At 43.3% G+C, this 72,089-nt stretch overlaps 3 protein-coding genes across 3 annotated transcripts; all 3 read right to left on the bottom strand.

Annotated features, from left to right (window-relative positions):
- Window positions 1–15,844: 15,844 nt before the first annotated feature.
- stpg4 (sperm-tail PG-rich repeat containing 4) lies at window positions 15,845–28,840 on the bottom strand (the record flags this gene model as incomplete). Its single annotated transcript, XM_080740597.1, has 7 exons — window positions 15,845–15,955; window positions 16,695–16,799; window positions 24,654–24,702; window positions 25,138–25,202; window positions 27,774–28,028; window positions 28,525–28,584; window positions 28,811–28,840. 7 exons carry the CDS (start codon window positions 28,838–28,840, stop codon window positions 15,845–15,847), a joined length of 675 nt encoding a protein of 224 aa, XP_080596723.1.
- A 2,544-nt stretch (window positions 28,841–31,384) lies between these two features.
- calm2a (calmodulin 2a (phosphorylase kinase, delta)) lies at window positions 31,385–36,684 on the bottom strand. Its single transcript, XM_080741126.1, has 6 exons — window positions 36,564–36,684; window positions 34,817–34,847; window positions 33,275–33,418; window positions 33,078–33,184; window positions 32,823–32,958; window positions 31,385–32,722 (listed from the first exon to the last, which is right to left on the bottom strand). Exons 1-6 carry the CDS (start codon window positions 36,564–36,566, stop codon window positions 32,694–32,696), a joined length of 450 nt encoding a protein of 149 aa, XP_080597252.1. The 5' UTR covers window positions 36,567–36,684; the 3' UTR covers window positions 31,385–32,693.
- Window positions 36,685–43,896: 7,212 nt separating this feature from the next.
- On the bottom strand, window positions 43,897–59,714 carry LOC308297180 (uncharacterized protein; the record flags this gene model as incomplete). The annotated part of the gene is made up of 11 exons (XM_080740596.1): window positions 43,897–44,399; window positions 50,734–50,896; window positions 51,858–51,986; window positions 53,969–54,155; window positions 54,537–54,595; window positions 54,750–54,770; window positions 55,506–55,625; window positions 56,919–57,038; window positions 58,002–58,194; window positions 59,307–59,485; window positions 59,705–59,714. 11 exons carry the CDS (start codon window positions 59,712–59,714, stop codon window positions 44,237–44,239), a joined length of 1,344 nt encoding a protein of 447 aa, XP_080596722.1. The 3' UTR covers window positions 43,897–44,236.
- Window positions 59,715–72,089: the final 12,375 nt, after the last annotated feature.

Below are 72,089 nucleotides of genomic sequence, written 5' to 3'. Positions count from 1 at the left end.
AAGAAAGGGACACGTAGTGTTGGTAATTTTCCACACTAGTGACATACAGTATATCATGATTTCGTAGTCAGGGCAACCAAAGTTACTATGACCTGCAATCTATTTAGCCTGAACCTACAGTATCCGACCAAAATGTGGTCTCTATACTGTAAGTTCAGTTCATATTATATATATTATATGGTCATATGAGCCTCATACACAAACCATGAATTATGTATCATAATTCTTATCTTATCAATCTACCCTTTTAATTTTTGTATGAGGTTCATATGACCTCCACATTAAACATTTTATCAGGGTAATCATAATAATAATAATATGAAGACTTTAATAATATTTAGAAATTCAAATTTTCAAAAAGGACTGTAATAATATTTTTTTAAAGGGAACTGTAATAAATCCTTAAAGTTAAAGAAATATGACACCAAATAAAAATATTTCATCGTTTTTTACAGATGAATGAAGACAGAATTAAAATTGAATAAACAGATAAAAATAAAGAATGAAAAATGAAAACCTGTAATAAAAGATGAATTAAAAAATCCATAAGTCCAATGATCGGATGATGATGATGATGGTGGGGCATGGAGAGACGTGCGGAGGAGGACATGCAGGAGCTGTGGGTTCTTCTGGGTCTCTTCTTCTTTTTCAGGTGTTTCCTACGGGGGACGAAACCTTGGCCAGTCATTTGTTCATAACAATTTAATTCTTCAGGTAGCGTTTGTACTACTACATGGCATGACAACAGTGCAACAGAAACTCACCGACCAGGCACGATTTGACTCGTGCCGCTGCGGTGGAATGGCATGCACTGTCCTGGCCTCAGATGGTGGTTCGTCTGCACCCCGCCTCAGTCGTGGTGATTTTCCGGTGACCCGATTCTCCTTCCCCACACTGCATTCCTCTCTCCGTCCAGCCCATGTAAACAGAAATATTTCAAATTAAGTTTCAAATAAATCTTAAATCAATGAAAAACCAAATTAAATTAATTAAAAACAAATCAAAATTAAATCAGAATTAATCCTTAAACACTCCCCCGTTTTGGCACATCAATATAGATGTGACATAGAAGTTAAATAAAATAATTTAAATTATTTAAATCAATGAAAAGGGCACTATACAGTACCAGTCGGGAATGGGGAGAGTTGCTAGACACTGTGTCTAGTACCAGTAATACGCCTTAGGGGCGAGAAGCGACCTTGTCCTTCTCAACAATGGGTCTAAAGGTTGTTATGGTAACCAGGGAACAGGAAGTTTTAAAACAAGAGATTTATGGGTAATGAAGTTTTTCTTAAATGTATTCATAACAAGACAGGATAGAACATCAACAAAATATTTTAGACAGTAAACAATCAAAATGTTTATGAAAATGAGAGAAAGGAGGTCAAAACAGAGACACTTGTTCCCAAAACATTAGATATCTCAAAAAAACAGTGCGGCCTTGGCTGGCAGGTGGTTACACACAGTCATACAAGAGCAGACGCACACACTCAGCAGGCATGAATCAGTCACATGGACGCTCACGCACGCACTCACACAAGAGTGGGGGAGGAATGAAAAGAGATAAGGGTCAAAGCGACATTCACGCACACACAGGCGCATGCCCGCACACACACATACAGTACAGTAAATTCATTCTCACAGAAAAGTCATCAAATAAATGACAATTTATACTCGGACACAGCCAGAAGCCTCTGGTCAGGTTTAAAACTTAACGTTACAACATATTAAATTAATTTAGGTGTTCCTGACTCCCCCACCTGCATCGCGACTGCAGCAAGGGAGTGAGGGACAGATAGAGTAAACAGGAATTATCAATACTGTAAACACAACCATAGTCATATGGAAGGCTCTAAAATCTTAATGTTACAATAGTTTAAATTAATTTAGGCATCAATAATTTGAGTTAGTTATTCTTAATCTTAAATCTTAACTTTAATTTCTCAAAGATATTTTAAAACTTCTTAAAAGTACTTAATATTACAGAAAACAGAACTGGTCAGTAACATATAGTCTTAAAGATAAAATATTGTTTCTCAATTTCCAATGGCTGGGCCAAGCCATGAAAGTGAGAGACCTAAATAAACACAGTATTATCGGTACAGTGAACATAACAGTAACAAACTGACAAATACTGACCCTTCATAGGGTCCAGACATAAAAAGCTATAACCACAACTGACTAGAAGTACTCGTTAAATTCAGGCTGACTAGAAGTTCTCGCCCTAGGTTATAAACCAAACATATAATGACCATTCAACAAGATGAGTTGCAAATTCACTTGTGGGTCCAGACAAAAGACAACGACTGTACCGAAAAAGTTAAGTCTGAAAATATTTGTCTCTACTAATCCTCATGTCAATGAGAGGGAGAGACCAGAGAAATAGATAAAAATAGATTTAAGGTGTTGATCACCACCTTGAAACGTTGTAAGATGAAACAAAGAGATTTACGACCATTCTGTATCTAGTAGATTGGGGTTAATTTACGACGCGTGTCAAACCAAAACATTATTAGGAGCTTTCGGAATCCTCCAGACGGGGAGAGAACATAATTCACAAATCATATCAATTATAATTACATTAACATCGTTAATTCAAAATTCAAAGACACAACACGTTACGGGGACTAAGTAAATATGTACTTATCTTAATCAACTTAGGAATTTGCCAGGCGTAGAGATCCAGGTGCAGCCAAGGACCGGGGGAGTATCCAACGTCTTGTGTCCGACGGTCCAACACGGTCCGCTGCTCCCGGATGTCCACGCAGGTTCCACATTAATCCAAAACTCAGATAACACTGTTGTCCAAATAAAAACCTTTGTCTGAAAATGCAGCAATGTAGAGATTTTCCTGGTACTTTTTCATACGTGTTGCAACATTGTTCCACCGGGGGAGAGAGTGAACCATGGCTAAACAGCCTGAACACTCCGTCTCTCAGTCGGCCAATGTTGACAAACTGTATGCGGCGACGATGGACCATTGAAATGTAAATTAATATTAATGTTAAACAAGTATGGATCTATAAATCCATAATTAAAATTATGGATAAAATCCATAACCAAAATAAGAGACACGAGCCAAAGGACAGTCCATAGATTGCTGTATTTTGAGAGGAGTCAGACAGAGGAGACAAACAGTGAGCTGCCATCCGGGTGGCAGCTTGATAATTCTCTCTCTCTTCCAAGATGGAGGAGAACAGTATATAAAGAGTACAGTTTATGACAGTAAGAATCGTGGGACTTATTCATTTGTTCCCAGATCATAACAAGGAAGTAACAGGAAGAAAGGGACACGTAGTGTTGGTAATTTTCCACACTAGTGACATACAGTATATCATGATTTCGTAGTCAGGGCAACCAAAGTTACTATGACCTGCAATCTATTTAGCCTGAACCTACAGTATCCGACCAAAATGTGGTCTCTATACTGTAAGTTCAGTTCATATTATATATATTATATGGTCATATGAGCCTCATACACAAACCATGAATTATGTATCATAATTCTTATCTTATCAGACATACATTTCTTAACTGTAATATTGTATGACTACATTTTACAAGTACACAAGAACAACCGTAGACATATACAGATACAGAGACATAACTTCTACTGAACACTGTGAAAGCATTCAAGTACTGGCAGAGAAAGAATCAAGGAACTGAGGGTTTAAATACTCACAGGGTTAACCAGACACAGGTGAACACAACTGACACTCAACACATGGATTGGCTAAGAGACTAACAGGACACAGGTGGAGAAAACGAGCAAGCACAGGGAGGTGAGACAAGACAGGTAACAGTAACAAGGGTAGACAGGGAACACTAGGAACAATAAATGCCTACAAAATAAAAGGATCACAAGAGTAAAGTAAAACCTACGGTAACTAACCACTGGAAACAGGACCCACTGAATGCTACAAAAGACTAGCCAAATATTAACCTATATTTATCCAATAGATTGTGTTCAAACCTCATGGAAATCAGTTTACATATCTATGGTCACGTGATCATGGCCTGTTTAGCCTTGAAATGGTCAAAGCACTACAGAGATGGATATGAACATGGGACTTCTGCACTTGGAGTCTGATGTTTAAACCACTCAGCCATCTCCCACAGCAGACTTTATCTGGTGCTTTGAATACTTATTTTGTATTTTAACCTTGATAAGCAACAACAATGATCTGTACGAGAACTCGGATTTTTAGACCACTAGATGCATTTTCTAGTGCTTTTGACTAACTCTTTTATATTTTAACCTTGAAAGAAATGTAAACGTAAAACAGCAACATAGGAGGAGTGAGATTTGAACACAGAAGCTCTGCACCGGGAGTCAAACGTCTAGACCACTACACCATCTCTCAATGTAGATAGCTTCTGGTGCTTTAAAGTAATTATTTTGTATTTTAACATTTTCAAGGTTCAAATACAAAAGAATTACTCAAGAGCACTCAAAAGTTAGTGAGGGATGGAATAGTGGTCTAAAGATCAGACTCTCATTGCTGATTTTCCATGTACATATCTCAATTCTCCTACATTGCTATTTTACTTTGACATTTTCATGGGTAAAGTACAAAAGAATTACTCAAAAACACCTGACATTTTGTAGGTTGGAGATGGTGTAGTGGTCTAAAGATTAGACCATAGATGCAGAGGTTCTCTGTTCAAAACCCAGTCACCCTACTAATTGCTGCTCTAATACTTGGATCTTTTCAAGGTTGAAATACAAAATAAGTACTCAAAAGCACCAGTACACATTTGCAGTGAGAGGTGGCCTAATGGTCTAATGCTCAGACTCTCAGATAAGAGGTTTCATGTTCAAATCCCTCTCGACCTACAGTTCATCTCTGGAGTATATTGACCTTTTTAAAGGAGTCATCCAGACCAAAACACATATAGGGTTAAATCTGTCTTTTATCATACCCCCTTATACCTGCTTTAGTCGATTTTTTTCATAGCTGCCCCTGTTGCTAGATTTTGGCTGCCCCTGTTGCTAGATTTTGCGGGCCTTCTCATAACTAACAGAGTGTATAGCCTTTATACTAGTGCGGTTATTTCTTCAGCTTCAAAGTTAGTATTTTTTTATTGGATTGTGTTTACACAACGTCCTGAGACCAGCCAAACCGCTGTTTTGACCTCACAGGCACCCTTACTTGTCAAACGGCTTCTGCTCTGCACCAGAGCAGGGAGAGGAGAGGCTAGAAAGGGAGGGGAGGGAGGGGTCGGTTTGACAAGTAAGGGTGCCTGTGAGGTCAAAACAGCGGTTTGGTTGGTCTCAGGACGTTGTGTAAACACAATCCAATAAAAAAATACTAACTTTGAAGCTGAAGAAATAACCGCACTAGTATAAAGGCTATACACTCTGTTAGTTATGAGAGGGCCTGCGAAATCTAGCAACAGGGGCAGCTGAAATCTAGCAACAGGGGCAGCTATGAGAAAAATGGAATAAAGCAGGTATAAAGGGGTATGATAAAAGACAGATTTAACCCTATATGTGTTTTGGTCTGGATGACTCCTTTAAGGCTAAAATTGTCTAAATTTTCTCAAATTCTTCCAGTGGTCTAAAGGCAAGTAGGTAAGAATTTTTTTCTGTAAAATTTCTGTCGGACAGAGTTCTTTCAGATATAACCCCCCACCTTTAGCTCTCAGGAAACAGGGGGAGGGACACCCCTCCACGATGGTCCTCTGTGTACCTTGGGCATGGGACTTGAACTTGTCTGAAACCTGCCTGAAGCAGGGACAACCGCTCAAGCGACCATACCATTGAGCCAAGGCACCTTTGGGCACTCAACAGGTATCTCCTGGTGCTTTTGAGTTGTTCTCTTCTATTTTAGCCTTGAAAAGGTCAAAGCACTACAGGAATGGATTTAAACATGTGACCTCTGCACTCAGAGACTGATGTTTAAACCACTCCGCCATCTCCCACAGCATACTTTATCTGGTGCTTTGAATACTTCTTTTGTATTTTAACCTTGAAAAGCAACAACAATGATCTGTACGAGAACTCGGATTTTTAGACCACTAGATGCATTTTCTAGTGCTTTTGACTAACTCTTTTATATTTTAACCTTGAAAGAAATGTAAACGTAAAACAGCAACATAGGAGGAGTGAGATTTGAACACAGAAGCTCTACACCCAGAGTCAAACGTCTAGACCACTACACCATCTCTCAACGTAGATGGCTTCTGGTGCTTTTAAGTAATTATTTTGTATTTTTACTCAAGAGCACTCAAAAGTTAGTGAGAGATGGAGTAGTGGTCTAAAGATCAGACTCTCATTGCTGATGTTCCATGTACAAATCTCAATTCTCCTACATTGCTCTTTTACTTTGACATTTTTATGGGTAAAGTACAAAAGAATTACTCAAAACACCTGACATTTTGAAGGTTGGAGATGGTGTAGTGGTCTAAAGATCAGACTATAGATGCAGAGGTTCTCTGTTCAAAACCCAGTCACCCTACTAATTGCTGCTCTAATACTTGGATCTTTTCAAGGTTGAAATACAAAATAAGTACTCAAAAGCACCAGTTCACATTTGCAGTGAGAGGTGGCCTAATGGTCTAATGCTCAAACTCTCAGATAAGAGGTTCCATGTTCAAATCCCTCTCAACCTACAGTCCATCTCTGGAGTACATTGACCTTTTTAAGGCTAAAATTTCTCAAATTCTTCCAGCGCTCTCGAGGCATGTAGGCAAGAATTATTTTCTGTAAAATTTCTGTCGGACAGAGTTCTTTCAGATATAACACCCCAGCTTTAGCTCCCAGGAAACAGGGGGAGGGACACCCCTCCACGATGGTCCTCCGTGTACCTTGGGCATGGGACTTGAACCTGTCTGAAACCTGCCTGAAGCAGGGACAACCGCTCAAGCGACCATACCATTGAGCCAAGGCACCTTTGGGCCCTCAACAGGTATCTCCTGGTGCTTTTGAGTTGTTCTCTTCTACCATGCTTTTCAAGATATATATTTTATATAAATATTGGTCCATAACACAGTTGTATATAGGTTTGTGCATAACCAACCACTCGGATATTTGATTTTCATGTTCTGACTGTCTCTAATTCCAAGCCATATCAGATGCAATACCAAAATGCCCTTTGTTGGCAACAAGGTACTTTTTGAACTAAAATTAGAACGATAAAGAAAAGATTAGCATCATGCATCAAAGAGAACCATTTAGAGTCAATCCATTCAACCCAATTTTAGCACCACTTTACCTCATGGTTCCACCTCATATATATAATCTCAATAGAATATAACCTCCCAAAACGTACCGCCCCCTTCTCAAGGGGGCCCAAATATGAAATGAGCCCCTTTGTGACATAAACAAGGGCTCGATTTAAAAAGAGTACCGTTCAGACACGCCCATTTAGAAAATCAAAGAAATGAAAGGCAAGGCTCAGAGTTAATGAATGTTTTTTTTTTTTTGGTCTGGAAGAGACACTGGGAAGATCAAAAACAAGAAAAAATGATCTATAAGGTCTTCATAATTGCAAACTCTAGATCTTTACCTCTAGATTTGTACTCATGGTTCTGTTGCATGTTCTGCAGTATAGGATAGATAAAGAAAAAGATCCAGGTAAAAATGAGACAATTCAATGCCATTTTTTAACTCAGAACCTACTATATTCAAGGACTGGTTTTTAACCACTCTACCATTGAATTTATGAATTTACTTTGTAATTTTAGCAAAAGATTGGGTTACAAGAGCCAGGTAAAAACTTGGGAAAATATTCTTGCTGGTTTACTAATTCTATGCCTTTACTACTGCACCACCTGTAGTTTGTATTTCATGTGTTCTCTTGCGTGCTCTTCAACATATATATTGAAGTTGTTGGTTTCATGTTATATGTGAAAAAAGGAAGGATTGAATGCACACCTGTAATGTTGCCGAAACAAATTCCTATGTGTTTTACACAATGGTGAATAAAGGAATCTGAATCTGAATCTGAATCTGAATCCACAATTCAACTTGTCTTAAGTTTAATTTCAAGGGCCAAATCAAATTATATGCATTGTTCCAATTTAGGTTTTATTGATAATATCACATATAATATATTCAATGGCGTCGTACATGTATTTTGAGATAATTCAGATAAATTAAATATAAACAAGTCCTTAAAGTAACAGGACATGCATCTTTTCTGAACATTGCACATCCTGATCTCTTCTTCTTTTGGCCTTCCAGCAGTCTAGGCGCCACCCAACGTATTGCTGCCTCCCACCGATTGTATCAGGCATTCATCAGAGTTTATGCTATGGCCTTATAGCTTATGGTGCAGGCCAGTGTCCCACAGATCATATTTGCACAACCTGGGCGAGGGAGCCTAAAAAAAACACGTTCACCTAGAAACTCCATTCATACTTTTTATAATTCACCTAACTGTAGACACACATGCTTAAACGTTTTACTTTGAAATGTTTTGTAGTTTTGGAGATATTTAACTGTTAAAACTTAAATCTGAAAACTTTGGCACCTCGCTGTTCCTACATACTTTAACCGAGCAACTTGATTCACAATTGAAAAACTCCACCTTACTGTGGACATGCAGGCTTGAGATTTTTACTTTACCCAATGCATTGTCAATGACAATGGCCTTTTAAAGGAGAGAAAAATTAAGCAATCAGTGTCATTTGCTCAGATGCAAAGGTGCTGGGATTTGATCCTGTGTCTTTCTGGTGATGAGTCACAAGCAAACAACTCAAAATATTTGAGCACCCAATGCATTCATAAACACATTTTTTGTCACCCATGTATATGTTTGCATAGAAAATTCCAAAGCAGTGCATCATTGAACAATGGGAAGTCTGGGGTTTGACCATGGCACCTATGGGACAAAGAACAATTCATTAGACCACTATACCACCTCTCAGGCTCTCTTGACATGTCTCAGGCTCTCTTTACATGTCTCTTATTTAACATTTACTGTTTTTTTCCAAGGCTAGAATCTTAGAAATAGGAGGGAAAAAAAACACTTCAAAACACTAAGAGAGCTGTGCCCTGAGTTCCTGACAGGTAGTAAAGTGGTCTCAGGGTGGATTAACCATTGGGCCGGAGGGGGCGTTGCCAGGGGCCCTTGGGGGAACTGGGCCGCGTTGTCGTTGACAATTTACTATTAATATACGTCAAATAGGTGGGCCCCTCCTCTGTTGTCTACAGGTACTTTCTTGGCCCACAGATGATCATCATGGCAAGCTCCCAGCACCGCGCTGCGAGCTTGTAGATCTGCTGTCTTTTCACCTTCTTTCTGAAGGTGAAGAGAAAGGCTGCACACTCATAGCCACAATGCACAGGATTTATTTACTGGGGAACCCAACGTTTCGACCTGTCTTCTTCAGGGGAATAACGACATGCAGCAGGAAAACACTCCCTTGTTATACGGGAGGGCACAGGTGTCAGTATCACGGTCAGTATCATGTCAGTATCATGGTCAGTATCATGGTCAATATCTGGTCAGTATCATGGTCAGTATCATGGTCAGTGTCATGGTCAGGCCATGTCACAGACCTGTCACAGTGATGTCAGGTCCTGTCACAGACATCCCTCTCACAGCACTGTGTGAAAGGGATGTAAGACCCTGGGATGTGAAACCCTGTGACAGACTCTGCATTCAAAGTCTGAGGCCTTTGCCACTGCTCCATGGCGTTAGCTATAAAAGAGGCTTATACGAGAGGAACCCTCAATCATGGAAGGCATGGAAATCAAAGACGGAATCTCTGTGATTACTTCACCAGTAACATCACACTTAAGGCAGGTTCTCCTAGTGCTCTTGAAGTGTTCGGGATGTTAACTTTCAAAACATGCTCTGTAAGTGAGGAACACAACAAAGCAGGAAAGGCGTGGGAGGCACAAGAATTGTACAATGAATCTCTAAAGGACATTTCAGAGCACAATCCCTCTCCCCTCTGTGTACGTGTTACAAATAAAAGCGTACTGTGTGTGTGCATCATCGGAAGATTACATTTTAATTGTGCATATATTTGTGCATTCATTGCATGTGCAATTGTGCATTGTATTGTGTATGCCAGGGAAATTGATTGACAGCAGTGCAGCCAGTACCTAGAAGTGCCTGTGGTTGAGGCAGGCTCAGGGAGATGGTGGGTGTTAAGTCGTCAGTATGAGGCATATGTCAGATCACTGACATGAGATGGGAAGAAGAGTGCTGGGGGTTGAGAAAGACAGATTACTGGATGGAGGCTTGGAGCCTTCATCACAGGCTCACAGGCACGCACACACACACACACACACACACACACACACACGCACGCACAGTCGTGCGCGCGCACACGCATGCACGCACAGTCGTGTGCACGCACACACACACAGATGGGCTGACATTGGCTTGGTGTGTCACACACATGTAGACTACAGTACATCAAGAGATCAGATTGGGAGACATCGGGTGGTAAACTGTGTTAAAAGTTGCTCCTGTACACACCGCAGAGACTATCAGTTCATGGTAATTTTCTGTCTTCAAATTGACGTTGAGATTTGCTACAAAAGTCGCCATTCAGGCAAACAAAATGGACATTGTTCTGCCTGACCAGCGTATACTGCACTGTTGCCTTCGTCAACATTAGCCTGGCATGGCCAGACTAATATCACTGCATAGATATTAGTCTGAAATCTCTCATGCTTCCTTCAATTTATGAGGAGTAAGCAAGCCGCTTCTTATCACCTGACAGAGTGGAGTTTCAGCACGTGGAAGGAACACGTAATTCCAACCAGTTCCTTCCCCACTCCATCAGGCCCTAGCTGTCCAGGGGGAGGCAGTATAGAGACCAGGATTACTGCTTGTTTTTGGGAGGGCACTTACCCTAGCCCCATGTTTCTTTGCAGTGCTGTTTCTGTCTGGAAGAACTGGATATAGCTGTCAGAGCAATTAGCATAAAGTGGCATGGCCGAGAGCCACAGCATTGAGTTTCGGTAATTAAGTATTATTAAGCCTTGAAATGAGCTTGCCCCCAGGGGTTAACATGATTATTGTTTTTTAATAACCTTAACCACACCTAATACTGCATAAAATCTCTTGCCATACTGTTGGACTTTTAGCCCCAACTTACAAGATAGTAAAACAAAAGCCCCCCAAAGCCAACACAAGTTTAAAATCCAAAAGACAGTGATTCATTCATTTTTAAGTTGAAAACATGGATAAATTACCTCAGGGTGGGGCCCTGAACAAATAATCCTAAGAACAAAAATCTTATGCTTACTTTTAACACAAATGAAAGTACATAGATCTTAACTAAAGAAAAAACATGAACAAACAAATAATTCTAACACAAATCTAAAACACTGACCCAAACGACTGGTGTTGTTTGAGGAAGATGCTCCCCAGGAGCCAATCTTCAGTAGGGTCAACCTAGTAGTACTACTTTACCCACTCAGTCCACTCGTCCACCAGCTGGTAACCAATGACTCAATCAGCACTACACTCACCCATATACGAATGGGGGAAATAAAATGTACAGGGCAAGACACACTACACATGGACATGTACATACCGTATGATGAGCATAGTCCCATAACAGTCAGTGTCATGATAAGTATCATGATGGTATCATGGTCATTGACAGTATCATGGTCAGTTTCAGTATCATGGTCAGTGTCATGTCAGTATATGTCATCTCTCTCTCTCTCTCTCTCTCTCTCTCTCTCTCTCCCCCAAGCCTAGTTCGGTTTAGTTTAATTGCGACCACCAGGTCGCAAGTTTCTATGAAAACCTCCACCGGCTGTCCCTCCGTCAGTCCCTCCGTCTGTCCGTCACGTCACGTCACGTCACGTCACGTCACGTCACGTCACGTCACACTTTTGGCCCTACTCTTATCTCAGGCACCATTGCCCCTATCCATGCCAAACTTTGCACACTCTCCTTGGCTGGCAAACCACAATCTCCACCCCTGATTTCTCACATGCAACTCTTCTAGCACCACCATCAGGTTGCTTTTTGCAGACAACATACATGCGACCTAACGGCCGCTTATCTCCCAATTAGGGAGTCTTACTGGTTTAGTTTATTGGTTTCATGTCAGTTGGGCTAAAATGTCTACTATCAAATACTCTTCTTCACACAGACAGACCACACATATAGAAGGTAGGCAGCAGTAGTATTGTCTTCCTCTCTAGGTGGGCATGTGCACTCCTTTGTCTGCTGAATAATGACAGTGGGAACAAGAGCCCGGCTCTTGTACCTCTTCAACCACTCCAGTGTCGGCAGAGGAAGAAAGGCAAAGTAGCAGCGGTTTGAAGTTGAGGCCAAACAGACGAGTCGTGATAACATTCTGGACTGCGAATAACCATCATTATTTATCGTCTGAAACATCCTGTCCTGACGTCAGTGTGTGTGCGCATGTATCATTACACATAGTGATGAGTTTCAGAAGTACAGACGCTTCCAGTTTTTTCTAGAGTCTAATGAACTAGTAAGACGCCTAAGGGTGAAAAGCGAGGTCGCTTTTCTATATAGTCTATACATGTCAGTATAACCAGTGTGGCCGGTTCTACAGACAGGGATCTCCATATTTGGGCATAAAAGGGGTTGTATGTGGCCGATGTGGCCTCCATGGGCATTCCCTTATGAAGTCCTGTTCTACAGACAGGGATCTCCATATGGGCCATATGGAGATCCCTGTCTGTATAACCAGCCAGACTGACATGTGTAGTCTATAGGTTAGACTGACATGTATATATATATATATATATATTGGCATTCACAGATATGGGCTTAATATTGATGACATCAGGGATCTCCATATATGGGCATAAAAGGGATTCTGTTAATGTGGTTCCCCTGACATCACAGTGATGCCAGAGCGTGATGTCAGAGCGTGACAGTCAATCAGCAATAAAAGATCAAACCAATTGTTACAGAGACAGACAGATACGGTCAAGATGTGGCGTTATCAAACTAATAAATAAATAATAATAAATAGATAAATCACATTCCCCAAACTGGGTTAGCTAGTCAAAATGTGTGAACCTGAATATAATTTACATTATTCTCAGCCAAAGTACAAACTGTTTTGCTGTGTTGCTCAATCTAAAAGCAGGGCCCAGTAAATTGAGTAGGTTAATAAAAGTCCAAGATCACAGTAATAACCATTTCCCCAGTCTCTGTTCTATTGTAATCTATACCTCCTTCATTTCCCTCCTCACGGAGATGACTCATATCACTGCTACAGCCGGTGTCTAACATTATTGCCCCTGTTTTGTTCATTGAAGGAGAGAGAGACAAACACACACGCATTTGCACGTGTGCGCATGCACACACACACACGCATGCACGCACGCACGCAAGCACGCACGCACACACGCACACACACACACACACACACGTGCACACAAGCGCACACACAGAGAGAAACTATGCATTAGGTAGTGATAAGAATAGCTGTTTTATTGTGTGCCACTGCCTTGGCCCCTAATGTTGAATGTGTTATCTGAGTGAGCAGCATGCCACACTAAGCTATGTGCATGTGACGCATGGCTGAACAGCATTCCACCTCCGGAGTGCATCGCAGGGCAGAGATAGCAGCAAGGAACAGCAGCCGGACTGCCAAGGTAGAGAGCTGGGCAGAAGGGGAGAGAGCAAGAGAGAGAGGGGAGAACGAGAGAGATGATAAAAGGAGAGAACAGAGAGAGAGAGAGAGAGAGAGAGAGAGATAGGAAGTAGAAAAGAAAGAGATCTAACTGATATAAAAGAAAATAGGAAGAAAGAGAAAAGGCGGGAGAGAGAGAGAGAGAGAGAGAGAGAGAGAGAGAGAGTACAGTACCAGGAACAAGTACTTAAGTAGAATGAAGTACCCTACTGTTGTAGATAAGATCGTTCTGCTTCTCCAGCCACCAGCCACCATCGCTAAAACGATTTGAGCAAAACCAATGTGGCTTATTATGTCTTTGGGGAACCACACATCTCTTGACTGACACACAAACAAACATTTGCAATCATTGCAGCATCTGGGCAAAAAGAAAAAGACAAAAAGTGACTGGAAAGTTTTCCTTTCTTTTGCACATCAATGTTTTATTTTTTAATTCAGAATAAATAAACAGGGCAGTGAGTGAGTGTACCACCTTTTGTGTTGAATAAAAGTGAGGCCAAGACAACAAGGTGGTGTGGGAGCTGGGAATATTTGGGGAGCTGCAGCATCTATCTAGGCCAGGGGTCTTCAACAGGGGGTCCGGGACCCCTAGGGGGTCCTCAGAGTTACTACAGGGGGCCCTCCAAATCTTTGTGTGATAGAAACTCCTTTTTTATATTAACCACTTGAAAACCTAGTGTCCATATTCAAAGAACTTTACCTAAAAATAGCAGATCTACAAGCTCACAACGCCGAGGCTATTTTCGGCAAAGAGAGTTTGGTGTAGAGCGGAAAAGAGCAGACTAAGTACAGAGTGAAAGTTCAAGTTCATTAAGTATTGACGGTTTAAGTGGTTAAATATCTGAAAACACAAATTGACATGAGTCCAAAATACACTGATGATTGTGCTGTCAAACGATTAAACTATATGGAATCTATGAACTTGTTGTGGGGGTCCCTGTAATAAATAAATTATAGATCTCTAAATCCATAGAGAAAATAAGACAAAGAGCCAAAGGACTATATTTCTTATATTGCTGTATTGAAGAGAGACAGACAAGGTAGACAGAGCAGTGGGCTGCCATCCTGGTGGTAGCGTTCTAATCTCTCTCCCCAACCATAGCGGTCAGGTCGAGAATTCTCTCTCTTCCAAAATGGAAGTTTAACATGTATATAAAGAGTACAGTTATGACAGTAAGAAGTCGTGGAACTTATTCATTTGTTCCCATATCATAACAAGGAAGTAGTAGGAACTCATTGATTCGTTCCTATATCATAACAAGGAAGTAACAGGAAGAAAGGGACACGTAGTGCTTGGTAATTTTCCACCACTAGTGACTTATATCATAGTATCACAGTATATCAAAACATGATTACAGTCGGGGCAACCAAAGTTACTATGACCTGTAATCTATTAGCCTGAGCTTTACAGTATCCACAAAATGTGGTTTCTATACTGTGAGTTCAGTTCATAATATATAACCTTATATGGTCATATGAGCTTCATACACCAATAACATAATTATGTATCATAATTTTACCCATCAATGCTTCATCTCTCTCTCAACTAAGGGGTCCTTGGCCTGAAAACGTTGAAGACCCCTTGTAGTAGGGAACTGTCACTAAACACCATGCAAGCTAAACCGCAGCCAATGAAGACAGAGTCGAAGTAAGATTTGACCATTTACTGTTGCTCTTCCTCATTAACATGGCGGTGAAAACTGCAGAAATAATAAAACAATACAATATTCTGTGTCTGTCTTCTTAATTGAAACATTGCAAACATTTCACAATAAAGAAATAATCCAGTTAGGCCTAAGTAGCAAAATGACAGACACTTCAAAGTAATTAGTGTGATGACATACACCTGTGGCTCTGCAGACAGCAGCAAACATTGTTCAGGAATAAACATTCACAAAAACGTCACAAAATGGTCACAGAAAGTTATCACAACTGAAATTAACAACACAACTTACAGCATTGCCTCTAAAATGCTTCCAAGTGGGTTAGAAGGGGTTTTTCAGGCTCACAGCTCTAAACAGGTCTCTCTGTGCACTGCTGCATCAAAATGGTGCTGACAGGAAGTGGCTCTGGCCACATGCAAAATGAGCTTTCAAAATAGAAATGTACTGGAACAGAGCTTCACAATAAAGTACTCAGAAGCCTTTCTCATGTAAATAGAAATACTAACATGTTGCATTGAATTAATTCAAATACAAAATAAACACAAAACTTTAACATTTGCCTAAGGCAACACACCCCTGGACTAGGCCAAGCTGCGGAAGAATAAGCAATGGGAGTGACCCGTCACACCCTCAGTGTCCAGGCGACGGCCCATCTGCCAGGAAGGCTCATAAGACCCTGGTCCTGGGGTCCTCTGTGGGCAGGATTCAGGAACACACACGCGTGCGCACGCACACATCACACGCGCACGCACGCACGCACGCACGCACGCACGCACGCACACACACACACACATCTCTTTTTAGATCACATAGATCCTAAATGTACATCATACAGTATATCATGTCATATGAGCAAACCTTTCTGTCAATATTAGTAGTTAAACGTCTTTCCCTGTATTTTATAGAGCAGTGGTTTCCAAACTTTTTTATAATGACATGCCCAATCATGGTCAGTACCATGTCAGTATGTGAGAATCATGCAGTATTATTATATTAGTGGTATGCTATATAATTTGCCTCTAATTTGAAGTGAGTCCACGGTGCTGTAGAGCAGTAGTTATCAACCTTTTCAGCCTGCGACCCCCAAAATAATCATATTTCAACTGGGGACCTCCTATCTTTTTAAACTATTATTATTTATCTTTTTAAAACAGCCGATCTACAAGCACACAACGCCTCGCAGTGCGCTTGTAGATCTGCTGTTTTCACTACTGTTGTGCGATAGCCTTGTATGATACTTTGCGAAGAAACATGCACATTTGAAACTTGGAGATACAAGGTTTCTTCCCGAAAGTGAAGATATTTACACCCCCGTATTATGTTGGTGTGCCCACGGATTCTTGGGACATGAAAAGTGTGCCCATGCAGGAAAAAAGGTTGAGAAACACTGCTGTAGAGGATATAGAAAATAATGTGAGGTGTTTTACTTACTGAGCGCACACTATGGAGACGCGGCACGGTGGATTTGAAGCATGACGTGATGCCCCTGGCTGGAACCGTCTGTAGATTGTATTGGCATGGAGCTGGGCTCTCCCTCTGAGGTGGAGAGAACGATAGATTGATTGATTGATTGATTGATCGATTGATCGATCCACAATGTCCATTGTGGATTGTGAAGTAAGGAGATTTGATTGTGTGCCAGAGTAAAACATGTTTTAAAGATTCATTGTGGGACCACAGCACCTGGATATCATTTTACTCCTGGACCATAATCCAGTGGTGAGATTAGCACCATTTATAATTGAGGCGTTTGGCAGCCGCTCATGTTTTCTCCTGTGACACTGACAAAGTGCAAGGTTGGAGTAGCACTCATTTCTCAACTCTGTCTCTCTCTGTCTTTTGGCCCGTCTACACTGTTATCTAGCTCACCCTTTAATTATCTCTTTCTTCTGGCTATCTTCTCTGTCCGTCGCTCTTTTTTTCCCCATTTCTCTGTGAGATGTTTTATTGAAGAACAGTCAGTTTTATTGAACAACATCAAAAGTCTCTCTCAGTATCTGTTTCTCTCTCTTTCTTTGTGTCTATTTGAGCCTCTCTCTCTCGCACACGCACACGCACCCGCACGCACGCACGCACGCACGCACGCACGCACGCACACACACACACAGTGGCGGAACAAGTGAACACCGGCCCCGTAAGCGAGCCACAATGACCGGCCCCTGCCGACAAATCCTATTATAAACTAAAGATCTCTATGTGATCTGATCATCTGACGGCCGGGCCCCGTGGTCCGCGGGCCGGTAAGCGGCCGCTTACCCAGCTTACCCGGTAGCTCCGCCCCCTGCACACACACACACACACACACACACATACACACACTCACACACTGTCTGTCTGTCTGTCTGTCTGTCTGTCTGTCTGTCTGTCTCTCTCTCTCTACCACCTTGCCTTTCACTTCTCCTTTATTCCCACCCACTAAAACACACACTGGTCACCAGCACCAGTGAGTTGTGCAGAAATAGCTCACACGCCCTCCCCCTCCCTCTGCTCCACAGACATAAAATCTCTCGTGTCCCCAAACGCAGGCCAACCTCTTATTTTCAGCCGCTCTCTCTGATTCATAAACAAAATGGAGAGCAAAAGGACAGAGAGAGAGAGAGAGAGAGAGAGAGAGAGAGAGAGAGAGAGAGAGAGAGAGAGAGAGAGAGAGAGAGAGAGAGAGAGAGAGAGAGAGAGACAGACAGAGAGACAGACAGACAGAGAGACAGAGAGAGAAACAAGGAGGTCTCCTTTCCTCTCCTCTGGTGGTGGTTGCTGCTACCATTACATGCCATTTGATCCCGGTTTGCAGCCAGGTTCACTTGATCTTCCTCCTGCTGGCCTGCTTGGCCCTGTGTGTGGCGCCCTGGCACTGCCCACGTCCAGGCACTGGCAGCCAGTGGTGCTAATGCAGGTGTATTTCACAGGAACCGTTGGAGAGAAATTCTCCTACTCAATTCTCTCTCAGCGGTGGTACCACACTGGTATGCGTGTGTGTGTGTGTTTGCGCGTGCGTGCCCGTGTTTTTGCATGTGTGTGACTTTGAGCCAAGGCACCTGGCCTAGTTTCTGATTTCAGCGCAGCACGCTAGCACAATTCTCCCTGTGTGGCACGGGATAACTGGCACATGCTTACAGAATGTCTGCTAAACCCTTGACCTTTGCACTTTCATTCATTATGGGCATCAGTGGGTGCCGCGCTGCAGCGATGCACCTCCGTTTATATGGATCAGCACTAGCCCGGGGGCCCAAAAGTACTGCAGCTCCCATCTATTCTAGACACCAGGTGAGAATGCGTTTACCTATATGTGAGAGACCCAGCAGTACTATTTAAAACATCTGCAGCAGCACTTCTGCTGTAGATGCAGTGTGCAGTATGTCATGAAATGATGCCGGCCACACTCAAGTTCTCCATCAGCTTGGAACTGTTCGTTAAAGGACAACTTTAGTTTTTTACAACAAGGGTTCATATTTTAGATTGTAATTAAAGAATATAAAAGATGAGTGTTAAAATGATTTCATTTACTTCTTTCTATTGTTTTAGAGATTCTTATTTCAGTGGTTGGGGGCATGCGTACAAGTGGCTAAATTTGTCATTTTACACAGAATAAGCCCATTCCCAAGATACAACGCAACCTTTCATGGTTGGATGTGAACTTATGGGGTCTAGAAGTGTTACTGTAATTAGCAATAAAGAAACTGCTGGCTTATTGTGTCTAAAAATATATATTTAGCCACTTGTACACATGCCCCGGCCCAAGCGTACGCATGCCCCACATTTAGCACAGTAAACGCGATAAAACAATAGAACGAAGCAAATGAAAACATTTTAACACTCATCTTTTCTTTTCTCTAATTACAATTAGTGAGGGAAATTAAGTCTATTTTTTGTAAGAATTGTTCAGTTTGTGATACAAGCACCAAATGTTGCACAAAGTTTCCTCTGGACCTAGTTTTCCAAAAAAGCACGTTAGCCACTCAATTTCTTTTTGAAAGGGTGGGGGTCCCATTGACTTACCATACAGTAAAATAATACGAAAACATAAATCTGCTTTAAGTAGCATGTGAGGGGTCAAACTAGGGGTTTTTCATGATCCTGAATCCAATGCAAGCATTTGTTTTGCACAAAAAACATTCCTTGGGCTAAAAATGGCCCCCACACTACTGTGAAAAGTGATGACTCATCAATAAACCATAGTTTCGTGGGGCCTTTTTTAGCCCAAGGAATGTTTTTTGTCCAAAACAAATGCTTGCATTGGATTCAGGATCATGAAAAAACCATAGTTTGACCCCTCACATGCTACTTAAAGCAGATTTATGTTTTTGTATTATTTTACTGTATAGAAAGTCAATGGGACCCCAACCCTTTCACAAAGAAATTGAGTGGCTATCGTGCTTTTTGGGAAAAGTAGGTCCAGAGGAATCTTTGTGCAAAATTTGGTGATCACAAAGTGAACGATTGTTTTACTAATTTTCCGGGCTAAATCTAAAATATGAACCCTTGTTGTAAAAAAACAAAGTTAAGCTGAAAGTCCTTATATTCTTGGCATTTCATTGTAAGCGAAAAAATATATATTTTCAGAAATCCTACTGTTGAATGAACAAAACTGTTCTTGTGTCCTCATATTTTTCTACTCAGTGGGTTGACCAATAATTTATCTGAAATTTCACTGGGCATTAACATGCAAAAAGTGGATGGTTTTCACTTTTCACAAATTTAAGCTGTTTAGTAGCATTTACAACACTGGCAGTGAGGTTGCGGTGCCATAGTTCGGAAGGACATTGGGTAGAAATGTGGGTAGGACTATAGTTGTCAAACATTTAAAACATTTTGAAAATAGCACATCTACAAGCTCACTATGTCCCACAATGCAACGTGTTGTGATTTTGGAGATCTTTTTTCGCTCTGTGACACCTTCGGATGACAAAGTATAAAATAGGGCTTAGGCCGTTAACTAAGCCAAACAACCGTGGAGACTCAACTTAAGATGACTGCACAGTTAAATTCAGAAGTTTGAATTGAAGGCATAATGTGTTCCTTCCAAGCACAATGCACAAATCTAGGACATATGGTGGCCTTAGGATAGAAAAATTAAGTCATATCTGAATAAATACATTTGAAAAAAAGATTCTCTTTGTTGCGTTTTCAAATGCCTTCAGTCCTCTCGATAGTTCTCTTTTGAAATGTGAAAATCAATTTCATAATATTATGAGTTCAGAGAGCATATACAACCCATAGACCTTTCCCATCGGCGTGGCTTTATAAGGACAGCCTAACTAGTCCAAGTACAAAACCATTAAAGACTGTCTCCACCTTTGACCTACTTGTGTCTGTCCAACCTGCCCTCTTAACATCAGGTCACGTCAGCTGTCTAAGGGGCTCGTTCGGCAGCCCCTCAGTACGATCACTACAGGGATTTGTTTAGCCACTTAACCTTTGACAATAAACCTGTGTCGGACTCATCGCGACACCAGTAGGAAAGGAGAAAACTGCTCCCAACTCTGCGGTGATAACACCCTTGGGATTTCTTAGCACTTTTCCTTCTCTGTCAACACCCAGCAGCTGCAGGCACGGCTCAAATGTCCGTCAGCTTCCACGGACACACAGAGGGGGGTAAGGCTGCAAACAGGGGCGTCACACCAAATTATGGGCCCTGGGTACAAGGATTCACTGCGGGCCCCCCATGAATGTTAACTATTGAACAATAGCAGATATACAAGCTCACAGCGCGGCACCGAGTGCCGCGCTGCGAGCTTGTATATCTTCTATTTTTGAAAAATCGTGAAAATGTGTGCAAGAAACCTATGTCAAGGACCCCCAAGATGATATGTGTTTGGCCACGGACCCCGATCTCAAAATATTTAGTTCCAGGGACCCGACCAGAAGCTAAATTTGAGTTAGAAATGTTCGCTTAAAAAATACATATATTCAAAGATTTTCACACATTTTCACAACTTTTCAAAAATAGCAGATCTGCAAGCTCGCAGCGCGGCACTCGGTGCCGCGCTGTGAGCTTGTATATCTGCTATTTTTCAATAGAAAAAGTTATTAGGGCCCCTCCACCTTGGGCCCCAGTAACTCAGTCCCACTTTCCTACCCCTTGTGACGCCCCTGGCTGCAAACCACACCGTGCAATGCGACACAAACATGACTTGTCAGTCAGTGCAGTGCCATAATAGGCGCTCGGCCGGGCAGATGATGTAATCCAATAACCTCTGGGGTGCTCTTTTCTTCGACAGTAACAGTTGTCACCAGGGATTGTAGGGCTACTGTCTGCGCCCCATACTTTTCCAGCAGTGTTGATTTTGTCGACTAAAACTATGACGTAAAACTTTTTTCACTGACGAAAACCAAATAATTAAGAACTAAATAAAAACTAAGCTATGATGACTAAAACTAAGAAGACTAAACATATTGGCAATTTTGTCAACAAATAAAAACTAGACTAAAACGTTCCAGAGATCCACAGCAGAACTAAAAGACAAGTCATTTTATGTTTGGTGGCCCTCCGGTGTTGCGCTCTGAAAATAGCAGATCTACAAGCTCTCTACACACTGCGACGAGTTGTGCACTTGTAGATTATTTGGTAGCTATTTTCAGCATGCGACCAAGTGTAAAATCAACCATTATAACGCCCTCAAGGCCTGCCAAAATACATTTTTGTCGACAAAATCAACTGTAGATGTAGTCGACTAAAACTAGACTAAAACTAAAACTTTTCAGGTAACTAAAGTATTACTAAAACGAAATTAAATAGTATTCAAGAGATGACTAAAGATGAGTAAAACTAAATCAAAATTTGCTGTCAAAATCAATGTTGTTTTCGAGTTCACTTGAATGCGTCCCATAATGCAAATAAGCATAGAACCCCCAGGTGACATAATGTATATCCATACTTAGAAAATGGCAGAATAATAATTGGAAGCATCGTAAAGCAGGTTATAACACATCCATGTTAGAGATATTCAATATGGCCCGGACTGCTGGCCTATAGCGATCCGGGCACCCACTGTAGGCTCAATATAGCCTGACAGCAAGTCATGGATTCGAGTCCCGATCCCGAAGGCCTTTGCTGTGTGTCACTCCCCATCTCTCTCCCCATTCCCTGTCAACCTACTTACTGCACTATCAATAAAAATAAACACCCCAAAAAGTAATCTTCAAAATAAAGAGAGATGTTCAACATTATATATTGGAGTTGGCAATTTCCCCCCTCTATTTGAATGAGAGCCAGCTGGGATGTCATTGGCAGTGTTAATGAACAACTAGTTTAACTACCATTTCCAGTAGGGTTAAATCTAGAAGCTTTTTATGCTCAGTTCAGTTTTTTATTTACATCATCAACATCTGGGGAGCTTGGACCAAAGCTTCTGACTACATTTACTAAGCCCACAAGGTCAAGGTGCATCAACGTTAGTCTGGCCCTGGACTGGTAACTATAATCTGCCATGACACAGACGTCTGGGGAAAAACTGCCATCTTATGCATGAATAGCCAACTGAAAACGGGTCGGCTTCCTCTGTCATCAAAGTACAAAGTACAAAGGGGGCATCCGGGTGGCACAGGGGTAATGTTCTGACCCACCATCGAGGAGATAGGGGTTCGATTCCTCCATGCACACGGCACGCCAACCAACACAATTGACTATAGTGATGGAATAAGTAATCGCTTCTTGCTAAAGCAAAAGTAGCAGTACCACAATGTAAACGTATTCATTATGCAGAATGTCCCATTTCAAGTTTTCAAAATGTATAAAAAAAATCTTTTGAAAAAAGCAGATCTTCAAGCTCACAACGTGTCAGATCGCGACGGGTTGTGAGCTTGTAGATCGGCTATTTCCAAATAGAAGAATTATAGGGCTGAAGTGGTTACTTATTTGTAATAATAATTCAAATCTTCATGTTAACTAAAGTTAAATAATTGTAGCGGAGTAAAGGTACAATACCTCCGTGAGATGTAGTGGAGTAGAAGTGAAAGAAGAAAAAAATTGGGAATACTCCAGTAAAGTAGAAGATACCTAAAAATTATACTTAAAGGGGAGAACCACCCATTTTCAACCCCAAAATCAATCCTCCAGTTTTAGGCAACACAGAAGGGGGGGAGGTTATATTTCCACATAACAACTCATAGGTATATTAATGACATAGTTCATTGTTGAAAATGGGTGAAGTACAGTATTTGAGTTAATGTACTTAAAGTTAATTTGCATCCTGATGAAACTCCTCACCTGTCAGGTGAGAAGAAGCATCTGGGGATGTGCATAGGAAGAGTCACATGGTTTTCTATACCAGCGGTTCCCAAACCGGGGGGTCCCCAAATAATTTGGGAGGTGATTAGCTTAAAGGAGTAGTTCACCCCCAAAATGACTTTTTTTCTATTGATTACTCATGCCATAGAGACTTCAATAATATGTTTTTGTATTTGTCGCATTCCTAAGACACAAATGTGATTATAGTAAATTTTGCCCCATTGATTCCGGATGGGAACCCAAATGAATGACCCTGAATGGGGACCCAAATGCATGGCACTGGATGGGGAAAGCATCAGGGTAAATTTACTATAATCAATTTTTTGTCTTAGGAATGCGACAAAAAACAAAAGATATTAGTGAAGTCTCCATGGCGTGAGTAATCAATAGAAAAGAAAAAGAAGTCATTTTGGGGGTGAACTACACCTTTGATGTGCAGCATTGTTTTCTCACTCAACAGTAGACAAACCAACATACAGTAAGTGTACAGGGTAAATGCACATTTCTAAAGTGACAATTTAATTACTTTTTAATACCAAATTGGCCAACTTGTCAAATACTACGTAAGAAAGACACATACATTGTGAAAATAGACGATCCACAAGATAATAAGGAAATCAGTGCATTTTCTCAATATAACAGCTATTCACGTTACATAACTGTTGCACCATGGCATCATTCTCTGTCCAAAGATACTGGAAGGGTAGTCTCTCGTGACAGACTATTGGCTCACCCAATGTGCAAATGCTTCCGCCTAACAGTCTGTACTTCGGAAGTGCAGGAAATGTGCAGAAAATAAACGGTTGCTGTTTTTATAAATGTGTAGGAAATTGTATTGCCTGCCTCCAGACTTAAGTGGCATGCCAGATTGAAATTATAGATACTAAAGTCTGTCTGTTCATGTGCAAGTAGGAAGTTCTGATTTCATACAGCTAACTTTTGTAGTTTAGTAGCTTCAATGTCATTGGCTAAATTTTGAAGTAGTACTTCTCGCTGAGTAGCAACTTTGCTGTTTCATTGTAGAGTACTAGGTTAAGTTATTTTCAGAGGTTATTGGGGGCTTGTAACCAAAACCCTATCTGAACGAACATTGTAATTAACTCTTTTCTTCTGTGGGCAATGGAAAGAATGGTCATAATAACCGCCGGTGACTAGATACTCACCGGCAGAAAGCTGATACGCCGTGGTACGACAGACCGAAACATCACATGCCTGCAAGGAGAGAAAAGAGGGGAAGAGAGAGGGAGGGAGGGATGGTGCCGTCAATAGCATAGAAGAACAGTGAGAGAGAGAGAGAGAGAGAGAGAGAGAGAGAGAGAGAGAGAAAGCGTAATCAGAGATAGAGAAAATGAAAGAACAGTGTTAATTTATTCATTTGTAAAAAATGAATAAATGTATTCATTTGTAAAAAAAAAAAAAAGGAAATGAGACTGTACAAATATAACCTCAGGATTGTGTGTGTGTGTGTGTGTGTGTGTGTGTGTGTGTGTGTGTGTGTGTGTGTGTGTGTGTGTGTATGTGTGTGTGTGTGTGGTATGAAGAGGGACGACTGTGATCAAGGGATGATTCACAGGCCGCCTGCGAGGCTGGGATTCAAGATGGTCTGAGAGTGAGTGTGGGATGGATGGATGGATGTTGAAGGCTTACTTGCAGTGGGTCTTTTCCACTGGTTTTTCTGTCACGTTGTACTCACACGGTGAAATGTTTACATCCTACACGTAGAACATGAACAAAAAAGGGGAGCATTGTCAGGGGATCGTGATCAATTTGTCCACATGTAATGTGTTTCCAACAACTGCAGCATACATTTTGTTTTTAGTTTTGTTTCTTTTTTTTCCTCAGCCAGTGGTTTCCTCAGCCGTTTATAAGCCTGCCTGAAACAGAATTGTGAGCATGTAGAGGTCTCTTGTGGAGGTGCCACAAAACATGTCATTACGGGGTCAAAAGCACAATCAAAACATAACATTTCAATGAACAGTGCCAACACTAATTACACCCTTTATGCTCTGAACAATTTTCTGTTACAAGAGAGGACACAGTAAGCTACAGTATAAGCAATCCTGCTTTAACACTTTTAATCTGGCATATCCCTATGTTGGGCAAGTCATCAGAGGCACACATCTTTCAAAATAGAGGAAATAGCAGAAATAGCAGAACGTGTCACAACTGGGTTAGGTATTTTTGGACTGGTGGAACAGCGCTCCCAATGGATAGGTTTGTGTGTCTCTGTCATGCCCAGTCCCCCTGTTCCCTAGGGGTGGGACGTAGCCGCAAATTGCAACACTAGATTTTTTTATAATCGGATGAATCTACTGTAGGGTTGCAATACCTCCCATAGGCAGCCAATGCATCAAAACGTTATTTTGCTATCTGATTGTATTAAACGACGTCGAACTCACCAATATTGCGGCTCTATGGAAAGCTTGGAATTTACTCTTTCTATCTGCAGTGTTTGTTTCAGAAAAATCCACCGTAAACATGTTATGATTTATCTTCGGTCAAGACATCCGAGCAGACATGGTTTATTTTCTAAGTGTTGAACTTTGGAAGCGCTCGTCTTCTATAACGCAACGTCCCGCTGCCTCCTGCATTATGTGACATGTTGAACCAGGTGGTCACAGGACCGTTGAGCGATTTTCCACAAGCGCTTCCAAACTCCAGGACTTAGAAAAAATAATCACCTAAAGCCAATTTCTTGATAGAAACTGGCTCATAACATGTCTACGGTGGATTTTTCTGAAACAAACACTTTGCAGATAGCAAGAGTAAATTCCAAGCTTTCCAAGCTTTTCCGCAATATTGGTGAGTTTGACGTCGTTTAATACGATCAGATAGCAAAAAAAAAAAAAAAAAAAAAAAAACGTTTTGATGCATTGGCTGCCTATGGGAGGTATTGCAACCCTAGATTCATCCGATTATAAAAATAATCTAGTGTTGCAATTTGCGGCTAGGTGGGACGATATTGCTATCTCACGATACGATATCTATCACAATATTAGGCTCTCGATAACAATAATATCACGATATTCGATATATTGCGATATTCGATATATTGCAAGAAATGTCATCAACGATATATCACGATATTTGTAACTGAAAATGAAAAATAACCATAAAAGGCAAAACTCTGGAATTATACATGTATTCCATTAATCTTACTTTTATTGTTATTATTTTATAAATTGGCTAATAAGTAAATGAATCTTGCCTCCTCAAACAACAAACACTGCAACTTTGTAACCTGCCCACAATGGGTAGGCCTACTAACTAATCAATCCATAACTAAAAAGCATTTAGTGAAAATGTAGCCTAATTGTCAAGAAACACACAGCCTAAAATAAGATTGACACATGTAAAAAATGTGCATGCATGCAAAGTGTCTCCTCTTGTCTTAACACGTAAATACAATAATATTAACGTGGGTGTGTATATCGTGCATTTGTGTATTGTAATGGTGGCTGCATGTGTACAGTACAGTAGCCTATGTGTGTGTGTCCACTGACTAAACACAAACAGAGTTGTGTTGCTCAAATTAACTTCACCTTGTTGTATATTGAAAATAAGATGCAATGTATCCTCCTCTCCGCCCCTCTGATGGTCAGAGAGCGCAGCTGACAGTCTGCGTCTGGACTCTGGTCTGAACAACAACATAACTTTCACACTCTCTTCCTCACATGTGCATAATACTGCCACTCCAGTCTCATTTATCTCACTAGCACCCCCACTACAAACAGTGCAGGCGGCTGGCCACCCTAGTCTCATTTATCTCACTAGCGCCCCCACTACAAACAGTGCAGGCGGCTGGCCACTCTAGTCTCATTTATCTCACTAGCGCCCCCACTACAAACAGTGCAGGCGGCTGGCTGTATTGCACCATAGTACTGCACCATACAGTAGGTTAAATGGGAAATCCCTGGTGTTATGAAAAGTCAATATCGCGGGAGGTAATACCGCGATATATCGCCATATCGATATTTCGTCCCAGGCCTACTGTTCCCCTGTCCTGTTCAGCATAAATAGCTGCATTACCGCTGGGTGACCAGAAGAGGGCACTGTTGCGGGGCCTAGACACACAACTGTACTGCCTAGACACACCCGGTATAGCTGCTCAAATTCACCGCGCCACTTCGAACTGATGGTTTGATTGTTGCTATATTTGCTGGACACCACTTGTACGATGAAGTATTAAGTGTTTGACCTGACTGGTTGGGCTATAAATTGTTGAAGTGAAGTGAAAAACTAAAAAGAAACAAATAACCACCAATTAATGCGGCACCAGTCACCTTGTCCCTGACGCCCAGGGTGAAGAGGTCAGGGCGGGGTTGGGTCTTGAAGGAGTAAGAGGCCCGGCGCCTTAGGACCTCCTGGATGGAGTCGGTGTAGCCGTACGCGCCGGGCAACAGTAGGTCCCCCTTTCGCGTGCCATGAGCCGGGGCTGTCCTGCCCAGGCCCTTAAAGCCATAGGTCTTCTTCACTGGGTTCAGGCTGTCCTCCTCAATAAAGTCTCGGATGTGGTATTGACCTGGGATGGGGGTGTCCTGGAAGAACAGGCGAGAGGAGGACAAATGAGCAGTGAGTAATGTGTTACCACATCACCTTGTACTGGAGTGAGATACTGTATTCTTTTTTTTTAAAAGGTTGCCGTTTTAGTTTTTCTACCGGTATACAATGGCAAGGCATGAGACAGTGTGTGTGTGTGTGTGTGTGAGTGAGAGAGAGAGAGAGAGAGAGAGAGAGAGAGAGAGAGAGAGAGACAGAGACAGAGCCAGAGAGAGAGCTAGAGAGAGGTGATGATGATGATAAAAGGCATGATGCAACTACGTTACTCTGCTTGAAACACTGTTTATCAGGGACCCAGATAGTCTCATCTATAATATAATTTTTAACGGAGGAAGTGGAGGCTCGATGAGGACAACAGCTCCTAATACAATAATTATTTGCAGATGCACACAGGATGTTATTTCCTTATATAAGGGAAGAGTACAGTGCCTCTATCCAATCCTCTGTGTCCAATCCAGTAATACAAAAACCTACTTTTAACGTCGCCAGCCACCATCTTCCTCGGCCACAAAGGTCTGCTTTCTGACTGGCCTCCTGTACAAAAAAATAAAAAAAATACAATCAAGATATTCGATGAGTTCACATTATGTCCAGTGTGTGGTTATAATTCACTTTTCATAGACATTCAGATAGCCTTACTTGTTGTTATGGGACAAAGATGAGACACTACTAGGCTATGTCCTCAAATTTCAGGTTGTTCACAACGTGTGGACACATGCTTATAAAGGTTCTGCTGGTTTATCTTCGTAGATCCCCTTACCTTCTCTGTTCTATCTGCATTCCTGGACATGTCAGTGACTTAGAGGTGTCTTTGTTTTTCCATGTGGCGGCTATCCTCGCACCGCTGCAATCTGCTGTCCACCGTGCTCGACAGGGCAGATCCAGTGACACCTGACCACCACCAATAAACTGTGACTGTTACTATAGTAGCGACTCCACTATCGATCAATTTTTCAACAAGCTGGCCTGGAAAGAGGGCTAAATTTAGACTCACCAACCAGTGTGAGGTTTAGGAAGGTGATTTTGAGGAAGTTACTATTGTGGGTATCAAGGTACACTACAGCAGTGGTTCTCAACTTTTTCAGGCCGTGTCCCCCAAAATAATCATATTTGAACTGGGGACCCTGCACAAGCACTTGGAATTGTTATACTTATACTGTACTGTATGTTGGTCTGTTTACTGTTGAGTGAGAAAACAATGTTAACATTATCTATACATCTGGGGACCCCCCCAAAATAATGTGGGTCCCGAGACTGCCGACCCACAGGTTGAGAACCACTGCACTACAGTAGATAATTAATGCTGTGGATCTCACATAGTTTGTCTCATGGTGCACCACACAATGTATTGGGTTGTAGCACAGGGAATGCATAGCAATGCATTGTAGTCTGTAGCAATGCATTGTGTAAGGTAGACAACTACTGTCACAAATGTAGGTCATATATGGTCTATAATTTATATCACCACACCACCTTCCCTGCCGATATACTGTATGACTGCCATGTCTGGACAGGTTCTTGCCAAGAGAACCCACTCCTCCTACCTCTTGTGGCATACCTACTGTAGTCTCTCAGAAGGCTCTTGAGTGCTGTATGCAGTCATGCACAAAAAGACATACACACATACAGTATAGCATACACATACACACGCATGTGCACACACATGCATGCACGCACATGCGCACGCAAGAACACATTGCACACAGTTTCAGCACAGCAACAGAGGACCATCACCTAAAGAATGATTTACACTTAGTTCTGTGCTGCTGGTGTCTCACACCAAAAATAGTCGATCTATAAGTTCACAATGCATCAGCTTGAGCTACTGTAGTAGATCTGCTGTTTTCTGTGCTCGACACTGCGCACAACCAAGTATAATTCAGGCATATAAACCTGCTAAAATCTCTCTCTGGGAGCCAAATCAACATTCAGCCCTGTTGCTAGGCTACATGGAACATATGATTCGGATGAGCCAAGATTTCATGTTTACATTGCTTGTCAAGGAACCCCCATGTGTGACACTATAGAGTGCATATGAAGACACACAGTGATGTCTCGTTGAGGTTACATATCAATCAAACATTTTTAACAACAGCTTCAATTGGAATTAAATTGGATCAAAGTTAACAATATCATTATCAATTTTGCCAAAGTTTCAAGTTAAGATTGATAATAATTTGATACATTATATTAAATTGTGTGTGTGTGTGTGTGTGTGGTGGGGCATCTGGGTTGCTGCATTATTCACCCAGAGGACCTCCACACTGCAGTGTAGTGATGTGGATGTACCCTATGTGGATCATAGAGTTCAAATATCTAAATTACATATCTTTTCACTGCCATCGGTGCAATCTCTTATTAGTATAACTTGGGCGACCACAGCAATAGTTTCAAGATGCGTGTCATTCACAGATTTTAATAAGTAGGCTATTTTAAGTATGCCACTTTTACTGAGAAAGCATTTTTAAAAAGCTCTTGTTAATTGGTGTTAATTGGTTCTGACAAGATGAATGCCGGTGGTGTCATTGATTCACACCTTGCAGTGCTGGTAACTCCCCCCACTGTTTCTGCACACCTCTTGGGAAGCAAAGATTAATTCTGACAAAATCATATCAAAGGTACTTTCAGTGAACTACTGTATGCCTTTGAATTATGCTTATCCTAGTGACATACATGATATATTGCTTGCCGCCTGTCCAGGGCCTTTTTATGTGGTGCTCAATACGTTTAAACATTCACCCCAAGGGACTATTAAACATGCATGACTAGCCAAGCCTACAACAGCCCCAGCTTTTACTCCTCCATGAACTGAACCAAAACCAACATAATTTAAAACATGAAAGCTACAGTATAGGGTCAGATTGCTTGGATGTTTGTAAACAAACAGGTCTATGGGCGTTTTTACAGTCAAGAAATGATGTCTAGTTTGTCAACCTGGGTATATTTATAACAAAATAATGTTTCTAATAGTCAAAATCAATCTAAGTGTTCTGTTCTTCCAGAAATAAGGTAAAGAATACTGCTCCAAAGCAGTGTTGCAGCTGGCAGTCTACCTGGAAATGTTGGGTTGTGGTCATGATTCAGAGTCTAGTCTCTATTTAGCCTAGTAAATGCTAACCAAGTACTCCACTAACACAGTAAGGACAAGTTGCCTACCAAAATGAGGCAGGAGGGAAAAATCGTACAATCGGTTGAGCCACTAGTATGTCAAAATTATATGCCAAATTGCCAATACTACTTCTCCAAAGTATCCAAGCAAGTGTCCATTTACGATATATGATCAAGCCAACTAGGCAACATCACCTGCTGGTACAAAACACACAGGAGGCAGGGCAGAGGTCCACGATAGAGCTTTATTTCGTCATTCATCAAAATAACAAACTCAGTATCTCTGCAAGCTACTGTAACAAACTCAATATTCAGAAAGTTAAACAAAAAAACAAAACCGGGTACAACTCTATTTACACCATGGTTTCTGATGTACGCTCGCTCAATCACCTGTACCTTGCAATTCGGGGGGCATTTGCCAAGTAAGACATGAGGCCGTCAGCTTCTCTAGGTGGTGCTGTGCCAACAACAGCAGACAACACATGGCCCCCCATCTATAGTCAGTGGGGGGATTGGACAGTACACAGCTAATCTAATGTTGAGTACCATTGTGTGCACACTTCAAAATAGAAGCCTTTGATCCCACTCAGTGCTTTTATTTTAATGACGATACAGATTTGATATGAGCTTAGCTGAACATTAAGAGGCATTGGCTGATGCTCCTCTCAGTGCCTGGGGGAGGGGGGCAGGGATTTAATACAGGGGATGGTTCAAATGGTAAACATTGTTTCATGTGTAGTCTAAGAGCAACAAAAAGAAAATAAAATAATTCTCTATCAAAAAAGGAGCATCCTGTCAATACAAAAATGGGAATTATTACAGCGTATACAAACTCAAGGATCCATTATAACCGAGAAAACAAGACAATTTTCAAATCTGGGTAGATTGTTAATTTTATTGGAAAACAAAAATATACAACTTGGAATGGATTTTGAGGCATGGCCAGAGACCATAAAAAAAAGAAAAAAGAAAGAAAAGTTAAAGTTGTGAGTAAAACATTAAAAAGCAGATTAAAACAAAGTTGTTTTCTGGTAATATAGAACAGCAGATACAAAAAGAGTTTGTACGAGTACCTAGGAGATACACCCGTGTCATTTTTTTTGCAGTAGTGCAATGCTGAGAGATTTTTTTTCCCATATACTTTGTCCGTAGTCCATGCAGAGTTAAACTCCTCTACACTGTTTCCATGCCAACGCTGTTGCCAAGTGACAACCAGCCGACAGGGTTTCCAATGTTGCCATGCGTGGAGGGGGCCTGAGCCCACATGACAGGAAGGTTCCAAGTTCTCCGGCCCCCTACGGGCCTCCACGGGCATCAGGTTGTATGACTGCTCCGTCACTCCAAAACACCATGACAGCAAAAGAAAAAAATAAAGAGGGACATGGGGACAAGAGCCTATGCAGTTTACATGCAGTTCCTTTGGACAGCAGGGAAGTAGGGCAGGGACGAAGGAAGGGGCTATTAAGATTTTACAGATAAATTACACAAAGAAAAAAAAGGCAAATTATTTATATAAGAAAATCTGTACAAGGCCTTCACTTCGCTGTCATCATTTGTACGAACTCTGTGAAGAGAGGGAGGGGCGTGGTTATAGTTAATGCATATTTCCCCCCATCATGTCAAACAAGTGTCCCAAAACCTACAAGCCCAAATTCTGTACCCACCTTCATAGTTGACCTGTCCGTCGCCGTCAATGTCTGCTTCTCTGATCATCTCGTCGACCTCCTCATCAGTCAGCTTCTCTCCCAGGTTTGTCATCACGTGGCGCAACTCAGCAGCACTGATGTATCCATTACCATCCTGCAGAACACCATTGGTTACATACAACAGCTGGAAAAAGATGGAGGGCACTGGACCGCCTTCACAAAATCAGTCACTTTCGACAGGCCACAGTCGCGGAATATTAAGTTGAGCTTTACCTTGTCAAAGACACGGAATGCTTCTCTGATCTCCTCCTCGCTGTCTGTGTCCTTCATCTTCCTGGCCATCATGGTCAGGAACTCTGGGAAGTCTATCGTTCCATTGCCTGGCAGAGAGAAAAGCGAAAGGAGGGGTCAGCGGGTTTCAATTCCATGTGGCTTTATGAATATTCAAGTGAGTGGTGTTGTTCCCTCACCATCTGCATCCACTTCGTTGATCATGTCCTGCAGCTCTGCCTCTGTGGGGTTCTGACCCAGAGAGCGCATTACAGTGCCAAGCTCTTTGGTGGTGATGGTGCCATCGCCGTCCTTGTCAAAGAGTGAAAAGGCCTCCTTGAACTCTGTCGACAGAAAAGAAAAGCTGTGAGCTTAAGTCACAGCTTGGAATGCAAACCCCAAGAAACACTTGCCATATTAGCAATACAATGCCATCAGTCAATGCATTAATAAAATTGTATTACTAAGCCAATGGCTTCTTCAAAGCCATCTCATTAAATAAGCCTTGAACCAACTCATGGCTCAAGGACATTAGATCAATCCATCTCAGCAAGAGAGCAGCCATATCATTTTGATGAGACTAATTTATAACTTTGAGGATCTAATTTCAACTACACAGGTGGCTCAAACTGTGAGGCTGAGCAACAAGCAGGGTTAAGTCAGGCTAAATGAGGATGTAATGACCTAGCTCAGAGTTGGGGGGGGGGGGGGGCTGTAGGGGCATGACAAGGCCAATGTGCAGTGGCAACTTGCAGCCAGTCATTATGAGGTAAGCGACACATACGCTGCAGTTTCTAGGGTCACTGAACGTGGAAGGGAAAACGCCATTGTTACGAGAAACTGGCCTGTGACAGGCTGCAGGCTGCACCCTCAACAGGAAGTCAGCTAAATCCAACCCATCCGTCATGCACCATAAACAGAAAACAACCACAGGCACTCCCGCCTCAGTTATGACGATTAATGCCAAACAAGGCTGTGTATGGGAATACCGTGTTGTATATACAAACTGACACCACTCGTGAAAAGACGCCCTGTTGAGGTCAGCGAACCACTGACTGAGCAAGGGTTTACCAAATGAAAGCTGATGCCATGAAACACACAGTCTGGACAGTGGTCAGCATATTGTGAAACCTGAGGACTTTAAGTGAATTATGTTAACTAAAGCAGCAGGCAAGCAGAAGATCTGGTAAGACAAGCATCCACTCAGAGGTAGTGCTTAGGGGGATTGCCCTGACCATTGTAGACATAAGTGAATTCTTATTAGACTAAGGCGTGCGCGCAATACAGTCATCGAGCCGTGCACAGCTGCATGCCTCATACTACGACAATTGCATTCCATCGCAACATTTGGCTATACAGACTCATGTTTCAACTGCCTTTTCCTTCCTTGAACTTGCCAAGATTCCATTCAGCAGAAAACACACCCAGGCCAAAGGCCACATCAGACGCAGGATGTAAAACACTGGCCACAATGCCTCACTAGAACACAGCCCTTGGAGATTACATAATTTATTACATGGCAACCATGAAAATGCAAAAGCGGTTTCCATCGGGAGTCCTTGAAGGCTACAGAGTCGACTGACAGCCTGTTCATTCATTCCTCTTTTATGACCAGTAGGCTGTCCCATGGAAAGCCTTAAAAGGCAAAAGTATAAATCCAATGCAAGGGATGTCAGGATCCACGGCATGGCCACGTGCCAGGGCAGGGAGAACAGAAGTAGCTCAATGCATCGATGTCTTACCGGCAATCTGTTCCTCTGTCAGCTGATCAGCCTAGAGGGAGAAGGAGGAGATGAGGCAATTAACAATCAAAACTCATATGCCACACAAGCTTTTAAAATAGAGCACAGATATTCCACCATATGAAACTTCCCCTCAATATATCCAGCCACATTAAAATGACTGGAAATGTACTATACGGAATCATTTCAGCGATATCTAAGAATAATGCAGGAGCATAACGGGTATGACACATGGTTATTACATTATAGAACCATACAACCCAATAATCAAGGCAACTATGGGTTTGGGAAAATACTAGACATCAGTTGTTGAGGCAAAGGCCTCAAATCAATACACAATGAGTGCCAACAGGAATGTCCAGACGGACAACATGGCTCAGGCTCAGACACAGTCAGACATGTTGCCAGGCGTTACTTCACTGCATACAATTTGGCGGTAAATAACTGGCCATTGGGCGCCGACATTAGCTAGCCGTCAGCCTGTCAGGCTACTAGTCACCATAATGACGGGACTGTATTCTGTATTCTCAAAAGCTCAATTAATAAAACGTGTGGCGTCGATTCAAGTCGGAAAACAGCCAATTACTAACCAACACAGCGTCAGTTTGATTAATACCCAAGCAAGTACGATATGGGAAGTGGCTTTCAAATGGGGGAAATCTCGCCATTTCAACAATGAGCTTCACAAAAGCACAAATACTTTAAACCAACCGAAATTAAAATTGTTACGCATTACTTCTGGGGGTGGGGGGAGCAATGTACCATTACAAATCAAACTACTGCAGTTGCTGCGACGAGGCATCGATTTAGAAGGAAGCTGGGCTAGGCTAACATTAGCCTGGTGTAATCAGATAGCATTAAGTAGAACACGTCAACTAGGAGTTCTCCTTAACGCTATGTCACCAATGAGCCCTTGTGCTCACAGCCTCTGGTCTGTAGTAAAAATTAAAAAAAATAATCTTTCGCTACTAACCAAAACAAAGACCCCCCACCTCACGTCTAAAATACACTTTTTGCCCAGAAAAGGAAATATTTCACAGAGGTTTTAGCTACTCCACAGCGCCCTCTAGACTAGATCTTGTCAATAGGAAATGCCATTGACCAGATTTTGCCTTCCGGTTAAATAATTCTCTTTTCTGGTCAAAAAGTGCATTTTAGACGTTAAGTGGGGGACTCAAGTGTTCCCACTAAAGAAAGTAGGCTTCCACTCTATCCCCACAGCAGTCTTGGTTTTTGGCGAGTAGCGAACCCATATTTTATTACTACAGAGACGAGAGGGTGCGCAGCCTTTCCTGCTGGCGCAAGGGCTCGTCTGTGACATAGCGTTATAAGGAAAACTCATTCTAAACACTGTGGTTCTCAAAGTGGATTCCAGGGACTCTGTGGGTTCCTTTAGGAGGGGTCTAAATTGACCCATTACAAGTCTGTAACTCTGACTAGTGTACACATTTGTACCAGAGTCAGAGTTAAGGGGAAGACCTTGAAATCTTGAAAGTTGAGAAACACTGTTCTAACACGCTATGGTCCAGCGCTAGTCCACTAGATAGCAGTCGGTCTGCACTGCAGCAGCAGCTCAACCGTAGCTCCAGCCTCGGCAAGAGGAGACGTTGCTGCGCTGCTCTGCTGGGGTTATGAACACAACGTGAGAAGAAGAAGAACCGACGACACGGCGCTTGTCGTGGTGGGTCTCCGAATCATCGACTAAAACAGAGGGGAAGTAAAGTAAAACGAGGTATTTCTTTCTTACCATTTTCGTGTAGATGTAGCAGCCGGTTCAACGACGAAAAAGTCCGAAAGGAAAACCAAAGCTGACGCACACAGACTCACTCTCAACCGTATGAATGCACTGAGAGGAAGGCAACTGGACGCGCCTTTAACGGCTACCATTAAACCCCTCCTCCTTCACCAGATCCATCCGCCGACTTCCCATTTCTCTATTTACCGAACGAGCGAAAGGGGGATTTCTGAAAGAGTTGCGATGCTCGATAAAAGAAAGTGCGAAATCGATTGCGTGGACATATTTTTATCGTGGGCATTTGCATTTTAATTGGAAAGTAACTCGGCCGTCGCCGGCGGCCTAGACGACGGCGTATGAATACTTTCTGCTAGTCCGTGATGGGGCGCAAGACGTAGCCGGATGAAATAGCGCTCTCTGATTGGTGTGTTTGTACCTGCAATGCGTCACTCCCTTGGTCTGCGCTCTGCCGCTGCATCTAGTTCTAGTCCATAGACATCCCAGTCAGTGCAGCCACAGGCACAGCAGACAGGCTTGTTGCATCGTGTATACATATGGGCATCATCTTTAAGGGACACCCAAGGAGATAGTTTTGATAAGCATGTGGTTACAAGGGGTTATGTTGCATCACTTATAGGACCCCAATACTACTGACCCAGTTTGGGTCGACATGGATTCATCTATTCTCTGACTGCTGCAGCATTCTCATGAATAATATTTTTTTCCCCCTACATTTTTTAACATGAAAGCTGAATAGCTGAATCATTCATTTTCGAATGTTGTCATCCACTATGCTAGCATATATGACCCCATAGGCTAACATAATGTACAGCTGACTGTGGCTCTCTGAATGAAAAGTTCTGGTGACCTGTAGGTTGCGCGTCTGCTCTGCAGCGTATTATGTTTTGTGTACAATGACATGCATTGTCTGGACTGACAAGGAAGGAGGGAACAGAATAGTGTGTGTGTGTGTGTGTGTGTGTGTGTGTGTGTGTGTGTGTGTGTGTGTGTGCGTGCGTGCGTGCGTGCATGTGTGCGTGCGTGTGTGTGTCAGAGCATGGTGAGTGCATGTGCTGATGTGTGATATGTGACTGGGCCTGTAGCAGGCGTGCTGTCAGATGACTGTAGATTCTCAGGTCTAATTGCGCTGGTGGTGTGGAAGGCAGTATCTGATAGCCTGATTTCTTATGCTCCACCGCTCCCCTAGTCTCCCCCTGGCCACCTGTCTCTGGCCATGTCCCGCGGGAGATGCGGAGGAGGGTATGGTGGTGAGACATGTGTGTGCGGACGATTTTGAAGAGCCACTGAGAGAATGTACCAGAATCTCTCTCTCATGAACCCAAATCCCCCCGCACGCCACACACACGCACGCACACACACACACACACACACACACACACACACACACACACATGCACGCACGCACACACACTCACACACACACACACACACACACACACACACACACACACACACACACACACACACCTCCATCTAGTCCACTGCCTTCTCTTATCCGCTGAGAGAACGGCACAGCAGCATCCTGGAAAGCTGGAAATAGGGCAATAGTACATTTGCAATGTTCTTCAGTTCATGCATTACAGTGATAACTTTTCCGGTTACTGTGTGTACTGTACTCTCTTCCTTAGACATGGCTGTGTTCTGCCACTGCTCGCTAGCCTCAAAACTCAGAGCTCTCTCCCAGTTTCCTTTCCCCCCCACAAAACCATAATCTGGAACACACTGGAGCCTATTCACTTAAATCTGTTTTTCTGCTCCAGGATTTCTCTCACTCTACAGATTACGTAACGCCAAAGGAGACGGCACAAAGGCCTAAATCTGTCACAAGAACAAGATAAGCTGCTTGAAAGAGAGCATGTTGGTGCATGTATGTTTGGAGTGTCCCTTCTCTGCCTGCAAGATTGGCATATACATGTTATTTTGCCAAATGCTGTTATTATTGCTATGTACTGTATGTCTTCTGGCATGTGCATGCGCACACGCACACCCACACTCTCTCTCACACGCACGCAAACACACACACACACGCACGCACGCACGCACGCACACACACACACACACACACACACACACACACACACACACACACACACACACACACACACACACACACACACACACACACACACACACACACACACACACCCCTTCGATTTTATGATTAAATGTGTCTACTATGCTATGTTGCACTATAAACTTCAATACAGGGACAGAGTTTTTAGTGATAGGTCATAAACGGAACACAAAAGGAACACAGCCGGTGGGTTTGTTCCCCTGCTCCATTACCAGGGCCATTCATCTATTATGCAGAATCAGCTGTTTGGGGCTGGCTGATGACATGCCCTCAAACGCTCCCTGGGTCTCTCGGGGGACCTACTCCCAGAGGTCAAAGGTTACTGTGGGTTAGAGGTTAAATATGGATGGGGACAGATTGGACCCCAGGAGAAATTACTTCATGGTCTATAAAACCTAAAAACCAATCTGCAGGATGTGAGCCGCAGAGTGGGATTCGCTAACGAGAAGGAGCCAGAGCATTTGTACTGTACAGAGACGTGTACAGTCCAGCATCCCTATTGTGGACATGTCATAAGACATTTGTTGGAGAGGGATAAAGGGAAGGTATACAGTGTAGACCCCTGGGTGACCCGGTCAACAAAGTATATAGGGTCTAAGTGGTTAAGTATTCTTGCATGTGTGTGTGTGTGTGTGTGTGTGTGTGTGTGTGTGTGTGTGTGTGTGTGTGTGTGTGTGTGTTTTGCTGCTATGCATAAGCATACAGTATAAGTAAGTATAAGTATATCATGTATAAGTATACATCTGCTGCTATGCTCACCCACCCTTATTTTATATTTTATCTCAGGTACCATGTGTAAATATGTGGATGCGTGCTACCTGTGTTTATAAAGCATTATACCTATGCTACCGTTCTCACCTACTAAGTCGCCCCATCTCTTATCTGCATTAGTGTATGTGTAAGTGTAACTCGCCCATGGAATGGGTCCTTATCGCATGCGGCCCAGCCCAGAACCGTGTCATATAGAATAGAGCTGCTTTCAGCTGCATACTGTGGGGTCAGAGTTCACGCCAGTTTAGCGGAGGCTAGGATGCAGTCATGGAGCTCACCTCTCCATCTTCATTAACGTCAGCGCTCTATAGCCTCCAACATCACTTCCACTGATAACAGGCGGTATTGTTCACCAGGCAGAAAGGGCGTCATGCGGATCAATAGGATTGTGTGTGAGTTGGGGGTAGGGTGTTTGTGTGTGGTGTGTGTGTGAGAGTGAGGTGAGGGGGACCACTAAGAGTGTGACATTTGGTTATTCCAATTCCAATTATTTATGTACAATTTAGGCATGTATCAGATGCTCTTATCCAGGTGTGGTTAACAAAGTGTGAGATCGAAATAATTGCGCAGTAAAATCTTCGGCGTTAACTCCGAGAGTGAGACGAAACCAAATAGGCCTGTAAGGGCCCATTAAGGGTCCGGTTGGTTTCATTTTACACAATTGGGAGTTAAATTAAGACCGATGGCTTTTGTAGCATGACACATAGTCAGTGCAAATAAAACAATGAAGTGCTTCAAACTAAAGTCATCAGGATACCAGGTAAACATCAAACCTTACACCTGTCTGAACACCATGCTAAACTATCCAAATAACATTCTTAGAATTTCCGTACAAGCAAGTCATATATAAACATAATCAGGGGTGTCGCACCAAATTCTGGGCCCCGGGTACAAGGATTCACTGTGGGGCCCCTGTGCTTTAACTATTGAAAAATAGCAGATATACAAGCTCACAGCGCGGCACCGAGTGCCGCGCTGCGAGCTTGTAGATCTGCTATTTTTGAATAGATAAAGTTATTAGGGCCCCTCCACCTTGGGCCCCAGTAACTCAGTCCCACTTTCCTACCCCTTGTGACGCCCCTGAACATAATACGTGAACAAGTAACCAACATGCCTCTGCCTAGTATAGCACCCATTAAAAAATAGGCAGCAGGAAAGTGATGTAAGGAATGCAATTGCCCAAGCCTGATCTAAAATAAAGCGGCTTTAAGACGTACCGGCTTTACAGAGGGGCCAATTTATGCGCATAACCGGCATGTGAGGCCTTCCAGAGGCAAAGGCAGGTGACAAATATGAGAGGGTGTTCTGTAACTGGAAGACGTGGCCATCATTAATGAATGAGCCTTTGTAATGCACCTGCTGGCCGAGAGGCTCACCTTTCATGGGACACAACGGCTGTTGTTTGTTTGTTTGCTGGTCAAGGGAAGTTACTCCCAACGAAAAGGCCATTACATTGTGCAGCTGTGTGGGTGGGTGTGTATGCGTTTATTTAATGTATAGTTTATTTTATTTTGTGTGTGTGTGTGTGTGTGTGTGTGTGTGTGTGTGTGTGTGTGTGTGTGTGTGTGTGTGTGTGTGTGTGTGTGTGTGTGTGTGTGTGTGTGTCTCACAAACGCTTGCATACTGATGATAAATGCAAGTAGAAAGGGGTGTGTTAGCGCATGTATTTTCTTTTTTATCACCCACAAGCAATTTTGGTCAGATCTAACCAATCTCCTCTGAGGATTCTGGATTGCCATTAGCCATTTCCCATCATAGGCTGTTCAAAGGTCTGCCTCGGTCAATGCACAAAGGTGACGCACAAACAGCCAATCCCACCGCCAATGAATATGAATGGTGGCACTATAACTCTTTATGGTTTTACAGGCGTGCGATAAAAGCATTATCTGCGGAACGTCCAACATCAACCAGGCCAGCTGTGTGTGTGAGCCAATCCCGCCATGCAGCTCAATGGCCTACTACAGTATCTACTGTACCTAGCTGCTGCTGACAAATAACTAGTTTCCCCAAAAACTACATCATAATGGTCTCAAATCTTATAAGAGGATTTGGCGAGTCTGGCTATTCCCTGTCTCTTTCAATTAAAGTTGCAGTGAAATGGATATAGTGTTTAAGCATGCACTTAGGTTTCTAACCCCACTACGGCTTTCCTGTTTGTTTTGTCTGGCCTCAGGTCTTCCACTGTCGGTGACTGACACTCATCAGTCCGTTTATTTGATGCGATGTGAAGGACGAAACCCAGCTGTCAAATAGAATCCTTGCTTGTTGTTCTTCGCTTGCTCACTTGTTTTTACCCCCCCCCCCACACACACACACACACACGTCACTATAGGGGGGGGGGGGGATGGGGGGGGACCTAGTTACTAGGGCCCAGCCTGAGTGCTGCGAGCTTGTAGATCTGCTATTTTTTAAAAGTCGTGAAAATGTGTGCAAATCTTTGAATATATGTATTTTTAAAGCGAACATTTGTAACTCAAAGTTTGCTTCTGGGGGGTCCCTGGAACTAAATATTTTGAGATGGGGGTCCGTGGCCAAATACATATCATTTTGGGGGTCCTTCACATGAAAAAGTTTGAGCACAAACACTCGGTGCCGCGCTGTGAGCTTGTATATCTGCTATTTTTCAATAGTTAAAGCACAAAATGTGAGTGAATCCTTGTACCCAGAATTTGGTGTGACAACCACACACACGCACGCACGCACACACGCACGCAAGTACACCCTCCCCCTCTTCCCTCTTTGCCTTCCTCTCTCCTCCCCTCTCTGGCTCTCCTCCAGGTGTCTGCTGCAGTCACTGTGGAACTCCGGTTCAAACACTGCTGCAGCTTTCAGCGGCATATGAAACAGCACTCCTTTGGAACCTTCCAGAAGCACCATAAAGCTACCGTGTCTTGTGCCTTTTTATCCTCAGTAAGCTGCCTTTTTGCTCCTCTTCGCCCTCTCTCTCTCTGTCTCTCTCGCTCTCAGTCAGATGTGCCTTTTGTCTTTCACAGGTGTCAGGGGCAGGTTTCTTTGGCTGTGTAGTGTGTACATTCGATTGCTTGTGTGAGCGCAGAAGTTTTTGCTCGCAACAGTCTGGGCATTATTATCCGTTTGTGCCATCAATCAAGTGTCTAGCGAGGGGAAACCAACCAGAGGAATGGAGCGGCACTGCAGAGGTTATGCAGGGGTACAGTGTGTGTGTGTGTGTGTGTGTGTGTGTGTGTGTGTGTGTGTGTGTGTCTGTCTGTCTGTGTGTGCGTGCGTGTGTGCACAATCAGGAAGTGGGCAGGCCGGGGAGAATGTGTTGCAGAGCCCTGCCCTTGACCCGCGCCGTGGTGTGGGCCAGGTCTGTCTCTGCAGTGGCAGGGACCTGCAGGGCTTTGCTTTGCTCGCCTCGGCTCCCCTTCTCAGATGATCTCATCTTGCAGGGGGCACCAGGCTTCACCGCATGCTGCGGCCACTTCCAGATGAAGGCTGCAGAGCAGGTGTCTGTCTGTGAGTGAGTTTGAGCGGGTGGGGGTTGGCATACTGCACCGTGCCTTAAAACCTACTTGCAAACAAACATGACTGATCAGGGGCTGTGTGTGGAGGACTCGGCAATGACACTCAGTGGTTAGAGTTTAAATTGCAGGCAGTTAGCAACATGACAGTGTTGAGTTCAAAATACTTTCACTAAATGCTTTAGCCCTGTTTGGAACTTTATACAACCCTGCCACGACACAGTGTATTTTAGGTGCAACTTTTACTTACATGAAGAAGTATTTACAGAACAACATCAGCAGGTTTGCAAAAATAAACAACAGCTTGTCATTTGAAACAATGAATAACTTTGTTTGTTACATTAAAAGTAAATTCAAAGGGAAAGTAATGGGCAGAAAGTTTAATTGTAATTAACGACTGGAGAGTTCCATTCCAAAATGAGAAAACCACCATTTGAATATATCTAAAAGGACCAAATTTAAACAAATATTTGCACTTTTAAAAGCATTGTACGGTACATACTTGTAGAATAATGTAGTTTACAACAATGTGAACACTCAACAAAACTTCAGAGACTGGACCAAAATGTCCAAGTTACTAAAATACATAACCGGCAATGTGGCATAGAACTCTTTGATTATTCTGCAATAGCACCCTGGGTAATGAATAGAGACGATGTACTTGCGGGTCAGGTAATGCCTAGCTAACAATAATGGTGCTATCAAGACGCTGTTGGCCCAATGTCAATTGGAAGCCAAAGACCTCTGCAGTGGTTTTACTTTTCATCAACTACTTCAGCCAAGAGAGTTGTTGCATGGTCTTTTCTTTTCCTTTTTTTTTTTTTTTTTTTTTTTTTTTGCTGAGTCACAAGTGCATACAGTTGTCCAGACTTAAATAAAATCCAATTTGGCAGGTCCATTGCTCAGCATTAGGGGATGGGAAATAATTGCCCTTAAAAGTCACTCAAGCTTAATTACTCAATCGTTACAGTATAAATAAGCGCCATTTGTTCTTGTCATTATACAATACATACAACAGCTCACAAACCACATAATTATTTGCAGTGTGATTGTGACGGTGTGCGTGCGTGCTTGCGTGTACATGTGAGTGTCGAACCTTGTGTGTGTGTGTGTGTGTGTGTGTGTGTGTGTGTGTGTGTGTGTGTGTGTGTGTGTGCGCGTGAGAGAGTTTGTGTGTGTGCGACTGGTTAGAGTCCGTGCACAATACAATTTATTAGTGCTAGTTTAACTCGGAGAGTGCGCAAATGGAACCAAATTTGATGCCATTTGCGCATTCAATCACACACTGCATATTGTGTGTGATTTCAATGTGAATACTTATGAATGCCTGGTGGCCGTTATCTGAGGCGGTGTCTCCTGGGTATATACTGGTCTATGATGCGGGGGCTGACGTGGCTGGCATAGTGGAGAGCAGGGTCCGAGAAGTTGAAGGGTGGAGGGTTGCCGACGCCGTTGTACTGCTGCTCCGCCTGCATGTACTCTGGTATCAAGTGGGGTATGCTGTAAAACGACAACAACGCAATTAGAGCAGTGCAGCAGTCCGCGCTGCTGTTAAAATGCAGAATGTATGTTCAGTATACAATGATACTGCTTTGGCCCACGGCTGCACAATATTAGGAAAACATGCAGTAACAGTGTTATTACTTGTTGAATATTGCGTTGACGACTTGTGCGATAAGGAAACACATGTTGAATTATACATTTGAACGTACTTGTGCCTTAGGCTTGCCTCTAACATAGAACCCAGACAATGAATAGCCTACTGTATGCATGCATATTGCATAAAAAGAAGAAGGAAATGGACTGCTGTATATTTCCATTCCAACAACATTGTTTTACTGAAAACATTACACCTGACTACCACTGTTGACGATGAATAAATAGCACCAACTTAGCAATACAGTTTCTCACTGCTCCCCTTAAAATATCCTATTTAAATCCAAACAAAACAAAACATCCTTTATAACCTGCATGGTTGAAATGCGACATGTATATTGCTTTTGCGATAAGTATATTGCGCATGCTTGGAATTGTGATGATGATACATTTTCGATATATTATACTTTGGCCCCCTCAGTCAAGTCTAAGCACTCTTTATGGCGTGATAGCGGTGAAGAAGGCAGAAGGGCTCTTTAACTAATGGACCCCAATTCCCCTCTCGGCACAGAGTTTACTCTCCTCCAATCTGGGAAGAGGTTCTGCTGTCCAAAGAAGGTAAATAAAAATGATTTGAGAAATCTATGGTGCCCACCAGAGCTATAATATTGCTCAATAAAACTGTTAAGTGCTTTAGTCTGAGATACAGAACCACCATTGGTCTTCTTTACCAACGCACTTTAATTGTCTCGTGCAGCTGCCTGTATCACTGCTGTGTGCATCAAGTGTATTGTTCAAAAGTATTGCTGTTTTTTCACTTATGAATGATGCTGACAGTCGAATTCCACCATGAGGGATAATAAATCTTTTCTATTAAGTACTATCAATGGAGCAGCTTGCATCATTAGCCTGAGCCTGTTGTTCTTTCAGAATGTATGTCACAATGAAAAGTCTGAAACGTTCAATTTCTTTATGTTTTGCCTATAACGCATGCACAAAATAGGGACAACAGGTTGAAAGTAGTTCGTGAATATCTATAAGCCTAGATCTTTGGAGTGTTGAAATCTACGACTGAAGCTGATTAAAAGCATGACATTTGCATGTCACGTAGTTCCTAAACCCTTGTCTCATTTGCGCTTGCAGCGTTTTGAATTACAGTACAAGCCATTAGGCCCCTGCTCTCTGTACTAATATTTGTGTATCTCCTTTGATAAACGAGGCACAGTGACACGCCACCTGGCGCACCGAGAATTACACCGTACATTAATCACAAACAAAGAAAAACATTGGCAAACGATTCCTGGCAACAAAAAAATAAATAAACCTGCGCCGTTGCATTGCCTCCAACAATTGCCTATCTGTCATATCCCTTACATCTGGGACATAAAGTATGTGAGCAGCAGGCGCTCCATTATAGCACATAATCCCAAATCAGCCGTCTGGTTGGAAAGACAACGGCATCCCAACAACCCTCCTCCTTCATGAATGACAGTGGTTTAGCTCTGTTTAATCTAACAACCTAATCCCACTATCCTGGTGATGACGACCAAAGCCATTATATCCATAGGGTATAGGTTACAGCCAGGCCGATAAAAAGCAGGCCAGGCCTCCGGGGGGGATTATACATCTCTAAGGTCCTCCAGCACCTGGTCCAGATGCGCATGCATCTGCACACACGTGCCCGACCCAAGGACACGCATGCATCATTATCATCCTCATGGGAATGTGCACGTCTGCCCAAGCAGACTAAAGCACAGTGTGCAGGGACCCTTGCTTATCGTTGCTGCAGGTTGGAAACCTTGTATGTCCATAACCGTTCCCTTTTCAACGTGCCACACGGTGTGAGCTTGTAGATCTGCTATTTTCACTACATTTGTTTGGGGCGGCAGTGGATCAGGGGTAGAGTGGCCATGTGGCAACTGGAAGGTTCCCAGTGCGATCCTGGGCTCCCCCAGAGTTGGTGTCGAAGTGTCCTTGAGCAAGACTCTGAACCCCTATTTGCTCCCGATGAGTGCCGGCTTGCATGGCTTCCTCTGCCAACGGTGTATGAATGTGTATGAATGGCTGAATGTAATGCACCATTTACCATTTACACTCTTGTGTGATGCATTACGTTACGAAAATAAAACATAAAATATACATATATGGAGATGCAGGGTTGCTGCTCCGACAGCAACACTATATCACATGAAAGTATGCTGGCATATGCGTGCCGTGCATCTGCCCACACGCATGCACAGCACGCGCACACAAACACACACACAGGGGGATTCATACAGAGCAGATATATAAGCCAAAGGGGATTTGCCTAGGTCAAATGGGATTTCCCTTCAACATGGCGAGTTCTATACCGTAGTCAGTGAAGTGATGTAATATGGCTACACACGTTATAAAATGCATTAAATAATTCCACTTTGTAATGTTTGTATGCGACATATCAGTCTGTCGGTATTGGCTACTGTAGCTAAATCCAAAATGAGACAATCTGTTCTCGAGTCTCTACAGCTGCAAGCACGCTGTCTGCCACTGTGCCACAGTTCATATGGACTGTATTGTATTGTATTATATTGTGTCATATGAACAACAGTCTACAACATCACAAAGCGTTGCATCGACACACATTGTGAGCTTGTAGACCGGCTATTTTTGCTACTTTTGTGTGACGCTGTAGTAGGGCCAGTGATGGGCAGTAACTAGCTACAAGTAGCTAAGCTACATAGCTTAACTACATTTCTAAGTAGCGTAACGTTGATTTGCTAAATTTCTCTGGGTGTTACTTTACTACTTGTAGTGTAGTTTAGCTATATGTAATCAGAGTAACTAGTAATGTAGCTTACTACATTCTCCAAATAGCTTGCCCATCACGTTTGGGGAAAAATATATAAATAAATAAATAGACCAGTCAATTGCAATAGTGTCCCCAAGAGTTAGGGGACATTCAAGACGTCTGACCCCCCCCCCCCCCAGGGGGATCCCCAGATGACAGTGAAATGTCAATTTAAGGACTTAAGACATTTTAATACAGAAAAATAAAATAAAAAGTAGTGTTGATTTGGCTAGCTACTTTTGCCATGTAGCTTGTAGCTTAGATAAGTACATTTCTTTGGGGATAGCTTCGCTGTAGCTTTAGCTATATTTAATCGAGTGTAACTTGTAGCTTAGGTAACTACATTTTCCAAGTAGCTTGCCCATCACTGAGTATGGCAAAGTAAAGGTCTTTGCACACTGCTGCGTTTTTTCGTTGCGAAATGCGTTTTTCAGGGCAAGGAGAGAGAGAGAGAGATAGAGAGAGCAAGGGACCGAGTGGTGCGCGAAACGGGCGGCAGTGTGCAAACGTGACTGACATGACGTGAGGTAGATTCTTTTATTTGCACGCTCCGAAATTCACTCCGATATTCGGCCCGAAAAACGCAGCAGTGTGCAAAGACCTGGTTTATATAAAAATCACACCCGTGTGAACTGAGCGGTGGTCGTGGGGGGGGGGGGGGGGGGGGGGGTGCCTGTGTGTGTGGGGTGGGTGTGTGTGTGTGTGTGTGTGTGTGTGTGTGTGTGTGTGTGTGTGTGTCTGGCCTGGCCTGAACAACAGCGCCCCTCCCTTAACATGTGTGGTCAAAAAATGTACTTCAGGCTACATACAGACACGCACACACGCACGCATACACACACGGCCACGTATAGGAGACGGTGTAACCACCGCTCAAAAACAAATGAATATATGGAGGAACAGGGTTTCTGCCCGACAGCAACGATATGCAGCATAGGATATGCTGTACTGCATATAAGGCTCACTGTGTGTGTGTGTGTGTGTGTGTGTGTGTGTGTGTGTGTGTGTGTGTGTGTGTGTGTGTGTGTGTGTCACTAGTATGCAGTGCACTCATACATTTTACTGTAAGCACGAGTACCGCCTATTATCTGAATTATGCATGCGGTATTCTGATTGAAAGTTCACTCCCAACTTCGGGGATGATGCTGCTGCCCTCATCATAAACCGTGGCCTACTGTGTATTCTATTTACAAACATTCCTCTGCAAGACACGAGTACAGTTTCATAACCCAGATCAAATATCTGTTAGTAGGTAGCTGCGTTGTTTTAATATAGTAAGAGAGTGGGCAGTCCATCCACCCTCTCTGACAGAGAAATGAAATACAAGACAGCACAGCGTTCTGCTGTTACAGCACGCTGCGCTGGAGGACATGATTCAGACCCGTTGTGCTGATGTTACGGAGAGGTGGTGAGCCCGGACTACGCTGAGACATCACATACTCGCCGTGCATTAGCGCAACAGCATGGGTCCTTGAGTCATTTCACACCAGACCGCTCATGACGTCTGGAATGCGTGAAATGCCTAATTCAGTGTGTTCAGATAGAGCCTTAATCACTTGTGGTGCTACATATAGTATTGCGTGTGTGCATATACCGTAGTATGCACACGTTATGCATGCGTATAGGATAGGCCTGTCACAGTTATTACACTAGTAAGACGCCTCATGGCAACATGCACAATGATTTGAGATAATCGCAAATATTTTTGCATAATTGTCTTAATTGTTTCCATGTTGAAATATCTATAATAATTGCAATTATTTTCAAACATTTTCAAAAATAGTTGAAATAGCAGATCTACGGTAGATTAGCTATAGAGTAGGTGAAGTCCTGGCATAACACCCCTACTTAGAAACATCCCTATTCAGAAATACCCTCCATTTAGAATAATGGAAGTCAATCTTCTGAATAGCAATGTTTCTGAATAGAGATGTGTAACCGGTTACCAGAAGTAATTTCTCTTTTGAGACATTGGGTCATCTTAAAATCGTCTCATTTAAGAATGGTGGTCCAAAAATAACTGTCTTGGCGATATTGTCGGGGAGGTGGCTCTGTACCGTTTACATTAGTCAGTCACTTATAATTTATACCGTTTCTGGTTAAAATGTAACTAATTTGGCGACCGTAACATTACCGTTTTCTCGACGTGATTCTTCATGTCCATATGAGTCAAACAGCAGAGATCATTTTGAAGCAACGCGTTAGTTTATGCAGGACACGGGAGTCATCCCCGCCCAGCTGTAGTCAGCTGTCAGTCAGCTCCGTTCTCATTCCTCATTCTCATATCTGCTGGTCATTACGTCACATGACTGCCATACTCCAATCAAAGCTCTCAATCAGTATGGAAGGCTCCTTTAAATACGGCTTGCTTTCTCTACCTATGCTTGGTTTCTGAAGCTTCGGAACATTCGCAGCTAGCTGCCTCCTCCTTCACCCCAGCCTCCACCTTCACGATCAGTCTGGCTAAGCTCAAATACTGTGATTTTGCCTGACGAAGTTACATGTCAATGTATTGCTATTGTTCTGCAATTGTATCCCTATATGGGAGGTATTGCTCCCTGGTTTTGCTTAGCATGCTCAAAAAGCATGCACAAAAAATCCAAAACGCGGAGCCCTTTAACGCCAAGATTAACTGTATTCCATTTATGCAATAAATGGTTACATTTGTGTGAAAGTTCCTGACTAAATGTTTATTTTTGGAACACAGGTCTTATATGTTACGATATGAAAAAAGTCAATGGGAATTCAGAATGGGTAAAAAGAAAACGGGACCCAGGTAGGATGTGTAAATGATGTCCGACTTCGGTGCTCTATTTCAGGGGTTTTCAAAGTGGGTAACGGGGCACCCTGGACTGCCGTGACGGCAGTCCAGGGGTGCCGCGAGATAATTTGATAATATTTGATTTATTTTTGTATCATTTTAAACTTGAAGTACAAAGTTATTTTCAGTCAGTTCAAAATGGCAATTATCTCAACATTTTCCTTGCAACATAATCACTAAAATATCGTCACTGTCGGGCAGAAACCTCGTATCTCCAAGTTTCAAATGTGTAGGTCTTTTGATAAAGCAAAGCCCTGCTTCATCATACAAGACCGTCGCACAAAACTAGATGCGAGGCGTTGTGTGCTTGTAGATCTGCTGTTTTCACTAGTTTAGTACATTTTATAGATGATAAATACAAAATGAACGGTTTTGGACATACAAGGTTTCCACCCGACAACGACGATATGCTACAAATATAAGGTGCTGGGAGTGAAAATTATAATGTAGGGGTGCCTCGGATTAAAACAAATATTCATGGGGTGCCCCGAGACAAAAAAAGTTTGGGAATCCCTGCTCTATTTCCACACAATTAAATCGCGATTGAAGTGAAGTTTCATAATGGTGCCTGCCGGTGGTAGGATGGTACTCACTCTCCGGTGACCCTCTTCTTGCGACAGCAGCAGCAGCAGAACAGGGCAGCCAGCAGCAGCAGGAGCAGGGGGATGCCGATGCCCAGGACCAGGCCCAGGATCAGGGGAGTCTTGTTCTCTGCTCTCGGCGTCAACACCACCGTCGTGTTGGGACTTTGCTTGCCTGCATAAAACCAAAAGCACCACAGTAAAACCCTCTGTGTTCATTTTAAGTGATCTTTTACCGTAATCCGAGAGTCGAGAGAAATAAACAAGTTAATTTCTAGCACATGTTAGCTCTGACCGGAGGGGGCAGCGATGGACTGGGACATGAGAATTCGGCCCTGGCATCTTGGCAAGAACGACAAGAATTAGATTCTGTTCAAGCCATCGTCTGTTTCTCCACTGATCTTGGGCAGGCGTTCATTTGTGGAAGTGATTTTTTTTAACGACGTTCATTGCATTCTTTTAAAAGATCAGTGAATTATGCAAAATATGCTAAATTTGGTAGAAAAAGGGGGGGAAGAGGTAAAAAGTTCATTTGTGACGAGGGCAAACAAACAAAATTGCCGCAATGCTCAAACAAGGTCACTGAAACAGCATCAGTGAGACGATAATTGTAAATTCATAATTGTTTCTTGGCTTTTTCACTCAGAGATGACTCATTTACAATTTACAATTTAGGCATTAGCAGACGCTTTTATCGATATGATAAGCAAGATAATATGTCAGTACATCAACAACAATACAACAAATGCATAGGAATATCAATCTAGAAAACAATAACATAGGTAGACCACGCACCTAATCAGTAAAAAAAAGAAAATGCTATCTAGCTTCATGTGTGGTCTTCGAGGGAAGGGGAGTGTTACAGTAGTGCTATTGGTTTAGGTGGAGTACGAAGAGGTGAGTCTTCAGTCCACGGCGGAAGCTATGGAGTGAGTCTGTAGTTCTAAGTGCGACAGGGAGTTTATTCCACAGTTTGGGGGGCAGGAGGGCAAATTGTCTAGGAAGAGTGGATTTTTGTCCTGGGGTTTTTAGCGAGGGTTCTGTAGCATCCCTGTGTTTGCTGATCACGTGAAAACATGTATTTATTAACCTTTCCAACAACAGTGCGTTCCTGCCACAGTGCCTGGATTCCTCACCTAATATGCAGGACTGGGCATTGTCCACGTCTGTGGTGCCGTTGCACACACACCTGTAGCCTCCGTAGGTGTTGGCACAGAGAGCGGGGGGAACACAGCGGGCCTCCTTGGCCTTGCACTCATCCAGATCTGTGGGAGAGAGAACAGTCCACACAGAGTCAAAGTGGGAGAGAGAGAGAGAGAGAGAGCTAGAGACGCTCATGGGCGTCACAAAGGGGGAAAAGTGGGACTGAGTTACTAGGGCCCAAGGTGGAGGGGCCTTGATTATTTTATATTTTAGCTATTGAAAAATAGCAGATGTACAAGCTGCGAGCTTGTGCTGCTATTTTGCAATTTTTGAAAAGTTGTGAGAATGTGTGCAAATCTTTGAATATATATATATCTTTTAAGCGAACATTTGTAACTCAAATTTTGCTTCTGGGGGTCCCTGGAACTAAATATTTTGAGATGGGGGTCCGTGGCCAAATACATATCATTTTGGGGGTCCTTCACATGAAAAGGTTTGAGCACCACTGACATAGAAACATGAAATATATGAATATATTTCAGAAATAGCAGATCTACAAGCTTGCAGCGTGGGACTCGGTGCCGCGCTGTGAGCTTGTATATCTGCTATTTTTCAATAGTTAAAGCCCAAAATAATGAGTTCCCAGTCTCCCTCCCCCTATGAAGAACATTCATGGGGGGCCCGCAGTGAATCCTTGGACCCAGGGCCCAGAATTTGGTGCGACACCCCTGATAGAGACGCTGCCTCGCCAGCACTTGTCGACCATGCAGAATATCCAGCCAAAAGAATATAACAGCCAGCACAATATCCAGCCAACCTCACGCAAACCACCCCTATCGCTTTCAGCGGCAATACTTTGAGAGGCTCAAGAGGATTGAAGTGGATATCCTTATTATCCTATAGATGAAACTCGACACTCTGAAAATGTACTATAATGAATTGTCATTCCCCTCCCGTTCTGTGCGGGAATGTTTTCATAAAATTACAACAAAAAAAATATATATATATATCTTTAGGTATAGCATATCACAATGAACATAAACCCTATATTAAAATTGGTTTACTAGGGGGACCGCCGGGGCCGGCCAGGCATAACTTAAACCAAACCCGCTTTGAACAAATAAAAGTAAATAAATAAATAAATATGGTCATATAATAAACAAGCAGAAAAACGTGATGCCGAGCTTGCCTGGCGATGCCGCCCGCGGTCATTGTGCTGACATTGCATGAATTGATCAGCATGTTCAGATTCCGCATTGGCCGGGTTATTGCGTGGGTGAAATAGACTCTCCCTCCCTCCCTCCCTCCCTCCTCCCCCCCTCACTCTCTCTCTCCCTCCCTCTGGTGACTGAATTTCACTGCAGGATCAATAGTAGTTCATCTATCCATCACCTTCCCCCTCTCTCTCTCTCTCTCTCTCTCTCTCTCTCTCTCTCTCTCTCTCTCTGAGTGTGCTCTGGTCTGATGTGACGTCACACGCAACCTCCCGCCATCACCTTTCCCTATACTAGCCCTCACCGTCTCTCTGTCATCAGGGGCAGAGTTGAATTAGTCTTGGGTCGCCCAATATCTTTTCTGAGCACGCCTCTCACGCGAACGGACATGCATTATGCCCAAACTCCCCAAGTTCACACCTCGCCAACGCTTTAGTGTCACAACAGGGTGTTTTAACAAAGAAACAAGCCTGTATGCATATCAATAGACCTGTACAGTAGGTGTTGAGCGAGTAGCGACATGCGCGTGGCGTCTCTAGATAAGCGACCCCCCAAACATTGAATCACCAATGCACCACTGTTCTCACGATAATAAAAATCTAAATATTTATGGAAAAAAGAATCTGTCAACCGACGTTGTTACTGGATGATGGGTTTCTGAACTGCCCACAGCTCTCCTAAGAGACACAGAAATTGTGTTTGCTATTTTATCATGAATATTAGTGGTGAAGTCGTCCTTTAAGTAAAACATTTGAGTATGTTTTTCCAACACTGATGGCCGGAACAACGAGGTTTTACAAGGTGACATCTTTACCTCCAACATGTGCAGCTTTGATGCCATAGTATCTTTACCTCCAACATGTGCAGCTTTGATGCCATAGTATCTTTACCTCCAACATGTGCTGCTTTGATGCCATAGTAGCCGCTGACCCTGTTCAGGTAGTCTCTGATGTACCAGTGTGGCGTGTCGCTGGACACGTTGATGCGGTACTCAGTAAGACCCAAACTGGAGCCCCGGCCTTTTACTTTGGCACTGTAGAACTTGTTCTGGAAGCCTGTGGACAGAATCTTCTCCAGCTGGACACATGCACACACACACGCACACGCACACATAAAGTCACTCGCTTTTAATCACTCATTACATCATAGTTACTGACTCCCTGTCGCACTTAGAACTACAGTCTCACTCCCTAGCTTCCACCGTGGACTGAAGACTTGACTTGTTGTTGATTTACTGACATGTTATCTTGCTTAATATATTGATGTATTACCTGCTTGCTTATTGTATGTCGCTTTGGATTAAAAGTGTCTGCTAAATGCCTAAACTCTAAACTCTAACTGATAGGAGATACACATGCATGCACGCACACAAGCGCACACACACACGCACACGCGCACACGCACACACACACACACACACACACACACACACACACACACACACACACACACACACACCTGTTTGAGTGTTTGACTGTTGTCGCTCCAGCCCATGGAAACATTGAAGACATTAAACCCTGCGGAGACAAAAACAAATAGCAACTGCCTCAGTGATGACCTCACGTTACCATATTTGGGCATGTTCGCCATAGCGACAGCGGAAGCCGCACCATCGCTACCATGCACTACTGAGGAAAGGGAGAGAGGGGGAGGCCGTGGGGGACATCTCACCTGGAGGATTGGCAGAGTCACCTGTGAACACACACAAGCACAGCAGAGTTCACTTCACTGTGCATGCATCAGAAACAGAGGCATATAGTACTTGAGTACTGTACTCAAGTGCATGTATGTGTAGATCTGTATATCTGTGTAGAAGTGTATATCTATCTGTACTCAATCTGGCTAACCATCATCAAATAAAAGGGAACGCCCACTCTGTTTTGTTCCTTTTCATTTTCATCTGTTGCGTAGCATCAGAGAGTCTGTTCTGTTCTAATCTGTAATTAACTTGAGTATGTGGATTTCTATGTGGACTCTTATTACTTCAAAAACAGCAGATCTACTGTTCAAGCTCACAACACACTGCATCGTGTTGCAGTTTTGTTTGGCCAATTTCTAGCATTTTTTAGGAAGTTTAGCCCCCAACTACTACAACAAAAAAACTAAAACTAAACCTAAAATGTATATAAAAAACTAACCTTTGTAGAGTACATAGCGGCATAGCCATTCAAGGGATCTCCAACTAAACTGATCTTTCCTTCTCTACTTTCTTTTCTCTTTCTATTTGGTCTTTGCTTTTACGGTATATGCTTTGTTTCCAAAAGCGAGATTATGTGCCATTTACATAATTATTTCTTACATTTATGAAGTCTGTTTAAAAAAGTGAAATAATTTAAGGAAGTTGGCAAGACAAACGTTCCTGTGTGGATGATGGTGCTTAACTTTAATACAAATATTAATGAAAAAGAAGAAGCATAGTATACATACCACATCCATGATCATCCTTGGTGCTCTGGTACCTGCAGGAGCAGTGGTGTCCGCCTGCGGTGTTGACACACTCATACTTGGCGTTGGGACACGCTTCTGGATGCAGGCACTCATCTTTATCTACAATACACAGAGAAATACATCTACATTATTTACATCCTTAGTACAGTGTGAAGTGCATGCTTGCGTGTGTGTGTGTGTGTGTGTGTGTGTGTGTGTGTGTGTGTGTGTGTGTGTGTGTGTGTGTGTGTGTGTGTGTGTGTGTTAGTATTTCTATTTCTATTTGTAAACAGGTCAGACATTACATGAGAAACAATACAATAAACTAAACCAAAAAGAATGTGCACTGCTGGTGGTCCCTGGACCTGACGTGGACAAGCAGTGGTTTTGTTCAGTGGTTCTCAACCCCAGGGGGGTCCCCAGATGATATTTTGGGTGGTCCTCAAATTATTAACTTAATGTGCAACATTGTTTTCTCACTTAACTGTAAACCAAATAACACAGTTTAAGTGTATAGAGGGTATCTGCACATTTCTGAAGTGAGAATTTAAGGACTGTTGAATGCCTCTAAAATGACAAATTAAACATTGGCCAAATTGTCAAATATTAGAGGCAGAAATTGTGAAAATAGCCGATCTGCTATTTTCACAATAGAACCGCGTTATACAAAATGTAACTCTTAGTGCTTGTCAGGGTGGGGGGTCCCCAGTTAATATATGATTATTTTGGGGGTCGCGGCCTGAAAAGGTTGAGGACCACTGGTTTTGTTCAGTGGCTTTCAAAGTATGGTCTCAGATTAGTGTGTTTGTCTCTTTGTCCACCGGAGGGTGCTGAAAACACAAAATAACTGAAATCCATTACCAGACCCCAAATGAGAGTTGATGAGCCATACAGCTCAACCGTGCACACCTCTAGTTTGCCCTGTTAGCTTATTACCAGTCCTCATAGTAGTATTGGAACTAGAAATACTGTTCTTACGAAACAGTGTGGGCTCGCATGGAACAACACGTATTTGCACAAAGATCTACCCAACGGGCACTCCAACATAACTTCTACATTCAATCCCTCAGATGAGATCCCCTATACTGTATAAAGATTTGGGAGAACATACTACATACGATTTAATGTGTGTGTTGTTGTTATTTATATCAGGTCGCACTTGTTGGTGGTGATGTCACCAAGAACGTTGCTCCTCATTGGCCCTGCCTTTGTACTAATTATTCTTTTTTTTTCTTCTTTTTTTTAGGAGAATAACCTTGGTCTATAAAGTTCCGGTATAACATACTGGTCTTGCCTTTCAGCGAGCCCACAATGAATAGCAGTAGTACCAGTAATAATGGTATAGTAAGCAAAACAAATGACTAGACGCTGTGCAGTTCACATCGATAGCAGTGTGTCTGCATTGTTCAGTACCTGTGCAGTTGACTCCATTGCCAGTGTAGCCAGGCATGCACGTGCAGGTGTAGTTGTAGGCTGTGCTGTTGCAGATGGCCATTTTGTGGCAGGGGAAGGTGAAGGGAGGCTGACAGAAGTCTGTGACGGGAGGGAAGAGGAGGGGGGGGGACAAGGACAAGTAAGATAAACAGGATTAACAGTGTTTTCCCTAGGCTCGGTAATGTGACGGGGCAATTGTCCTGGTGTGGAGATAAATCATTCCCTAATGACCACGGAATAAAGTAGATATCAGGGCTAATTCTGGCACATTCACAGTAATGGGTATTGATGTTGTTGCTGCTGTCCTTGTTTAGTCTTAGCTTCCATGGCTCAGAAAGTCACTGGGCCTATCTTATAAAGTAGGACACCCTAGTTCACCCCTTTGCGGGTCCATTTTTAAACTCAGTTAAATTAACACTCGAAGTCTTTTTTTGCTGTGTGTGACCTACATGTTGCTCTCGTAACGGCAGGGTGACCCGGTGGTTGGAGATCACAGGTTTCACCCTAGATCAGGAGTCTTCAACAGGGGGTCCGGGACCCCAAGGGGGTCCTCAGAGTTACTACAGGGGGTCCTCCAAATCTTTGTGTGATATAAACTTTTTTTCTCCTTTTTTATATTAACCATTTGGACCCTAGCGTCCATATTTGGAGAACTTTAGCCAAAAATAGCAGCTCTACAAGCTCACAACACCTTGTGGTGGGAGGCGTTGTGAGCTTGTAGATCAGCTATTTTCGGCAAAGAGCTTTGGTGTAGAGGGGAAAAAGAGCAGACTAAGTACAGAATGAAAGGTAAAAATGTTTTTAAGTATTGACGGTTCAAGTGGTGTGGTTAAATATCTGAAAACACAAATTGACATGAATCCAAAATACACTGATGATTGTGCTGTCAAACAATCAAACTATATGGAATCTATGGAAAGGTTGTGGGGGTCCCTGCTTCATCTCTCTCTCAACTAAGGGGTCCTCAGCCTGAAAACGTTGAAGACCCCTGGTATATACTGTAATGCTGTGAGCCAGGGGCTCCTAAATGTCCGTACATGTTGCCTCCCAAGGCCCACTCACCGTTCTCAAAGCATTTGTATCCTTGTTTGTCGTGGAAGATGGTTGCAGGAGGACACTCTCCGCAGGAGAACTGCTCTGGCTCCGGCTCTGACTGGCACTCCACCCCGGGGAAACAGGGCTTCCCTCGACACACGTCAGTGGCGTTCTCGCAGAACCTTCCCCGGAAACCCTTGGGACACAGGCACCCCACCACCTGGAGATGGAGAGGAGAGATGGATAAATATATATTATTGCAACCGTAGGTCGCTACTTAGTATGAAAGCCACCAGATCCTGTCCGTCACTCAAAATCACTCACCCTCTATATAGTGCTTGGCTGTGTGCTCGTGACATCTCACTGATGTCACGATATGTCAGCTATGTCATATATGGAGCTCTACATTAGACTGATGCCAGCACTAGATGTCTTTGCCGGCTCCATATATGGAGCTAAAAGTCCTTGTCCAAATATGGAGTCCATAAGGTCAGACCCAGATAAGTCAGAGTCGATTATATTGCCCGAGTTAGACATGTGGCATGACACGTCCCATGACACATATCTCCTTATACGGCCGTTGCCCTGGTACCATGGCCATGACGTCAGCCATGGCAACGCAGCGAGGTCGCTTCTCGCCCTTAGGGCGTCTTACTTGTATAGTATGTAATACCGTAGTATGGAAGAAAGAAAGGAAGGAAGGAAGGAAGGAAGGAAGGAAGGAAGGAAGGAAGGAAGGAAGGAAGGAAGGAAGGAATTAAGAACACTATTGTAAAATGTAATTTCTACCACTTTTTGTGGTCACATGTTCAGATACTGGATTCTGATTGGCTTAAAACAGTGGTAAATCAGTCAACAACCTTGAGTTGGCTCATGGACCCTGCCCACTGTTGTGTTGCAGTTGTATAACTAAATAATCTTGCAAGTTACAACTGTGTTTTCTTTCATTTATATGGTAGAAGTGGTAGAAAAGCAATTTACCATTCGAGGGTCGCCACAACCCTGAAACATTGGTAAATCAGCCAACAACCCACTCCCTCTCATGGTAAATGGCTTACATCAAACAAAGACCACTTGAACCCAAGCAACCCTATTCTGGGGGAACTTTTGCCAAACATAGCAGAGCTCACAACTCATAGCTCACAACGCTTTGCGATGCGCTTGCAATGCGTTGTGAGCTTGTAGATTGGCAATTTCTGGCCTCATAGATTTGGTGTACACAGGAAAAAATGATCCAAGTACAGTTGCACCTCGGGTCCATTTCACACTTTTTAAGCTGTTAAATACATGTACGCAAAAGATGATACCATCCTCCCTGCTCTTTTGTTGTACCTGAAACTTCCCCTGCATGTGGTTCTCTGTGACGCTGTCGTACTGGCAGGTTCCCCCGTTGTGACAGTTGCACACCTTCAGGATGGGGGTGAACAGGGAACTGAAGAGCTGGTCGTTGACCTTGATGGTGAGGTGGACTGGCTGGGTGCTGAGTGGTGTCCACGTGAAGTAGCCATCACCTGTAGCATACACACGTGGCCATGGTACTCAACAGAGACTTCATTCAGCGTTCATTTAACTCTAACACTTATATTGCTGGATGGCATTGCATGCTCAAATTGCAATTGCATTTTTACTCCACTTTAGAGTAAAGCACTAGAGAGGAAGGTTGTCCCCTCTGCTTTATATATTTGTTTTGAAATGCTAATTTGATTCTGGTGAATAAGACAAAGAATTGCCTCTGTACATATACCGGTATATACACGCACATAAGCACATGAACACTTGCGCACACACACACACGCGCCCGCGTCCGCACATTTGTGTGTGCATCAGTATTTTGCACTTTGAGGTTTGCATTAATGTAAAGTGCATTATAGATAAAATGTATAATTATTATTATTATTATTATTATTATCATCATCATTATCAGTGATGTGTTTTTCTCACCATTGCCAATGGAGGTCTGTGGTGGTCTGGGGAAGAGTAGTGAGTAGGTGACCGGGTCTTTGTTGGTGTCCTTAGCGATGATCTGGACATTGACGGTGGAGTTGACCTTACCTAGGATCACCATGGGCTCTGTCACTATGGGGGGCATGTTGCCTGGACAGAACAGAAACATCTGCTTTAAAATGGATCACTAGTGCAATGGTTCTCAACCTTTTCAGGTTTATTTAATCTTTTCTTATATTATTTGACAATTTGGTTAATGTTTGACCAATGTTTATAGTAGCCTATAGTTTGTGATTACTTCTGATGCAATAATGGTCTTTTCTTTCTTTTTGAGTTTTTAAAAAGGTCTTAAAAGTTTTTAAATTGTCACTTCACGGTCATGTGATCTGGGGACCCCCCAAAATCATGTGGGGACCCTCCTGGGGGGTCCCAAACCACAGGTTGAGAACCACCACATGTGCACTATATTAAAACAACAGCTCAGCACGTTTCATCTCGGCTTCTCAGTGAGATCTTGCCCCAAGCAAGATCTCACTGTTTCCATAGAAAACACATTGGTGACTTCGGTTCACACTATATAACATCCATAGGATCAGTCACCCTTCCTCACCCTGGAGTCAGCCCAGTTCCTCATCCAGCCATCATATCAAAACTTGACTACTGTAACACTCTCCTCACAGGCCTCCCGGCATGTGCACTAATCCAAAATGCCGTGGCACGTTTGGTCTTCAACCAACCAAAATGTTCACATGTCTCCCCACTTCTCCGCTCTCTCCACTGGCTCCCAGTTGCTGCCCACACAGAATACAAAACACTCTCTGTCGTTTGGGTAAGGTAATATCTCTCCGCTCCCCCAGGTACGGGGCAGAGGGGCTATCCTTTTACCACCTGGCCTTCAAAGCCGCCAAAGGTATGGCACCGCCATACCTCCAAAGCTTGATCGATTCCTACAACCCCACTTGTTCACTCAGATCAGCTAACGCAGGGGTGCTGACAGAACCCTCGCTAGAAACCCCAGGACAAAAATCCACTCATCCTAGACAATTCTCCCTCCTGGCCCCCAAACTGTGGTATATACTCCCTGTCGCACTTAGAACAACAACAGACTCAGTCACTCCCTAGCTTCCGCCGTGGACTCACCTCTTCAGACTCCACCTTAGCCCATAGCAATTACCATAGTAGGCTACTCGCCTACCCTCAATGAACATACATGAAAGTTAGATAGCATTTCTTTTTTAGGTTTTATAAAAAAATCGTTTTTTACTGAATAGGTGCTTGGTCTACATACGTTATTTTTCTTAGATTACTATTCTATGCATTTGATGTATTGATGTTGATGTACTGACGTATTACCTTGCTTATTGTAAATCGCTCGGGATTAAGAGCGTCTGCTAAATGCCTAAATTGTAAATTGTAATTCATTTTTGCTGGGCAACCGAGAGTTCATTTAATATTTTTCTATCAAATATATAATTAACTGAATGTAATTCAATACAATACAATACTACTGCCTCAAGGCAATGTGTGTGAGTCAATCTCATTTATTATTCTCACACAATTATTCTGACACCACAGGGACATGATCGTCTTGATCGTTCGTTTGTTATTAGCATTAAAGTTGTGACTTGAAACCCCACTGCCAGTTATTGGATTGTTGCACTTGTCTTGGATTGCCCTCCATCATAGAAATGCATTGCACTTGTAAATCTCTGTAAATCCAGAAAGGAGCCTGAGGAAGGGCCTAAACGCACCCCCAACATTTCAGCTGAAATTGTTTTTAAAACCCATTAAAACCAAAAAAGCATAGCAGATTTAGACTTTCTTTCTCTTTTTATCCCACGATTTTGTAACCCATTTTTTCACCCATGGCCAATTGCCTAACCTGTAACCCTGGTTTCTGCTCTCCCTCTGCCACGCCTGGGGAGCACCGGCTGGCCAGGGGGAGGTAGGATTACTGCATGTTTTTATGAGGGTATCTTCACTAGGAGACACGGGGAGAACATGCAAACTCCACACAGAAAGGCCCTTTCGCCAACCCCACCTAAGGTGTGGGTGCTGATGACGCGGAGGAGGAAACACGCCCCCAGCACTCACAGCGTCCCCCGGGGGGAATCGAACCCAGGACCTTCTAGCTGTGAGGCAACAGCGCTACCAACTGCGCCTCCGTGCGCAGTTGGTATTGTAAATATTTTAGGTATTTTTCAGGCCTAAATGGGGTTCAAACAGAACACTGAGGATTCCACAGACTGTGCAGCTTTCTCATACCATAGATGAGAGCCAGGTTGTGGTACTGCCGGTGGGCCTCCAGGCTCTGCAGGCCCAGGTCAGTGCTGCCTGAGGCCAGGGTGTCGTGGACACACTGCATGCTGTTCTGGCAGCTGGTCCTCAGGTGGGCCAGCTCCGCTGGGCTCACCCCCAACCGCAGCGCCGCCGTGGAGGTGGGGTTGAACGGCACCAAGGAGGGGAGAGAGAACAGCAGGCTCTCCGGGACGGGGACCGACCCTGTAGGGACACACACAGACATATAGACATAATACCGTGTAAAAAGTACTAAAGTATACCAAGTATTAATACAGCACGTGGAAATGCTCTGTTACAAGTAAAAGTCCTGTATTCAACATTTTACTTGAGTAAAAGTGCAAAAGTACAGGCATCAAAATATACTTAAAGTACCAAAAGTAAAAGTATTCATAACGCAGAAATGTTTACAAAAAAAAAAGAAAATAGCAGATCTACAATCCCACAACATGTCGATTTGAGTTTGTAGATCAGCTATCTCACAAATGTGGGATAGGTAATTGCAAGGAAAAACAAACTCAGAAATGTGAGATATAAATTAATGAATTGTATTGAGGGGTGGAGGGGATGCAGGTCTTTTTAATGTGTACAGAAATGGGCTTATGAGATATGACACACTGAGTCACACTGTCCAAAAGCCCATCCTGACAGCAGTGGTTCTCAACCTGTGGGTCGGGACCCCAGGGGGGGGTCCTCATATGATTTTGAGGGGGTCCCGGTCCCAGATGACAGTGAGTGAAGTGACAATTTAAGGAATTTTAAGACCTTTTTAATACCAAAAGAAAAGAAAGAAAAGGACCAAACTGGTCAAACATTGTCAAATAGCCTATTATAAGAAAGAGGCAATTCTCTTTTGAAAATAGCCGATTTACAAGCTCACAGCGCTATGCAACGCGAGGTGTTGTGAGCTTGTAGATCTGCTATTTTCTCAATATCTGTGGAACCGAGTCAAACTGAATTGAATGCCCCAACCCCTACATTCCAAGTGCTTGTCAGGGTGAGGGGGCCCCAATTCAATTCAATTCAATTCAAATATGATTTTTTTTTTCTTTTTGGGGGGGGGGGGGGGGGGGCACGGCCCATACGGTACGCGTGGTTGTGGTGGAAAAACTCACAGGACATGCCGAAGCGATACAGGTTCTCCTCAGAGGGGAATTTTAAGACCTTTTTAATACCAAAAGAAAAGAAAGAAAAGGACCAAACTGGTCAAACATTGTCAAATAGCCTATTATAAGAAAGAGGCAATTCTCTTTTGAAAATAGCCGATTTACAAGCTCACAGCGCTATGCAACGCGAGGTGTTGTGAGCTTGTAGATCTGCTATTTTCTCAATATCTGTGGAACCGAGTCAAACTGAATTGAATGCCCCAACCCCTACATTCCAAGTGCTTGTCAGGGTGAGGGGGCCCCAATTCAATTCAATTCAATTCAAATATGATTTTTTTTTGGGGGGGGGGGGGGGGGGGGGGGCACGGCCCATACGGTACGCGTGGTTGTGGTGGAAAAACTCACAGGACATGCCGAAGCGATACAGGTTCTCCTCAGAGGGGAGGTTGAGGCCCGCCCAGGGGACGAGCCGGCTGTCTGACATGACAAAGTCGTCGGTGCGGTTGGCGCTCCAGAGGCCCAGCAGGCCCACGGTGCGGTTGTAGAAGGTCTGGGGCACCTCCACCATGGCAGCCAGCTGGCCGCTGCCCTCCGCCCGCCACACCACCACCTGCAGGCCGCCGGCGTACACTGCGGCGCAACGTCTGTGAGAGGTACAGCGCATCGCAAATCCCTCCTCGCCCATGTGCACTACACCTGCAAGGACAGCAGGGGGCAGCGTTAGAGCAGTGATAGATACCATAGAGCATCGCAGTGCGGTGTCGGAAGTAAACAACCCATTCATTTTCACCATAGCGTTTTTCATTATCAGCCACAAAGTCGTAGCAATTCAATGTACACTTACCACTAGGCTGGTGGTTGTAAAATGGTTCTATATGCTCCTGTAGAACCCCAGAGTATGTATGCAATCACTCTAGTTTTAGTAAAAACACGTTTTAATCAAGATCGCACAGAGAAGAACTGCATTTCCCATACTGCTAAACATGTACATCCGGTGAAATCGACGTATGTGATTGGTCTAGCTTCTTCTTCTTTCATGTATCTTGCGGTTACCGCGGAAGTAGCTACTGCCCCCTGTCTTCCCGGCGGATTATTGCACGTCAGCAGAACTGCGTGAGCGATCGTCTTTCTTTTACAAATATGATGCACTATGTTAAGGATAACGATAAGGGCGTCCACAGAGATGACAATGACTACATTTCAGGCCATATGCTGGCCTGGATAACTAAACTGAGCGTGATATAAGGGCTTTATTTCAGGAAACAACAACAACATTCGCTATGCATTCTGGGAGTGTAGTTTCCGCAATTTTAAAAATAATGATGTACACAGTCTTGTACCCTGCCCTTTTTTTCAGCTTTCTAATTAATCTTTGCATTCAAAAAAATGTGAATATTGACACGATCCCTCTCCAGCCGAGGTGGCATTGTCCAAGGCTTAAAAACGTTTAAATAAATACTTTATGAAATGTCTATGGAAGAAATGAATGCGGAAAACGCTTCCGACACCAGAGTGAGGACGGGGTGGGGCTTCAACTGCGATGCTCTATAGAGCAGTGTTTCTCAAACTTTCAAATTTCAAGGTTCCCTTAACTCTGACAGCGTACAAATGGAATGGAACCAAATTTGGTTCCATTTGTACGAGTTATAGACTTGTATGGGTCAATTTAGACCCCCCTAAATGAACCCACAGTGTCCCAGGAATAATAGTGGAGGATGAACGCTCTCACTGATGTTTCGATGCCGAGTTGCATCTTCACCAGAGACCCTGCTGAAGATATACCCTCTGCATTGAAACGTTAGTTAACATTCTGAGATGCTCCAGTGCTATATTCTTCTCGTCTGCCAATATGAAATGTGATTTAATGGCAAGGTAGTGGTGGGGGCTTCTATTTGCAGGTGCTATCTATCTATCTATCTATCTATCTATCTATCTATCTATCTATCTATCTAAAAGAAATACAGCCATATCATAAAAGAAAACTAGACAGAATTTGCTTTGTGATCAATAAGTCATGACCCCAAAATACCAAGGCACACTGCTTTGTAATAATAATTAGAAAGCCTTTAATAAAACGGCATAGGTTATGCGTTTCAACTTGCAGTGCCATTCAGGGCCTTGAAGAAGGCTGTGAGTTCTATAGGTTGAATACTGACTAGAGGGGTGGCTCCTGGTGGTTCAGCCAGCTAGTGCACCTGACCATTATGCTCTTTGTGGACATCCCCCTGACAAACAAGATTTCCACCCGACAGCAACGATTAGCTACATGCTAATTACCAACAAAGACGGGAACATTAACATCGTCAACCAGGAGCTGCAGTCCCTGCAGTGCATCATCAGCACACCTCCACTCCACCTGAAAAACACAAACACAAATAAAATGGTAGTTCCTCATAGAGGTCCACATTTCTGATGTGGTCCGTCCATGTGACACCTAGTGCCAGGGGCGTCACAAGGTTGGGGAAAAGTGGGACTGAGTTACTAGGGCCCAAGGTGGAGGGACCTGGAATTATTTTATTCTTTAGCCGTTGAAACATAGCAGATATAGGCCTACAAGCTCACAGCGCGGCACCGAGTGCGGCGCTGCGAGCTTGTACAATTTGTAACTCAAATTTTGCGTCTGGGGGTTCCCTGTGTGGCGGAGAGAGTCGCAGCCCCCGCCTGAAGCCTCAAAAGTCTAGTATCTGTCCTCATTCCATAAGGATATCCCTTTGAAGTAATGGTTAAGATATTGGACTTTCACGCGGGAGACCCGGGTTCGAAGCCGAGAGGGGAGGATCGGATCACCTCCGTTACATTTGTGCCGTGACTTGGATCCGGGCTTCCCCGTAGGAGGAGGTCAAAGGGGGGTGAGTGTGGCGGAGAGAGTCGCAGGCAGCCCCAGCCTGAAGCCTCAAAAGTCTAGTATCTGCCCTCGTTCCATAGGGATATCCCTTTGGAGTAATGGTTAAGATATTGGACTTTCACACGGGAGACCCGGGTTCGAAGCCAGGTGGGGAGGTTTGGATCACCTCCGTTACACCTGGAACTAAATATCTTGGGGGGTTTGTGGCCAAATACATATCTTTTTGGGGCTCCTTCACATGAAAACGCTTGCGCATCACTGACATAGAAACATTTATTTTTTCTTCAAAAAACCTTAGAAAGATTTGAAATATTCAAAGACTAGGACAAATTTTCACGATTTGAAAAAAATAACAGATCTACAAGCTTGCAGCGCCGCGCTGTGAGCTTGTATATCTGTTATTTTTCAATAGTTAAAGTACCCAGGCCGGCCAGGGCCCAGAATTTGGTCAGACACCCCGCCTAGTGCCATTCGTATCGTTCTGAAGAATAGATCTAACTTTAATCACAGACGCTTAAAGACAAGTAAGATTGTCCTTGGAAATTATATGCTCTTATTTTCTATTCCAGGGGTCTTCAACGTTTTCAGGCCAAGGACCACTTAGTTGAGAGAGATGAAGCAGGGACCCCCACTACCTTTTCATAGATTCCATATAGCGTCATCATTTGACAGCACAATCATCAGTGTATTTTAGATTCATGTCAATTTGTGTTTTCAGATATTTAACCACTTGAACCGTCAATACTTAATGAACTTGACCTATCACCCTGTGCTTAGTCTGCTCTTCTTCCCCTCTACACCAAAGCTCTTTTTTGCGAGGCGTTGTGAGCTTGTAGATCGGCTATTTTCGGCTAAAGTTCTCAGAATATGGACACTAGGGTTCAGTGGTTAATATAAAAAAGTTTCTATCACTCAAAGATCTGGAGGATCCCCTGTAGTAACTCTAGGGGTCCCGGACCCCCTGTTGAAGATCCCTGTTTCTATACTGTTACAGACTATTGAAATGGACTTGTAAAACACACACATAGGTATACTGCACACGCAAACTGACCTTGCCAATTCCCTGGTGGAAGGCAGCCATGCGCACAACCACAGGAACCTGGGCGTTCTGGGCGGTGTTCTGCAGCCTCTTGGTCTCTCCTTGCAGGGTGAAGATATTGGATCCAGTATTAGAGGACAGCCGCACAATCACAAACTCTCCCACGGTCTTGAACGAGTACTCTGTCCCATCAAACGTGATGAAATGGAGGCTCCCGAACACCATCGCTGCAATGGATGACACACAGTAGCAAGAAGATGATGCATTAGAAGATCTAAATATAATACAGTGGTTCTCGAACCTTTCAGGCCGCAGCCCCCCAAAATAATCACATTTGAACTGGGGACCCCCCATTGTAGGAGTTGACGCATTACATTTTGTTTGACTTGGTTCAACAGATAAATATTGTGAAAATAGCTGATCAACAAACTCACAACACCTCTTTCTTACATTATTTGACAATTTGGCACATTTTGAGGTGTTAAAAAGGTATTAAAAGTCCTTATAATGTCCAAAACTGTATTATATTTACACTGCATGAAATTGTCATGACACTGTCATCTACATAAATAATGAAACGTTTGTGTTAGGTATTTTGTTGTGGTTTATATCATCTTTTTATCAATTCATATTGATGACCAACTGACCACCTGACCCTTAGGCACAGCGTGTGACTGTGCCATGCTTTAATGTCATGTACCATACCCACAAAGTCTCTGTCTGATAGAAATGAGGCCTTATCTACTACAGCCATGGAGCCTGTATCTAAAACAATGATAATTGTTTTGGTTTATAAGGCTCAGCCTGGTGTCATGCAGACACCAGCGAAGGACATCTCTTCAGGAACCTATGAACTCTTTGTCTTGTCATTTGTGGAAACATCCTATGAACTGTTGAAACGTCATCCATTGACTGACCAAATGACCATACTTACACTCATGTCAAAACATCATTTGTCAGAGAGAGCACGAACCATTGATCCATTATTTCTGTACTGTACCTGTCTTGAATTCTCTCTCTCCATAGTAAACATTCCATTCTCACTCTGAATCACTCTCCTGTCTTATTTCTTTGTGATGGATTATTGTATCTCATAGGGGAATAAGAAGGTGTTGTTGTTTAAAAAGAATATATTTATCAGTTTGTTCAGTGTAATGTTTTGTGTAAGGTCCCTCACCGAGACCCTGAGTTGCCTTCTTGGCTGGGATACAGTGGTCTGGGCTGACCCAGCCGTAACCTTGGCAACGGTCCAGGGGTCTCTTGTCTAGGTACAATTGACATAAAGATGACTTAATACAACACCACTGGAATGGCAGCAGGTCCCCATCTAGAGAGAGAGAGAGAGAGAGAGAGAGAGCAAAGAATTAGGAGTTAGAATTCTGTTTTGTTTTGTAAAGTGACTTTGGTTCAAATACGGAGACAAGAGGAAAGAGGAAAGTTACATAGGGCAGCTTAAACTCTTTTCAGAGATAATTATAATGTGCAGAATCAGAATGTAATAATCAGAGGTTGATTTTCCGCATTTGTCCCCTAACTAAACTGATTTGATTGACAATTCCCAATGTGTTACCGATGTGCTCCTGGGCGGAGTGTCCGGTGAAGTAGCGTTCTGTGTAGCCGGCCTGCAGCGGCCCCTGGGGGTCGTACACACACTGCTTCCCAGAGCCGTGCCTGTTGCTCAGGATGGACTGGAAGACGTGGCCCCCGATGGCCCCCCAGCGCAGGTTCCTCAGCTGCCTCACCTAGGGATGGGACCATAATCCCCTTGTTATTGTTTTTCCTGATAAAAAAACACTCACAATAATCGTATTGCAGAGATTTAATTTAGTCGTGAAAATGCGTACAAAGCTTTGAGTATATGTATTTTTTAAGCGAACATTTGTAACTAAAATTTTGCTTCTGGGGGGTCCCTGGAACTAAATATTTTGAGATGGGGGTCCGTGGCCAAATACATCATCATTTTGTGGGTCCTTCACATGAAAAAGTTTGAGCACCACTGACATAGAAACAGAAGTAGAAGTATAAGTATTTGAGATTTTCACGATTTTTCTAAATTAGCAATCTTAGATCTGCTATTTTTCAATACCGCTATTTTTCAATAGCTAAAGCACAAAATAATGCGTTCCCAGTCTAAATGGGTTAAACCCCCTCCCCCTCCCCCTATGACGAACATTCATGGGGGGCCCGCAGTGAATCCTTGTACCCAGGGCCCTGGCCTCACCCTCTGCCCGGCGGGAGTGGTCTCCGGCCCGAACGACAGGTCCTCCAGAGCCTGGGCGCGGGTGCAGGGACAAGAGGGCACGTCGGCCGCCCACTCCTTAGGGTCGGGCTCCTTCACCGCCCACGTCTGGCACTTCAAAGCGGGGTTGTCGCCCTCGTCCGGGCCCGTCAGGTCGTAGACCAGCTGGCCGGGCTGCCCCATGGTCCCGTTGGCCTGCTGGGGCCTGTAGCGGCCCGCAGGGCCAAACAGGTTGTCCGGGGGCACCGTGGTCTCGTTGTGGAAGTGTTCCGCTCCGTCGGTGTAGCCGATGAGCGCGTTGTGATGCACCCTCTGGCCGGGACCCCAGTTCATCTCCCCGTAGCGCAGCAGGGCGAAGGACCGCGCTCCGTCTGTAGTCAGGATGCACTGGAAGGTGTTCGTCTGAAGATTACAGTCAGGGTTATTTTTCATTTCCAAACACACATGACATCGGTACATACATCAATTTTTTTAAAGAAAAATACTGACATATGCAGGGCAGGAATTTCAGGGAGGCCATGAAGACCTCCGTTTGGCCTTGTGCCCCTCCAAAACATTGCATGTCGTGAGGCCACAGTGGCCTTAATAGCACTGTCTCTTTCTTGTCAATATGTAGACACCAGTCTCCATTTTTAAACCAATCCAGTATCTTTGATTGTGCAAGGCTGAGCATGGATCAGATTATAAAGACCATAATCTAGATAGTCTACAAAATGTAAGATCTTCCAGGCCTGGACAGACAAACATAGCCCTAAATGACCATTACATGTCTGTAATTCTGGTTCCATGTGTACACACACGCAGAGTTAAGGGGCCGGAAATAAGATTATTGGAAATAAAATGCTTCAGAACCACAGTGTCATACATCTTCTGAAGAAAACCTGGAGACTGACATTCAGTAACTGCATCTTATGATCAAAATAAGAACATTATAATGGCCAGGTCTTGCCACGGACACGTTTGTCCATGTACGGACGTGTTGAAGACCCCTGTCCATCTACTGCATAAAGGCCCACATGTAGATACTAGCTTAGACATGTTCTGTATGAAGCAGCCCCTAGGTGGCACCAAAGGACGAAAATATAAATCATGAAATACCTGTCAACCTGAAGGCATTTTCAGTTAATTTCAGCATTCTTCCGGCTAACACTTGAAGGGCTCACGTTACACACAACAATGGAATCTAAACTAGGCCAAGAACACACCACGCGGCACACCCTGCCCCTGTCCACCTCTCTGTAACCCATTTGCAACCATGTACACTACATAACACTGACCTTTACACGTCCATCCTTATGCTCTCAAAGTTAAACTAACACGTCAGGAGTCAGGATGTTATAGTGGGGGGAAGCTTCAAGGGGAGGTAGAGTTCAGGACAGAGCTGAATGGTTTCTTAACATTATGGGAGCTGTTGGATGGTACACAGTCAAATCCTCTGTGTTCAATTATCAATTTCATAAGTAACTCAGATAGTGTGCAAATGGAAAGGACTTATCAGTCACTGTAGTTTGATGGTGTTCACCTGCAGTATTTTGGTGTTTTCACTGTTTGTTTTAGTCGCCCAAAAACATCCCCGTCCCAAACACCAAAATACAGCGAAAGGACAGTGTGTTTCTGCAGGTATACACCACCGCGCTACTCCAGTGCCTATAACGGCTGGTATAGAGAGAAATAATCGGTACCAAAAAAAAAAGTATATATAGGCTATATTGTTTTGTTATGTAAAAACAGCCTCAGGGCTAAGTTACTTACTATGACTTCAATACACACCCAAAAGATAACACTGTGATTAGACAGAGAGATTAGGAATCAGATAACGATCTGTAAATAAACTCCCATGATACAACTTTCCAGTGACAAGCCAATACTTCCTCATCTTCAGCAAACCTTTAATGTACCAGTCTGTACAGACGTGATGCGTTCTTTTGGTAGGGAGGAAACACTGATAATGTTACAGTCTCTCATTCCCAGAGTAGTCCCTTGAGATCACGCAGATAAATGCTCTCCCCTCGCGGAAAAACACAAGTTCCATAGGCCTACATACATTCCATAGACGTGTCCAATAGCACAAATGGAACAATAAACTTCAGGATCTCTAGGAAACTGGATCAATAGGTCTCAATAGAGACACTTATTTAGGGTGCTTCTTGAGGGCCCACTACATGGTGATCGCAACAAAATATTTGCATCTGTTAAGTTGTAATGTGTTTTTTTATTTTATTTTTATTGTGTTTTATATGCTGTGATCAAGCCAGGGTGTCCTCGACAAAGAGAGCTTACTATCACTGGGCTTCCCTGAATAAATAAAGGAAAGAGAAAGAAAGAAAGAAAGAAAGAATGACGTGGCTTATCTGTGCAATCTATGGATATCAAGGTGGTGATCAAAACGGAAGCTCTATGTATAGCTATATCTTGAACAATGCCTACACATCACCAATCATGTGCTAACATGCAGATGCTTTACCCTACATCTTAAAATGTTACTTCAGCTTACTGTTGTGTAACAGAGCTTTCCTTCATCCTTCCCATTGGGTTAGTGTGATATGCAAATAGTTTCAAAGCTACATAGTAGGCTACTGTGGATTAGAATAAAGTGAATATTTAGCCTACAGCCTGTATATCTTAAAATATAAATGTAAAACAT

This window comes from Nannobrachium achirus (genome assembly GCF_963921795.1).
Source record: "Nannobrachium achirus genome assembly, chromosome: 13".
Taxonomy (NCBI): Eukaryota; Metazoa; Chordata; class Actinopteri; order Myctophiformes; family Myctophidae; genus Nannobrachium; species Nannobrachium achirus.
The sequence above is the reverse complement of the archived record's forward strand: the minus strand, read 5'-3'. Positions and strand labels throughout refer to the sequence as shown.

What these genes read in the sequence shown, in the direction of transcription:
- calm2a (XM_080741126.1), bottom strand. An exon ending in GACAGAGGAACAGATTGCCG is followed by an intron (nt 33,419 to 34,816) that starts GTAAGACATCGA and finishes TTCTGTCGACAG; the next exon opens with AGTTCAAGGAGGCCTTTTCA. An exon ending in CGGACAGGTCAACTATGAAG is followed by an intron (nt 32,723 to 32,822) that starts GTGGGTACAGAA and finishes CTCTCTTCACAG; the next exon opens with AGTTCGTACAAATGATGACA.